Source organism: Ruditapes philippinarum, unplaced genomic scaffold (genome assembly GCF_026571515.1).
Source record: "Ruditapes philippinarum isolate M1 unplaced genomic scaffold, ASM2657151v2 ctg2402_1_1_1_1, whole genome shotgun sequence".
NCBI classification, from domain to species: domain Eukaryota; kingdom Metazoa; phylum Mollusca; class Bivalvia; order Venerida; family Veneridae; genus Ruditapes; species Ruditapes philippinarum.
Window position 1 is genome coordinate 8,190 of NW_026851700.1, and position 64,298 is coordinate 72,487.

Here is a 64,298-nt window from a genome sequence, read left to right on the forward strand (position 1 = left end):
CTGCCAGTCTTGCTTAAATTTTCCTGAACTCATTTCATAAATGAGCCGTGTCATGACAAAACCAACATAATGGGTTTGCCACCAGCATGGATCTAGACCAGCCTGCGCAAACGCGCAGTCTGATAAAGATCCATGCTGTTCGCTATCAGTTTCTTTACTTGTAAAAGGGTCTGTGAGCGAACAACATGGATCCTGATCATACTGCGCGGATGCGCAGGCTGGTCTGGATCCATGCTGGTCGCAAACCCATTATGTTGGTTTTGTCATGACACGGTTCAAATGTAATTTTATTTTATCTGTTGACAACTCATGTCTGATCCTATATTTATATATAAAGTCATTAAATAAGTTATTAAGTTTAGCGATAATTAAGTGTATGTATCTCTAGCCTGATCAGAGATTTACAAAGATTCTTCTTTCAATTTAAGGATTTTGGTATGGTCACAGTACAATTAAACTACTGATTACACAAACCAATATAGCTTGAACTCCACTGATGTCCAAAAGCCTTAAAGTATAAAAAAACATAGATCAGCTGAAGCACTTAAAACAACAAGATATGCAAAAGATAATTAGGAAATAAACTTAGAAATATATTAAAAATTGCATTTTTATGCCATTCTTTGTGCAATTTTCAATTTTTGGTCATTTTTAGCTATTTGAAAAATTATTCTGTTAAAACTGAGCAAGCGAATGATCTGAAATTATGCACACAAGTTATTGGTCTGAACCTCCTTTTCATGGAACATTAATTTCTAAAAACACATTTCCAGTCCTGTCTTGTTACAAAACGTCAGTGGAGTCCCTTTAAAGACAAATCTAAATAATCTATGTTCTGTCTTATATGTTACAGGTTGCACCAGAAGAGTTTAAGGAAACTGTTTTACGTATTAACAGTACACTAAAGAAAGCACTACCTGTCAATATAAAGTGGTTATTGTGTGGTTGTATATGTTGTTGTTGTACACTAGGCTGCTCTCTCTGGCCGGTTGTCTGCTTAAATAAAAGGGTGAGACTTTATTCTATTGTAAATCTAGGTTCAATATTCACTTATAACTTTTTTTGTCACTTTAATAAGTCGTCGCCTAACTCTAAAAGTGTCCTATGTTCATTTTTGCAAAATTTGAGATAAATGAACCATTCTTTTTACTTTACATTGCTCTATCTTTTAAGCTTTGGGTTCAAGGTAATGATGACCTAGAAACGGAGTTATCGAGTATGAACTTTGCTCTATGTCCACATTTCGCATGATTGTTTTATCCTTATAGTAGGGTATGTACGTTACTTAGGACAATTAAATAGTGAAACCTGAAATAAGCCAATCAAAACACGAACTGTTGGTCAGATGACCTTGGTCGTTTTCGCAATGATAGTGCGCTAAGGAAGTCAAAACTTCCGGTAGAGAATTTTCTTGCCAATATTTTTTCTGCCTAATGCCATTGATTGTGTTTCCAAGCAAGATAAAGTAATAATATGTGAGTATATTAAACTAAAATCTCAGTATGTGTAACTGCAATTTGCTTTTTTAATGTCAAATGCACTGTACAATCTCAGAATTTTAAGAAGTTTTACAAAACCTAGTAAATATAATTCGGATCAACAATATTTCGGATACATAAATAAATAAATTAAAGTTTACCTTTTCATTTTTATCGTGAGCTATACTAAAATCACTGATATTATAATCTACTTAAATTTAAATATCATTATAGGTTAAACCTTGTGTTAACTATTGCCCGACGGCATTTAAGATCTGTTGACAAAAGTGAACAAAGTTTGTAGAAAATTTAACGATTTGATAAGCAATGATCAAGACTTTGGTGTGATTTTGAGATTGATTATCCTATTGTGTCACTGCTCTCTGGAAAAAGTTGTATATAATGTTATATGGAATGAACAAGTCGCTGGACGAGGATCTAATGAACTTATTAGTGCTGTAACTGTTATTTTAGAAAACGCTTTGAAGGCTCATCCTCATGTTAAGAAAATAACGTTGTGGTCTGATAGTTGTGTACAACAAAACCGGAACAGCATGATGACCACTGCTTTATAACTATTTCAACAAAATTATCCTGAAGTGGTTGAAATTGTTCAAAAATTTTGTACTCCTTGACATTCCAGTATTCAGGAAATTGATAGCATTCACTCACATACAGAGAAAAAGCTGAAAGTTTCAGAAATTTATAGTCCTCTAAGTCTAATTAGAAAACTTAAGCAAGTCCGTCCGGATAAAACCGTAATCATACAACTAAAAATGACGTGATTTTTGACTATCGAGCGGTTGCAGAGAAATTCACATTTAACTCTGTCCCATAAACAAGAGTTAAAGCATTGAAAATGTGAATGAATTGCCGTTTCAAGTGTTTTTTAAAGAGTCATATGTTGTCCAGTACACAGAGGCGACAATTCTAAGGACAACAAGGTTATCTTGTAAAGCAGACCTACTTCCTTTGCCTAAAATTCTGAAATGTGGAAAGGGTTTGTCTGATGACAAGAAAAAAGATATAGAAACCATGCTACGATTTATACCGACAGAGGATCGCATGTTCATGAAAAGTCTGTGCAAAATATAAACCTTTATAAGTGCAAGTGCTATAGTATTACGCAAACAGACATCATAGGAATTTGTTCATGATATTCTATAACACAATATATCAAATACTCATCTACATCTATACTTGATTAATATTATGTTTGAGAAATTAACTAAATGAGACATTGGAATATATTTTCTCCTTAGCTCACCTGTCACAAAGTGACAGGGTGAGCTTTTGTGATCGCTTTTCGTCCGGCGTCCGTCCGTCCGGCGTCCGTCCGTCTGTAAACTTTTTCTTTAAATGACATCTCCTCATAAACCGCTGAACCAATTTCATCCAATTTTCACAGGAATGTTCCTCTGGTGGTTATCTTTAAAAATATTCAAAGAATTTAATTCCATGCAGAATTCTGGTTGCCATGGCAACCGATAGAAAAAACTTAAAATATCTTTTTTTTTAAAAACCCAAAGAGGTAGAGGTTAGATATTTGGCATGAAACATCTTCTAGTGAGTGTCTATCAAGTTTGTTCAAATGAAAGCCCTGGGGTCAAAATTGGCCCGCTCCAAGGGGTCATTGGTTTTCCCTATATGCATATAGTAAAAACTTATAAAATCTTCTTTTAAAGAACCAAAAGAGCTAAAGCTAAGATATTTAGCATGAAACATGTTCTAATGGGTGTCTACCAAGTTTGTTCAAATAAAAGCCCTAGGGTCAAAATTGGCCCTGCCCCGAGGGTCATTGATTTTCCCTATATGCATATAGTAAAAACTTATAAAATCTTCTTTTAAAGAACCCAAAGAGCTAGAGCTAAGATATTTAGCATGAAACATCTTCTAATGAGTGTCTATCAAGTTTGTTCAAATAAAAGCTCTGGGGTCAAAATTGGCCCTGCCCCAGGGGGTCATTGATTTTCCCTATATGCATATATTAAAAACTTTAAATTAAAAATTCTTTGAAAAAAACAAATAGCTAGAGTTTAGATACTAAGCATGAAATATCCTTCTAGTGAGTGTCGACAAAGTTTTTTCAAATAAAAGCCCTAGGGTCAAAATTGGCCCTGCCCCAGGGGTCATTGATTTTATTTATGTGTAAAGCAAAAACTTATAAATCTTCTTTGAAAAAAACCCAAATAGCTTGAGTTAAGATATTTAGCATGAAACATCTTCCAGTTAGTTTCTTCAAAGTTTGTTCAAATAAAGCCCTAGGGTCATAATTGGCCCTGCCCAGGGGGACATTGATTTTCCTTATATGGTGTATAGCAAAAACTTAAAAATCTTCTTTAAAAAAACCGAATAGCTAGAGTTTAGATATCAAGCACAAAACATTTTCTAGTGAGTGTCTCCAAAGTTTGTTCAAATAAAAGCCCTGGGGTCAAAACTGGCCCCTCCCTAGTGGTGTCATTGCTTTTAACTATATGTGTAGTTAAAACTTAAAAAATCTTTTTTTAAAAAACTCAACGAGCTAGACCTTAGATGTTTAGCGTGAAATATCTTCTAATGGGTGTCTACCAAGTTTGTTCAAATAAAAGCCCTGGGGTTTAAACTGGCCCTGCTCTGGGGGCCTATATACAGGTGAGCGACTTCAGGGCCATCATGGCCCTCTTGTTTGATGTTGTATTTTGGCATCATGTTATTGTTGCATTTATTGTTAAAAACTGCAAGCCACATGAATAGTTGATTTACGTTTAATATTAATGACTACTACATGGCAGATTTGATGAAGTACCTTGGCAACAGGTTTTCTTACATAAATAATTTAATAATGTTAACCTTTAAGTCCATTGAAAAAATGTTAGATAATAGAACATTCAAGTCTTTCATGATTTTTTTTCACGGTATGACGAGACGCTGTTTTATGTTTTTGTTTAATACAAACATTTTGCATTAATGTATTATGTTAATACATACAGATTGAGATTTTGCAAAGTAACATGCTGTATATGAAAATATAGAGACAATTTTATACCTTTTATATGATGTATAAATATATTTGTCTATTATTAAGATATGTTTCTTTGTTACGTAACTTACGATCAATATTTATGTTTAAGATATCAATTTCTATTTGTCATGACAAGAACTTATATTTATTAATGTTACAAAAGTTATGATAAACAGTTATAAATTGTTAAAACGGTTGTGACTAAATATTTGGGGACCAATAACATAAAGTCTTAACACTTTAGGTTTGATGCATTACGTTACGTTTAGGTCGGTTTTCTGAATTTATTTTCCCATAACTTATTTAGCAAGTTTTATACTATTATACAAAGAAACATCCAGTCGCTCATTTGCGTTGAAAAATTATTGCGACGGCTTATAATGATTTACAATAAAATCTAATTGCACATACGGACAAGCATAAAAAGTGCATTTTAAAGGTTAAAATAGCCTGTGTATGTAATAATTTCTACCATTAATGTATTGTATCTCTGGCTCCTTCATTAAATTTTGGTATTACTTTGCTTTATCTCCAATGACGCACTTTTAGAGTGACTTTTTAAGAAATATTTTGACCTTTTGCTCTATCTCAAATTTGTTTTTTTTTTCATATTTACTCTCAGTCTTTCTCCAGAAAGAATAATAAACACCTTTTGTGCGCATTAAAATCCTAAATATATATGTGTGAAACATTTCAATTCAGTGGGGTCAGGTGGAAAAAAATATTAAGATGCAAAATGTTTAAAGTCGTTTTTCTTAAAATAGCATTTTGGCAGTTAGGACATTTTAAGAGTAAGCCGACGAAGTGTTAAAATAGTAGATGTGCAAACTTGTTTTACACTATCCATTATTTTTAAGAAATTTAACACAAACTTGTACATGTTTTTTCTTCGAACAGTTACAAGTTACGGGTGGCCTCATGATGCTATTGTTTAAGGTGTTTACTTTTAAAATGCTAGTTTGTTATTACATTTGTATTTGGTTCACAGTCATGTTTCCTGATTTGTCAACATTACTGGTTTGCTCTAGGAATAATCTCTGGCACATTAATGAAATGATATATAATTATATAAATTGCAAGAACTTGTTTTTTAACCAACTATGAATAAATTTGTTAAGGCTATCAGGTCTGTGTGATTTTACAGTTTTTGCCTTTCATCATCTACATTATATATATATACTGTATATGTGCAAACAAGTAAATAAATATTTTTGCATCATTAAATTTAAAAAAAAGAAGAATATTTTACTATACTGACTCACTGTAATTATTTAAACTGTTTGTTATACAATCATGTGATGTCATATAATGACTTATGTACATGTGAAGTGTTTTGTGGTTTTTAAATAAAAGCCCTGTCACTTAAGATATACGAGATTTCGTAAGGTTCTTTTATATCTCTTTTTCTGTACAGGATCTTGACATTTTTTTGGGTTATGTAAAATGCATAATTATGTAAAAGGAAAATCTTAAATAAAAAAAGTAGTTTATGACCATAGTTTGCTAACAAGTAGTATACAGTATAGTTTGATTCATTCTGTACAAAGATAGTTAGGTATTTCTTTCTTTTATAAAAAATATATTCCTTTATAGAACATTAAATGTTTAATGATTATCATTTATTGATGACCTTTAAAATGATATAATGTTAGGTTGTGTGTTAAGTGAATGTCATACTTACTCTTTCCTGCTGTAGCCCTTTGTCACCAGTATAAAGCCAGGCCAACCTGCACAACCGTGCAGTCACACCAGGCCCTATATTGTTGGCTGGCTTAATTTTTGTAATTTAATATTGACATCCCTTAAATTTTGAATGGACTGTTCCAATTTTAAAGCTGGGCAAATCCATTACACAGATTCAGCAGGTCAATAGTTAATTTTAAATTCTGCTTAGAGCATTGAAATGTTTGAAACTGGAGAGTAATCAGGGTCTGAGGTTAATAAAGAAATTCTCCAACTGAATCACAAATCTCAGTTATTTGATTGGTTAGAAACTGCCACATAATGTACACTAACCAAGGGAAATCCTGAGATTTGAGAAAAAAGAATCAGAAAAAATGTATTGTAACCTCCATGCCAGATTAACAATTTTCTTTAAAATGAAGATGCTTTATAGTTGATATACTACTGGTAAACAGTTCAAATCGGGTATTGTGCAATACAAAAAAAATCAATAGGAGGTTTTGAAGAATATCAATATAACTCAGCGATAAGAAGCTGTAACTGTTTAACAATTTGATAAACAGTTTTTTTGTTTTATTTCAGACCAGACATTCTATAGAGAAAGTTTTAGACTGGGAAAATAGTCACCTATACCATAAGGTAGGGAATTTTACTTCATAATAAAAATAAACAGAATATTGTTGAGTAAGAACAGTGTTGTTTTGATAATGTATATTTCAACATCAAAACACAAAAATTATGTCTCCCAAAACTTTTGGGAGACATATTGTTTTTGCCTTAGCTGTCCGTCTGTCCTTCCAGTTGTCAGTCCGAGCGCACGAGAGGGTATATGTTGGGTACTAAATACCCAACAACTACCAATCCTACTCATTCCCTATATATTGTTGGGTATTTTTAGCTCACCTGTCACAAAGTGACAGGGTGAGCTTTTGTGATCGCTTTTCGTCTGGCGTCCGTCCGGCATTCGTCCGGCGTCCATAAACTTTTACTTTAAATGACATCTCCTCGAAAACAACTAAGCCAATTTCATAGTTCCTTTGGCGGTTATCTTTGGAAAATTGTTCAAAAAATTTAATTCCATGCAGAACTCTGGTTGCCATGGCAACCAAAAGAAAAAACTTTAAATATCTTCTTCTTAAAAACCCCAAGAGCTAGAGCTTAGAATATTTTTGGCATGCAAACATCTTCTGTGAGCTGATCTACCAAGTTGTTCAAATAAAAGCCCTGGGGGTTCCAAAATTTGGCCCCGTCCCAGGGAGAGAGGTCATTGATTTTCCGGCTATATGCAATATAGTAAAAACTTTAAAAATCTTTCTTTTGAAAGAACCCAAAGAAGCTAGAGCTAAGATATTTAGCATTGAAAAATCTTCAATATGTGTCCCTTACCCCAAGTTAATTGTTCAAAATAAAAGCCCTTGGGGTCAAAGATTTGCCTCGCCCCTTGGGCGTCATTGATTTTCGCCTATATCAATATAGTAAAAACTTAAATAATCTTCTTTTTAAAGAACCCCATAGAGCTAGAGCTTAGTTAGATATGTAGCAATGAAACATGTTTTAATGGATGTTTGCCCAAGTTTGTTCAAATAAGAGCTCGTGGTGGTCACAAAATTTGCCTCGCCCCCTGGGGTTCATTGATTTTCCCTATATTGCATATAGGGTAAGACAAACTTAAAAATCTTCTTTATAAAGAACCAAAGAAGCTAGAAGCTGTAGGATATGTTGCATGAAACATGTTTAATGGATGTTATGGCCACCCAGTTTGTTTGCAAATAAGCAGCTCTGGGTCAAATTGGCCTGGCCCCGGGGGGTCATTTACTTTTCCTTATATGTGTATGCAAAAACTTTTAAATCTTTCTTTTGAAAACTCAAATAGCTAGAAGTTTAGATATATAATATGAAGCATCTTTAGTGAGTGTCTTACAAAAAAGTTGTTCAAATTAAAGCCTGTGGTTCAAAATTGGCCCGCCCAGGGGGACATTGATTTTCCCTATATATGTGTTAGCAAAAACTTAAAAAATGCTTGCTTCTAAGAAAAAAAACCTGAATAGCTAGAGTTTAGAAATTAAAGCATGAAACATTTCCTAGTTAAGTGTCTACAAAGATTGTTCAAAAAAAAGCCCTGGGGTCAAAACTGTTCCTGCCCCAGGAGTGTCATTGTTTTTAACTATATGTGTAAAGAAAAAACTTAAAAAATCTTCTTTTAAAAAACCCAAGGAGCTAGACCTTAGATGTTTAGCATGAAACATCTTCTAATGGGTGTCTTCTAAATTTGTTCAAATAAAAGCCCTGGGGTTTAAAATGGCCCGGCTCTGGGGTCTATATACAGGTGAGCGACTTCAGGGCCATCATGGCCCTCTTGTTAATGAATTTTGATGTATTGTTGGGAACTTTTTTACACAACAAAATACCCAACAAGAATACAAATGTAAGAAACTTTACAGGAGTGATCAGTACCATTCCTAGTTGTGCATAAAACTGGCACATTCGGCTTCGCTGCACAAAAAGGCCGTCATAGCTAAAAATAGAAAAATCTTGTCCGACCTTAACAGGTCAAACTACTGGTGGGATTTCAAGCAAACTTAACAGGAGTAATCAGTACCATACCTAGTTATGGACATCTCTAGCATGTTCCACTTCGCTGCTCAAAATGGCCACCAGAGGTAAAAATAGAAAAATCAAATTACTGGTAGGATTTCAACCAAACTTGAGTGATCAGTGCCATCCCTTATTGTGCACATCCATGACATGTTCCGCTTTGCTGCACAAAATGGCCGCCAGAGCTAAAAGTAGAAAAGTCTTGTCAGGCCTTCACAGGTCAAACTACTGTTGGGATTTTAACCAAACTTTACATGAGTGATCAGTACCATCTCTAGTTGTGCACAATACCGGCATGTTCCGCTTCGCTGCACAAAATGGCCATCAGAGCTATAAATAGAAAAATCTTGTCTGGCTTTCATAGGTTAAACTACTGGTGGGATTTCAATGAAACTTCACGAGTGACCATTCATAGTTTTGGAAGACATGTGTTTTTGTGACAAAAACCCTTCTAGTTATAACATACGATTTTATAATGATTGTGGTATAATGATCATTTTGACCTTAAAATTATTGTATGACAAGAGCATCAATACCTAGGTGAAGTGATTAAGGTTAAGATTAAGCATTGAATCACTTGTATGTTAGCGCTGTAGGTTTAAATCCTACCAGGGTTTCTGAATTTTTTCATGAAAGGAAATTAATATCCAGGTTAGGTTTACAGTCTTGGAGAAGGTCAGTGGTTCTACTCTGGTGCCCACTTGTGACTGAAATAATGTAGGGAGGTGTGCCTGCGGAATTTCTCCATCAGTTAACTGTAAAATGAAAGTGATAAAATATTTCCATGTAATTTGAAACAATTATTAATCAATAAGATAGTCATTATTTGTATGTTTCACAAGTTTATACTAAAAAACTTTTATGGAATGTTGGTGGTTCTACTCAGGTGCCAGTTCATGCCTGAGTTATTGCACAGAAGAGCACCTGAGCTCTTCCTCCACCTGTAAAACTGAAACGTTCCCATATGACCTATACTTCGTTGGTGTAACGTAAAACCCAATCAAACAAACAAACAAAAACTAAATAATTTCTTCTTATTATTGTATATATCTGCAGTTAACACTAAGCATAACTAGTTTATATTCTGTGGTTGTATTCCAGCTTGGCCTACATTGGAGGTTATCTAAACAAAGATGTGATAGTAGTAGTATGATGGAATATGTAAGTTATTGTTTTATAAAGTAATGTTATGAGAGATATTAAAACTTCTGATGTAATGATGTGAGATTATTTATATTGTTAATAGATGTGAACTCTCCCTATTTAAGTGGGAGACACCCTCTTTCTCTTGTCAAATTATGTCTCCCCCACCTTGGGGGGAGACATATTGTTTTTGCCCTGTCCGTCCGTCAGTCCGTCAGTCCGTCCGTCCGTCAGTCCGTCCGTCAGTCCGTCAGTCCGTCCATTCTTCGTTTCCGGACGATAACTAGAGTTCCTTTTGACCTACAGCCCTCAAACTTCATAGGATGATTGGTCTTATAGAGCTGATGATCCCTATTGTTTTTGGGGTCAGTAGGTCAAAGGTCAAGGTCACACTGACCGTTGGTCAATTTCTCGTTTCCGGATGATAACTAGAGTTCCTTTTGACCTACAGCCCTCAAACTTCATAGGATGATTGGTCTTATTGAGCAGATGATCCCTATTGTTTTTGGGGTCAGTAGTTCAAAGGTCAAGGTCACAGTGACCGTTGGTCAATTTCTCGTTTCCGGATGATAACTAGAGTTCCTTTTGACCTACAGCCTCAAACTTCATAGGATGATTGGTCTTATAGAGCAGATGATCCCTATTGTTTTTGGGGTCAGTAGGTCAAAGGTCAAGGTCACAGTGACCGTTGGTCAATTTCTCATTTCCGGATGATAACTAGAGTTCCTTTTGACCTACAACCCTCAAACTTCATAGGATGATTGGTCTTATTAATCAAATGATCCCTATTGTTTTAATGGTCAGTAGGTCAAAGGTCAAGGTCACAGCGACCGTTGGTTAATTTCTCCTTTCCGGATGATAACTAGAGTTCCTTTAGACCTACAACCCTCAAACTTCATAGAATGATTGGTCTTATTGAGCAGATGATCCCTCTTGTTTATGGGGTCAGTAGGTCAAAGGTTAAGGTCACAGTGACCATTGGTCATTTTCTCATTTCCAGATTTCTCCAGTTCCATTCCTGTTTCCATTCACAGTTATTCTCAGCAGTGGGGGAGACATGCGCTTTTTTACAAAAGCATCCTCTAGTTTTTAAATATATTTCTTAGAATTAGGGGTGTTTTAAAAAACTTTGAAAATGAAGACAAGGCTAGACGTAATACAATATGGAATACATGTAATTACAGATTTTTGGACTCGGGGGGTGAAGCTAAATTGATATGATTTGATCCATCAGAAATTTCAGTTAGAACATAACATATTGCATTTCATATACTGATGAAGGATTTTTAATGATGACTCAGAAGGTGTGTAAAAACACATTAAAGTTTTTAGTCTTAAACTTTAAATTGTCACATTCTAATAACTATACTGGCATGCGAGCAGTTCCCGTACAAAAATCGTAGTTACTTAAACACTATTTTTTATTACGCTCAACTCACCAAAATTTGAATGTTACACATCAATATTCGGCTCGTAACACAAATCATGGAAATTCCATCATGTTCTAAACATAGAATAACCCTTAGTTATGAGGCCTCATATGGGGTACCGAAATTATCCATTATTTTGTATGAAGAGAAGTAGTTCCCATACATAAAATTTAACCCACTATAATTATTCGGACCTATTTTTCATTTATAATTGTTGAACAGACCATTTTTTAAGAGATAAATAGATGAAATTCAGGAAATAGAAAGTAGACTAAACGCGTGTATATATTACCCGGTACCGTTACCCCCAACGCATTCACATGCGATGGCATGCTTGTATGCATGATATTTTACGCATCAAAGCCATAGAATTATTTTATATACATGTAGTAATATTGGTCAAAATTCTGATAATTAAACAAGTATTCATCACATTGCCTTCTTATCTGTAAACAGATGGTATAAGTGGAAAACCCTTTAACATGCCCCACGTGTAAGTATGTTTGCCCATGCGCGCAAGGACAGAATCCCCCAGATAAAACAAGGTCACGTTTTGACAACGCACAGGTGAAAGTGATTTAAAATGAGACTTTTTAGCTCGACTTTTCTATGAAAAGGGGAGCTATCCTACTCGCCCCGGCGTCGGCGTCGGCGTCGGCGTTGGCGTTAGCGTTGGCGTCACACCTTGGTTAAGTTTTTCGTACCACCCCACTTTATTTCAGAAGTATTACAAGTATGGCTTTGAAACTTACCATACTTGTTCACCATCATAACCTCCATCTACAGACAAGAGTACATAACTCTGTCAAGGTTTTTGACAGAATTATGGCCCTTTTTTGACTTAGAAAGTGTATTGAGCTTGGTTAAGTTTTTTGTACCACCTCACTTTATTTCAAAACCATTGGAGGTATTGCTTTGAAACTGACCATACTTGTTTACCATCACGACCTTCATCAACAGACAAGAGGACATAACTCTGTCAAGGTTTTTGACAGAATTATGCCCCTTTTTCACTTAGAAAATACATTGAATATGGGTAAAATCCACTTATTGCCTTAACCCTTTGAGATATTGCTTTGAAACTTTTAATGCTATTTCACATCATTACCCCCATCTGTACGCAAGAGAAGGTAACTCTGTCAAGGATTTGTTTTAAAAATTAAGTCCTTTTATCGACTTAGAATCTTGGTTAAGTTTTTAGTACCAGTCCACTTTTTGACTGAACTGTTTGAGATATTAATTTGAAAGTTGGAATACTTGTTTACAATCATGATTCCCAAACATGTCCAGGAGAAGGTAATTCTGTCAAAGATTTTATTTGAATTATGGCCCTTAACTGTCAATGTTTTGACTTAAACATTTCAAACTTTGCTGCAGTGTTCAAGGGTATCACACAATTCAGTAAAATAATTCTTCACTAAATATCTTAATGCTCATGGCCATTGTTCACTTTAAAAATACAGAGATTCTTGTATTGCCTTTTACTGCAAAAACTTTTTTTATTGGCAAGCAATAAAAAAGTCGAGCGCGCTGTCTTACGGACAGCTCTTGTTATACATACTGCCGAACTGACACTTAGATTTTGTCTCGTTTATGTATCTGCTTGATTTGAAATGAATTTTTGAAGAATGCATGTAAAAATCAAGCGTTTAAATGAAAAATACGGGTACTGCTTCTGTACGGGAACTGCTGGCATGCCAGTAAAGCAAGAAAGGACCTTATCTAATTAATTTTTTTTTAAAATCAACTTAGCAAGATGCCTTTAAAGTTAATTATGTATAAATGAAATTATTGTATATATTGCAGGTTTTAATTGTAGAATATATACCAAAAGTGTCGATATTTCGTCCAGACTGACATCAGTATGTGCAGAGGTTATGGATTATATTGTCTCAGTAACTGAAATATCAAACAGATGACAGTGATACCTAGATATAAAAATATAACATGTACAGTGTGGATTGGGGCGGCTAGAATAGAAACACTGGTGCTTTCTTCAACTTTCATACAGTAAACAATGTGTAATCTCACAACTTTCACTTTTATATTTGAGCAGCGTCACAACAAAACCAACATAGTGCGTTTGCGACCAGCATGGATCCAGACCAGCCTGCGCATCCATACAGTCTGATCTGGTGCCATGATGTTTGCTATCAGTATCTCTACTTGTTATAGGGTTTGTAAGCAAACAGCATGAATCCTGATCAGACTGCATGGATGCATGCTGGTCGCAAACGCACTATGTTGGTTTTGTCATGGCGCGGCTCATTTATACATCAGGGTATTGGACAGTTTCTTACAATTTATTGATAAATGATTGCACATCACCTTGAGTTTCATCTTATCATGAAATAAATAACACTGCTTAAAATGTTATAATATAATGTTGATATTTTAACAGCCTCATCTAAAGCATATTGTCTAAAGGGACATGCATATCAAGTGCATGCCTTTTATTTCAAAGATAGCCATAAATATATTGTATTTTATAGTAAATCCAGCAAGCATCTTATTGTAATATTACAGATTAAAATTCACCAAGTTTTGCACGATTTTACTTAGAGTGAAGATATTTTTTATTCAAACATTATAAAGTTTTGTGTTTTTATGAAAAAAAAATATCAATGATTTAAATGTTGTGAATTATTATTTTTTGAAAAACAATCACTTGGCAGTTTAGGATATGGTTGCTTAATCCTGGGGGGGGGAAAGAGAACTTGAAAAATTTGTCAATATCTTTTTGTCATCTTTATACAATATAAGTTATTTTCAGACCCTGTGTTCACAAAGAAAAGATCAGGATCAGAATCTGATGATCCTTATTTTATTTTCATTGTTTTATAAAACTGATCCTTTAATGCTAGAATTAAATGTCCATATTCGAAATATAAAATTATAAACAATTGCTTATTTGCAAAATTGGGATAAAACAACAAATAACAAAACAAATACATAAAATAATCAGATTGAAATGAGGATCAATTTTAGGATCAAGATCAAATTTTGGATCAACTGTAAAATGCCGATATCTTGTAAAAAGAACAATCAATTTATTCTAAAATTTCATAAACATGCTATTTCAAGTCCAGCTTTATCAAGTTAATACTGAATATTTAATATATGAGGAAAAATAATGAGGAATATTTGAGTTTTTAAATTGGATCCTGATCTTGATCCTGATCCTTAAATCTTTGTGAACTTGGGGCCGGATATTCATTGTTACTAATGGTAAGGTAAGGTCAGTGTTAAGGGGCACTAATCAGGTAAAATATTTGCTGTTTGATTTATATATAAAAATGCTGTAATGTGCTATTCTAAATGGAGCAAATAATAACTTAATAAATGAAGCCAAGTGAATATAAGGCATAATTATTTAAAAGTAAACTAATTAAAGTTAAACAATTATTTAAATTAATACATACTTGCAAATATAAAGATTGCAAATTAAAAACTATACACTGTATTTTGAAACATTAACATTTTCATCCATGTCAGCTTGAATTGTATCATTCTTGAAACCATATTATATAACAACATAAGTATTTCCATTTCATTTAATTTTTAGTGTTGTACATTTTCATTTATCTGTTGTTAAAGTACGTTCCATAATAAATGTATTTTTGTTGATTTTTAGCTCACCTGTCACAAAGTGACAGGGTGAGCTTTTGTGATCGCTTTTCGTCCGGCGTCCGTCCGTCCGGCGTCCGTCCGTCGTCCGTCCGTAAACTTTTGCTTTAAATGACATCTCCTCATAAACCACTGAGCCAATTTCATCCAAACTTCACAGGAATGTTCCTTTGGTGGTCACCTTTAAAAATTGTTCAAAGAATTTAATTCCATGCAGAACTCTGGTTGCCATGGCAACCGAAAGAAAAATCTTTAAATATCTTCTTTTAAACAACCCTAAGAGCTAGAGCTTAGATATTTGGCATGAAACATTTTCTAGTGAGTGTCTACCAAGTTTGTTCAAATAAAAGCCCTGGGGTCAAAATTGGCCCCGCCCCAGGGGGTCATTGATTTTCCCTATATGCATATAGTAAAAACTTAAAAAATCTTCTTTTAAAGAACCCAAAGAGCTAGAGCTAAGATATTAAGCATGAAACATCTTCTAGTGAGTGTCTACCAAGTTTGTTCAAATTAAAGCCCTGGGGTCAAAATTGGCCCCGCCCCGGGGGGGTCATTGATTTTCCCTATATGCATATAGTAAAAACTTAAAAAATCTTCTCTTAAAGAACTATAAGAGTTAGAGCTTAGATATTTGGCATGTAACATCTTCTAATGAGTGTCTACCAAGTTTGTTCAAATAAAAGCCCTGGGGTCAAAATTGGCCCCGCCCCAAAAACTTAAAAAATCTTCTTTTAAAGAACTCAAAGAGCTAGAGCTAAGATATTTAGCATGAAACATGTTCTAATGGGTGTCTACCAAGTATGTTCAAATAAAAGCCCTGGGGTCAAAACTGGCCCCGCCCAGGTGGGGGGGGTCATTGATTTTCCTTATATGTGTATAGCGAAAACTTAAAAATCTTCTTTGAAAAAACCCAAATAGCTAGAGTTTAGATATTAAGCATGAAACATCTTTAAGTAAATATCTACAAAGTTTGTCCAAATAAAAGCCTGGGGGTCAAAACTGTCCCTGCCCCAGGGGTGTCATTGTTTTTAACTATATGTGTATGGTAAAAACTTTAAAAATCTTCTTTTAAAAAACCCAATGAGCTAGAACTTAGATGTTTAGCATGAAACATCTTCAAAAAAAACAAATAAAAGCCCTTGGGTAAAAATTGGCCTGGGGGTGGGGGGGGGGCCTATATACAGGTGAGAGACCTCAGGGCCATCATGGCCCTCTTGTTGTGGAAACTAGTCGTAACTAATATAGCCACCAAATTGTTTCAGTCTTGTGTTTTAATGTTGTTTATTAAAAGAAATATAAATTGTTTAAAGTGAAACATATGTATAAATGAAAACAAATGTATGTATATTTTGGTATGTTTATATCATTAGTATTAATAGTTTTTAGGGCGATTGAAAGTAACTGCTGTTTAATTTTTGCATTCAAATTGAGTTGGCGGGGACAACTTTTTTTGCTATATTATGTTCAAATATTAGTCACATTATTTCCATATTAAGAAATAAGACTTCATTCTAATATTAAAACTGCATTATTACATGCAAAGTGTAAAAAAGAGAAAGTTTCCATGTAATATAATGTTAAATGTAGCGTCAGTGAACCAAATGATGTCTGGAAAAAATTTTCTCCTCTCAGTTTCAACATAAATTTATCAATTATTTTTTAATAAGCATGATTTTTGCTGTTAATTTAGATCTTGATAAATATACAGAATAGAAAAATGATGCAGTTTAATGAAGCAACATATTATCAATGGCTGTATTTGTTAAAAAATTTTAAATTATTTGTTTTTATGTTGAATGTTAAATAGCTGGTGAAAAATATTAACATAGGAATCAAGTATTGATATACACTGCCTTTTGTTATATAGTAATTTCATGCTAACAAAATTGTGTGATAGCTTTTGAGTCTAAAATTAATGTTTTGAAATGTTATATGTATTTGTTGTTAATTGAAGTTTATATGTTCATATGTACAGTTGACTCTCGGTAACTCGAAATCCAAGGGACTGGGCATTTTACTTCGAGAGAAACGGAATTCGAGTAACGTGGAACTATCGATATTACGTTGACATTCGTACATGTATATACATGTGCCTGATTGAATGCGCAAAGAAGTAGGTTTGTTATTGTTGTTAGCGGCAATGCTGCAATATTTAACCATTGAAATGACGGTAAATTACTCACAACTACATATTATAAATTCAAAATTTAATACATGTATATTATTAGTGAAACATAAACACACAATTATATTTGATTTAATTGATCATCGGACGAAACGAAATTAGCAACTATCGTGAACCGGAAGGACAAATTAATGTATGTAATATGCGGGAACATTAATTATACAAATGTCATTTAAGTTGATAACACACATTAATACCTAGGCTGTTATTTGACTAACCCCCGTCAGACTGACACGAGTAAACATTCTTTAGAAATGTAATCAAATTTTAATTTAATTATCTAACTGTTAAAACCAATTAAGTCCTGAAACGGATTAAAGTCACTTTTACGAGGTGTTAATAATACATGATGACCGGCAATTGAAAATTACCATGAAACGTGTACATCACGAGTGACAACATCTCACCTTGATGTCGCCGACCTTTGATCAGTCGTCTGTTTTCACACTTCGACTAATTGAGATGAAAATATGTTGGACTTTAATTGACGGGACCAAATTTTCTTTTCGACTAAACAGGAGTCTCGGTAAGTCAAAATTTGACCTAAGCGGAGTTAAAATACAAAGATAAAGAAAGAAATTTGACGGGACTTTAGAAATTATTCGACTAAGGCGGAAATTTGAGTAAAGCGATTTTGACTTATTGAGAGTCAACTGTATTTGTTGTTAATTGATGTTTATATGTATATATGAAAGAAGTATTAGAATAATTGTATATAAAGGACATATCTGACAAAGATTGTATAGGTCAAATGTGACTGACACCAGAAGATTAATAATATTAGCACAAATGCTAATTGAGAACTGCCCCCATATATAACACAATTTAATGTTTATTATAATATAAACACTGACTGTTGACCCATACATAAAATATACAACATCACCGTTATAATTATGACTTACATACAAAATACTGTTATATATTGGCATGTCTTGTGGCAGGGAAAAAATTAGCTGTTGATAACTTGAAAAGACAGGTGTAGAAAAAATAAATATAATGTGTAAAAAAAGATGTTTCAGATTGATTCCTTTTTTGGATCTTATATATAGAAAAATAGGTTTCTGCGAAATGCATAAAAATAAATACTGTTTTATTTTTGTATGTTTATTTCTGTTAGCACTTTCAATCTACTACAAATATCTTATGTTTCTGTCTGAAGATGTGTGCAAACAGAAATAAAGATATAAAAAGTGAACGTTATTTATTTTCTGCATTTCACAGAAACCTATTTTTTATATATATAATATGTATATAACAGTGAGTTGTCACTGGTTGGATTAACTTAAACAATCCTTAATGACTGCGGTACTGATAATTAGCCACCATATTCATTCAATTTATATGTATATGATACTAACAAATTATTGAAAATTGCAGTAAATTTTGATTAAAGTAATAATTTCTAATTTCTTACACCAAAACTTCAAAAAAAACTTTACAAACTTTATTTCCTATTTCACCAGAAATATATTCATGTAGAAATTACAATTCTGATATGAGGACCAAATATTGTTATGTCAATTATTCAAACAATGCAATTTGTTATTATCATGTTTTGTTTATCTAAATCTGTGTAAAATATTGTATATCGTTGTAAATTATGTTGGTGATATCTTGTAATGCTAAATCACATTTCACTGCCATATACGTACCATGATAATTTACTCTGTAACAACAACTTCCCATGATAACTTAGTTTCTAATGACTTCGCATGATAATTTACTTCCTTACAAAAACTTCCTATGATAATTTATTCTCTAACAACAACTTCCCATGATAATTTACTTCCGTACAAAAACTTCCTATGATAATTTTTTCTCTAACAACAACAACTTCCCATGATAATTTACTTCCGTACAAAAACTTCCTATGATAATTTATTCTCTAACAACAACTTCCCATGATAATTTACTCTCTAACAACAACAACTTCCTTTGATAATTTACTCACTAACAACTACTTCACATTATAATTTACTTTCTGACAACAACTTCACATGATAATTTACTCTCTAACAGCAACAACTTCCCATATTTCTTTTGTTTTGCCTTGAAAATTGAAAATTATGTTATTTTAACCCTTTGCCTACTGGATTTGATAAGCACTTGTCCAACTTACATTTCTGAAATTGTCTTACACCTAGGGTGGGAGAAAAAATTATATAAAATTTATGCTATGTATAATTAGGAATGCAATGTAACCTGAACCATCGTCGGATACCCACGATTGATAAACATGTCACATAACATGCAATCAATGTTAATGATTCGGCCGTGGGTATCCGATGTTGAACCTGAACTTGCTAAACCAGAAAGTGATTAACCTCTGCCATCAGTATATGCAAACCTACACACAGCTTTGTATACTGTTAAAAGTTTAACTTTTTATATCATGATATTGAAATCCCTTAATTTTCAAATGGACTGTTCCAAATTCAAGTAATTTTCAAATGGGCTGTTCCAAATTCAAGTAATTTTCAAATGGGCTGTTCCAAATTCAAGTAATTTTTAAATGGACTGTTCCAAATTCAAGTAATTTTCAAATGGACTGTTCCAAATTCAAGTAATTTTCAAATGGGCTGTTCCAAATTCAAGTAATTTTCAAGTGGGCTGTTCCAAATTCAAGTAATTTTCAAATGGACTGTTCCAAATTCAAGTAATTTTCAAATGGACTGTTCCAAATTCAAGTAATTTTCAAATGGACTGTTCCAAATTCAAGTAATTTTCAAATGGACTGTTCCAAATTCAAGTAATTTTCAAATGGGCTGTTCCAAATTCAAGTAATTTTCAAATGGACTGTTCCAAATTCAAGTAATTTTCAAATGGACTGTTCCAAATTCAAGTAATTTTTAAATGGACTGTTCCAAATTCAAGTAATTTTCAAATGGGCTTTTCCAAATTCAAGACTTCACAAATTCAGCATGTAAAGAGTTAAGTACATTGTTTACATTTATCTGATTTTAGTTTTCTATATTAGTGTGTTTGTGTCGTGCTGAATGTAGTTAGATTAAACTATGTAGATCATAAGCATTTTATAGTATATTATATCATATTGAAATCCTAGATTGTGTGAGAGTGTTCTAGCTATGTTAGTATATTTTACACATTTCTCATCAATTCTTGTAGATTATCACAATTATATTGATATGTTGAAAATATTTTATTTGAAATTTTATTACAAAATGAATATTTGTCAAATTAAAATGTTGAATTTCAAAAGATTTATTTGTTTTAGTTTTTTAAGCTTTTTTATGTTCCCCGAAAAATTTTGGGGGAGTACATAGTCGGTGCCTCGTCCGTCTGTCTGTCCGTCCGTTCTCTTGTCTGGAGCATAACTTGAAATCCCTTGGAGATAATTTGTTTAAACTTCATACAGTGGTAGAGGGCATTGAGGGGAGTGCATTGTTAAAGAACCATGACTCTATTTTGCCCGGTTTTTAATTATCTCCCCTTAAAGAAAAATCTTGTCCTGGACAGAACTCTAAAACTATAAGAGATATCAACATGAAACTTTTAAGGTGAATAGATCTCAATGGGTAGATGTGCAGTGCACAATAATCATAACTCTGCCTTGCCTAATTTTGGAGTTATTGCCCTTTGTTTATTTTTACTTTTTGAACTTTGTCTGGGTGTGCAGTGCATAAGAACAATAACTCTTTTTTCCCTAATTTTGGAGTTATTGCCCTTTGTTAATTTTAACAGCTTTGAACTATTTGTCGAAATAACTCTAAAACTATAAGAGATATCAAGATGAAATTGTAGGTAGATAGATCTCATGGAGTAAAATGAGTGCAAAAGAACCATAACTCGTTTTAGCCTCATTTTTTAAATTATCTTGTCCCCTTTAGAAAACTACTTTAAATGATCTTCCTCATAAACCACTAGCAATTTTAAAATGTTCCTTTTGGTGGTGCACCTTTAAAAATTGGTTCAAAGATATCATGTAGAACGTCCGTCCGTAAAATATCTTCCTTTTATTTAAATGACATCTCCTCATCAAAACCCCTAATTTTCCCAATTTCAAATGACATGTTCTAAGGGTCTACCAAGTTTGTTTCCATAAATTGCCCCGCCCGGGGGGTCATTGATTTTCCCTATATGGTAAAAACTTAAAAAAGTCTTCTTCGAAATTGCCCGCCCCAGGGGGGGTCATTGATTTTCCTATATGCATATAGTAAAAACTTTAAAAATCTTCTTTTAAGAACCAAAAGAGTTAAGAACATTTAGCTCGTTGCCATGGTCAACAACCGAAAGATTTTCCCTATAACATATAGTAAAAACTTAAAAAATCTTCTTTTAAAAAAACCATAAGAGCTAGAGCTTAGATATTTGGCATGAAACATCTTCTAGTGAGTGTCTACCAAAAGTTTGTTCAAATAAAAGCCCTGGGGTCAAAATTGGCCCCGCCCCGGGGGGTCATTGATTTTCCCTATATGCATATAGTAAAAATTTAAAAAATCTTCTTTTAAAGAACCAAAAGAGCTACAGCTAAGATATTTAGCATTAAACATGTTCTAATGGTTGTCTACCAAGTTTGTTCAAATAAAAGCCCTGGGGTCAAAATTGGCCCCGCCCCAGGGGGTCATTGATTTTCCCTATATGCATATAGTAAAAACTTAAAAAATCTTCTTTTAAAGAACCAAAAGAGCTAGAGCTAAGATTTTTAGCATGAAACATGTTCTAATAAGTGTCTACCAAGTTTGTTCAAATAAAAGCCCTGGGGTCAAAATTGGCCCCGCTCCGGGAGGGTCATTGATTTTCCCTATTTGCATATAGTAAAAACTTAAAAATCTTCTTTTAAAAAACCATAAGAGCTAGAGCTTAGATATTTCGCATGAAACATCTTTTAATGAGTGTGTACGAAGTTTGTTCAAATAAAAGCCATGGGGTCAAAATTGGCCCCGCCCCAGGGGGTCATTGATTTTCCCTATATGCATATAGTTAAAACTTAAAATCTTCTTTTTAAGAACCCAAAGAGCTAAAGCTTAGATATTTGGCATGAAACATGTTCTAATGAGTGTCTACCAAGTTTGTTCAAATAAAAGCCCTGGGGTCAAAATTTGCCCCGCCCCGGGGGTCATTGATTTTCCCTATATGCATGTAGTAAAAACATAAAAAATCTTCTTTTAAAGAACTCAAAGAGCTATGGCTAAGATATTTAGCATCAAACATGTTCTAATAGGTGTCTACCAAGTTTGTTCAAATAAAAGCCCTGGGGTCAAAATTGGCCCCGCCCCAGGGGGGTCATTGATTTTCCCTATATGCATATAGTAAAAACTTAAAAAAATCTTCTTTTAAAGAACCAAAAGAGCTAGAGCTAAGATTTTTAGCATGAAACATGTTCTAATAAGTGTCTACCAAGTTTGTTCAAATAAAAGCCCTGGGGTCAAAATTGGCCCCGCTCCGGGAGGGTCATTGATTTTCCCTATTTGCATATAGTAAAAACTTAAAAATCTTCTTTGAAAAAACCATAAGAGCTAGAGCTTAGATATTTGGCATGAATCATCTTTTAATGAGTGTCTACGAAGTTTGTTCAAATAAAAGCCATGGGGTCAAAATTGGCCCCGCCCCAGGGGGTCATTGATTTTCCCTATATGCATATAGTTAAAACTTAAAATCTTCTTTTTAAGAACCCAAAGAGCTAAAGCTTAGATATTTGGCATGAAACATGTTCTAATGAGTGTCTACCAAGATTGTTCAAATAAAAGCCCTGGAGTCAAAATTGGCCCCGCCCCAGGGTGTCATTGATTTTCCCTATATGCATATAGTAAAAACTTAAAAATCTTCTTTTAAAGAACCCAAAGAGCTAGAGCTAAGATATTTAGCATGAAACACCTTCTAGTGAGTGTCTACCAAGTTTGTTCAAATAAAAGCCATGGGGTGAAAATTGGCCCTGCACCAGGGGGATAATTGATTTTCCCTATATGCATATAGTAAAAACTTAAAAAATATTCTTTTAAAGAACTCAAAGAGCTAGAGCTAAGATATTTAGCATGAAACATGTTCTGATGGATGTCTAGCAAGTTTGTTCATATAAAAGCCCTGGGGTCAAAATTGGCCCTGCCCCGGGGGACATTGATTTTCCTTATATGTGTATGGCAAAAACTTAAAAATCTTCTTGGAAGAAACTCGAATAGCTAATGTTTGGATATTAAGCATGAAACATCTTCTAGTAAGTGTGTACAAAGATTGTTCAAATAAAAGCCCTGGGGTCAAAACTGGCCCTGCCCCAGGAGTGTCATTGTTTTTAAATATTAGTGTAAAGAAAAAACTTAAAAATCTTCTTTTAAAAACCCAACAAGCTAGACCTTAGATGTTTAGCATGAAACATCTTCTAATGGATGTATACCAAGTTTGTTCAAATAAAAGTCCTTGGTTTTAAACTTGCCTCGCTCCGGGGGGCCTATATACAGGTGAGCGACTTCAGTGCCATCATGGCCCTCTTGTTTTAATTATCTCCCCTTTTAAAAATATATTGTCCGGGAAATAACTCTAAAACTACAAGAGATATCAATATTAAACTTTGTAGGTAGATGGATCTCAATGGGTAGATGTGCAGTGCACAAGAACTTGAACTCTGCCAATTTGTAGTAATTGCCCTTTGGTCATTTTTACATTTTGAAGTTGTCACATTTTGAAGTTGTCCGGGATTTAACTCGTAAACCATAAGAGATATCAACTTAGCAAGAAACTGCAGGTTGATTGATGGTATTGATTAAAAGTGCAGTGCAAAGAACAGTTACTCTGCCTTGCCTAATTTTGGAATTATTGCACTTTGAACTTTTTCCAGGGACATAACTCTGAAACTACAAGAGGTGTACTTTCCTGTGTCCAAAACCTATTCGGGGAGCATCACCCGGCTCAAACCAGGCTCTTGTTTAACATGTAATGTTTCTTCCAGTTTTAAGTCAAGTTGACAATGCTTAAACAGTTGCCTTTATTTGTTGATCAGTATTATATATTTCTATGCAGGCTGACTTCTAACTTTACGTGGGTCTGCAACATTTCCCTTTTTTGGTTCATTAAGGTTTCCATTTTTATGTATTTATATTATTTTACGGCCAACTAAGAGATTCAAATTATTTTTCCTATCCAGTCATTAACATTTTATGTGATAATACTTTTGTATGGGCATGATAGTACTTGTGTATGGGCATCATGCTCTGACTCGGACATTGCCATGGTAACCGAGGCTAGAAATATGCCTTCCTGTTGAATTAGCTATCTCAGTGATATGAATGCCTTTTCATTTTGTATATATAAAACATCTTAACTATTGAAATTGTTTTGCAACTTTTAATTGTGTTATTGAAAGTTGAACAAATTTTTAATATGTATACACAACAAATCACAGAATAGCAAATGATATAGGAAAATGGATACAATAAATGATATTCAAATAACCACGCTGATTATACTTTAAGTCACACTGTTTATCTGTTGAGTAACATTTCCGGTACAAATATCACATAATTCTTATACCTGAAACTGGAATGTTCCACGCTTATATTTATTATATAATTCTATAGAACAGGAAAGTAGAAATTGATAAAAAGATATGTCCATTACATTAAACGTCATGAAATTATAACATCCCGAACCCAACAGTTTCCTTTATAATATCCTCTTCTTCCCATGGCAGAGCAATCAAGACTTGACCTGTTTAAGTACTACACGGTAGTATTCTGGTATACGGTTTACACTAATCTAAATACTTGTACCAAGTTTTGTTTGGATGATGTAGTTTCAGTGACTGCTATTCTATCACCAAATGGTTCCGCGCATATAGCTAGAGGCTGTGATAGGTTCTGTAGAAGAATCTTAATGAGAGAGCCGCCAGGAGAAATTTGATGAACATTAGATGATCTATATCCAGTAACGTAGATGTTTCCTTGGTGATCCACAGCGACACCGCCGGCAGATTTAAGGATATCGTTTGAGTATGAATAGAGAACATCATACTCTATTTTCTCGTCTTGGTCGTTTACGTGACTGATAGTTGATCTCGTGTCCTCGCGCTCTATTGGTGACTGTCTCGTGGCAACAGCTTCTAAATCTTCTGTCTTTAATGACCCTCCAGATACATTCTTCATATCACGTTGCGGTGTCCCCTTTGAACGGGCATCATAGGATTCTTCAAGTTTCTCATCAAATCCCTCTTCTAGAAGTGTAGTTGGCGAATTAGCAGAATCTCTATTCTTACTTTCTTTAAACTTACTATACTCTCCGTAACCCGGCAATGTTTTAGCCATCTCGCTGTGGGCTCGTCTTTCAGATGGAAGGCCATTACTTTGATCCCTACCGTGTCCAAGTACAGTACTGGAACGATGCCTCGGCTTTACCGGAAGTAAACGTTTTGGACCTTGGTCCTCGGCTATCTGCTGTTTATTTGGATTTCTCTTCAAAGCGATAGCCACCACTGTATCCTTGGTTCTATCTGTAATATAAATTTCTTTTCCATTGACGTTAGTTGTGACGTAATTTGTTTTGATGAAAAGTCGTCTGCCGCTAGGGTCATCTTCAATAGTATCGATCTCAACGCCATCTAGTGTCATTAATTTGATGTTGCCTTTGTCTGGTCCGATACAACCAACAATGAGGGTATTGTTGCTATAAGTGATTCCCCAGCATTCATCCATCATTCGTATCGTTTCGAGGTTCTTTAACTTTTGTCCAAGGTAAAATATCTCAATCTTTCTCTCCTTGGGTAATGTGACAGCAACCTTGTTATTGCCTAGCTCTGTGAAGTCACGTGGCCATGTTGTAAACGCCTGTTCGTAAATCAGTGACCCATTGTCTTCAAAGAGTTTAATTTTTTGATTGTTCTGATCTGCAAGAAGAATCCTTTTGTCAGACAGGAAAAGAACAGATGACAGACAACAATTTCGTGTATCAGATGGCGTCTTTGCGTCAAATTCAATTTCCGGTTCCGCTTTTCTGTCTCTCAACATCTTAAGTCCAGGTGAGGATGGTATGAAGGCACGACGGCGATGTGTGTGCACATTACCAAAAGACTCGACGGAGATCAAAGACTGCAAAAATGCCTCAAACGCTGAATCGATCTCAAAACTGTAATCTAACAGTTCAAATTTCTGATTCTGTTCCTTGGCAATCTCATCTTCATATCTTATTGACCTCTCTATACACTGCTGTACAGTTATAAATACCTGTGCGTTAGAACAGTGTCTGTTAGTTACTAGTAGTACGGTTTTGGCGTTTTCAACCGCGCTCTGCATCGCATTACACCACTCTATTTCCGTGTTGAGCCGATCTGTTTCCTTCAGGTGTACATGGTCGAACTGTTGGTTCAAAGTGGATTCCAATTTCTCTAGTAGAATGTTTACATTTTCCTTGTAGTTAGCAATCTGCTCCATTATTTCGTTTCTCTTGCCAGTTAACTTCTCTCTATTTACTTCACGGTCTGTTTTCATGGTTTTCAGGTGATCGAGATACGAATTTAGTTTATCAACGAGTTCTTCCGTGACGGCACCTTCCTCCAACTGCTTGGCTAATTTGTCGATGGAGGCTACTTTATCGCACCTTCTGTGTTCCGTGGCGACACACATTACACAGCATAGGGTGTTATGATCGGCACAAAACAGCTCGATATCTTTACCAACATGGTCCGGGCATGGTTGGGGAACTGACAATATACGTTTCGGGTGCCTTTTGATGATGTCCATTTCTTCTATTTTGTGTCGTCTGCTTATCTTCATCAGTCTGTGATATTTCAGGCAGTTGTCACAAAGAGGTTCTGCGCAGTCGCGGCACCAATACGAAGCTAAAGTGCTGTCTCCACCTTCCTCGCACGTGCCGCAAAGTTTATCGTCAACCTAAAATATGAACATTATTGTAAATACACTAAATATTTCAGTTTCGTATGATATTTTTGCAGTGTGTGTTTTATAGAGTCAACCGTATGTGTTATATTTTACACTATAATCTTAAAGGAACACCACTTAAGGCCTATAAATATAGATTTTGAAATTCTTACATAACAAAACGTAAAAATATATAAAAGATAATAAGGAAATATATATTCAGAATTGAAATGAACATCAATTTTTGTTTCGTGCGATTCTCATCCTGATTTGAGTTAAAGGCGTTTTTAAAACGCTTTTTATTTTGTTGGTCATTTCGCACAAGTAAAATGAGTATTCTGGGCAAAAGGATCGAGCGAATGACTTGAAATCTTGAGTACAAGTAATTAGTCTGGACCTTAACCAAATGGTGTTAAAGTAAGAAAACTAATTCCAGTCTTGTTTTGTCCAAAAACCTCCGTCTCTTTCTGCAATTCTTATCGTCCTTTTTGGGAGCCAAATTAACCAAAAACCAGAGCTAAGTTTTAGTCTTTGATGTTCTGACAAAAATGCACTGGCAATGTCACTGGTAAAACTGTACGCAATACTACTCTTACAATTATTTATAATTCGAAAGAATTGAAGGTATCTTGCAGTTAAAAGTTAATTTAATGTAATAATGATTTTTGTGTTGGGGTTTAAGTCGCACCTACACTGTACAGATCATATGACGACGGGTGGAGGAAGACCTCAAGTGCCACGAGCGGGGACCTGAGTAGAATCACCGACGTTCTGTAACTAGCTGGATATCCTAGCTAATAACATTATAAAAAAATGTCAGATGAAGCTTTAATACGTACCTGTAGAGAGATGGATTCTAACAGGGCTTCCATCATAGTGTTGGCGGGCAGTGTCTCTGCCCATTTATCGAGGGGCAACTCAGGTTTGATCACGTTAGTCATAGAATGGCATTTAGGACACGGAAACTCTTTGTGTGTCACCTGCAATAATAATGATGAGTATTTAAGTATTCCATTCCAAATATGTTTACTTGTATTTTTAAAATATGACTGTAGATTCAAGCCAGACATGGGGCATAGCTTTACTTATTAGCATGATTTCAAACCTGTACTTTCAAACACATGTATTTTCATTGGAAACTATTATTATCAGTTAATCCCTGTTCATTTACAATATGCGTTTCCTTCAAGTCAAGGCTTACATGATTTGCAGTCTATATTAAAAGAAATACACAAAATGTATGTTAATATGTGAATATATATATTATGTTTTTTTAAGCAAATACGCTTGGCACCACACTGTATAAAAAAAGTACCGCAAAATAACACATTCAAATCCTTCATCATGTAAGTAATGGTATTTTAGATACCGACGTTTTCATCAGAACACCTGATGTTTGCATAAGAACCTACTATATTTGCATCACTAAATAGAATATCCGACATTTCCATTGGAACTCCCTGTATATTTGCATCATAAAACAAGAAACATACGCGTTTCTTTTGCGCTTACTTTAAATGTTTGTTGTAAGCAAATTCAACACAGTTAAATATGATACCAAGAATATCTTAATTTTTACTATTTTCATACGTTTTTATTTATTTAAAAATTTAGACAATTTATGTACATTGAATAAATTACCTGTTTATTCCGGGCAGCGTGTTGTATATGAACTGTTATACAATGCTCACATAGAGTATGCAAACATTTCAGCATCTTAGGTCGCGTAAACCTCTCCAGGCACATCGGACACTTGATAAAATTCTCATCTACAGAATACGCCGACAGTCCTAAAATGTTCAAATCTTTCTGCTTCATATCCACTTCTGAAGAATCCATGGTTACCTTCCTTTGAACGTAACAATTTTATAATTAAACAAGTAATTTTTACTTCATCTATGGAGAAAGATTACCATATTTTCTACGACGACATTTTCATTCAGAACTTAAGTTATATCTGAACTATATCTGGTGATTTAAATGGAATTTGTTTAAAATCGATCATAATTTCTTTAGGTTATCTAGACCCGAACATTATAAAACAAAAGAACTCGTGGATATTTGATAACATGTTTAAATTCACTTCTATTGTTCTAGCATATTTCTCTTGTGAAGTTTTCGAATCATTGGTCACGTATCAGTCGTAGTTATTCAACTCTTGTCGATTTAATTCAACTCATGAAATTTGATTCCATGGAGTATGTGTACAATAGAATAATTCAATAACTTATGAAAATAACTTATGAATTCTTAATATGGTCAGCTAGCGTGCAGTATGATTTCACAAAAGGATATCATCGGTTAAATATACTGGATAAAGTATCATTACATCTACATGTACCTTAGACATATTGTTAAAGCACTTGAAGTTTTCATATATGAAGAAATCTGTTTCATTACCTGCCAATGTCAATGCTAGTAATGTTATGTTGGGCAGATACTTTCAAGGTCGTTTGGCGAATGTCCTGCTTTTCATATCGGGGGATATACTAACATGTTCGAAATCAAATATTACCTGAACATATATCCAGTAAATGCTACTTTCGGAAGATGAAAAACAGAAGGCATTGATAAAATTATCATGTAGGAAAAGGCACCCCAGACTCGGACTTGTTCCAAATTCAGTAGACTTTACTGAGAATGTATTGAGCGGAGAAAAATTAATTTAAATTCCCATTATACTTCAGAAATGCTATCATTTTTAGGTCTAAAAAATCTTTATTTTTGGTATCTTGTAAGCCATTTTGTCATATATAAAAACTATCTTTTGCTGATTTTTATGTTGGCAATTGGTATCACTATAGTGAATTAGCATTTTGTATGGAAGTCAAAATACTACTTTGTTTATATTTTGCTACCTTTACAGCACATTAATGCATGTTCAGTGCTAGTACTTCAGTTGTTATAAATCAACATTCTCTTAAACCATAATCAAAACATAACTAAACACATGTTTGACATTTCTCTAAAGAATGAAAAAATATGGATTTCTGAAGCCTTTAAGGCATCATCAAATACTACAAAGCATGACATATTGAATATCAGTGTCTTCTGTTATGAAATGTTCATCATTTAAGGAGTTTTAAAGGCTTCATATGAAAACAATTCTGTGGTCTTACATTCTCGGCTAATAATTAGTGCTGTTCAAAATATAACACGTCAATGAAAATAATGTCTTGGTAGATAAACAAGTTCCCGGATGTAAATGCATTGTTTTAGTAAACGCGGTTGCAGAGATTGGGTTTGTCAACTTTTTACTTTTCTAATAACTGACGGTCAACAGCGCCAAAAGTTTCATCTTTCATATGGTGACAGTCACTACGAAATTTTAACAAAGTCAGACACTTAAATTATTGTAAGGCTTTCTTTTCAGTCGGAAGACCAGATTTGCAACGAATATATTTGAAAATCTGTTAAAAAAAGATCGTATCATTAAAATAATTCCTGAAAACTTATTCCTCATAATTAGGTGACCTATGAAAATAATGTATATGGATTGGACAGACAGACGACATTTAACAGTTACACCATGTACACAGGCAGACCACAATGTCACAAAGAAACAAAGACCATTCTAATTTCATTCTTTTATTTTCATTTCTTTGTAACAAAAAGATAGTGAATACCAGTTTTTCATCATGTACGACAGAACAATACAGAAAATTTAATGGTAGCTTGAGATATTCAACATATACATGATTCTGTATTATCCCAACAATATTTTTCTGTTCTCGAAATTATTCAAATACATTTGTATATAAAATAAACGTACATTTTATAAAGCAATATTTTTCATTGTAATTTGCATATCAATTTACTCAAATTAATAGGAATGAAATATAAATAAGCATCAATACAGTAACTGCATGATATAATTCTCTTAACATTATTAGTTTTTACACCATGCTTCACCTGGACGGGACCCAATTCTCCCAGCGTACTTATTTACCATTTAATTACATATCACAATGTTAAATGCTTTCTACCATGATCTTATTATCTCGCCCCCTTTTTACAACCTGATGACTTATTAATTTTTCTGCTTTTATTACCATCACCATCATTTTAATTATAATCATTGAACTAATAACGGTAATAACTATGATGAAACTACTTCATGATATAAATATAATATAAATGAGGATGACAAGCAGTACAAACTTTTGGATAATGTGTTAAATTTGAAATAGGTATGTTATTTCTTAAATAGTTGTTAATCATTAACTATGTATATGTCTGTCCCTATATATGTACCCATATTTTAATATGAAACAAAAAAATAAGTCATGTTTAGGTATTTGTTTTTGTTGTTGCATAATTATTACAAATCTATAATTATTATAAATCAATATTGTTCATCAAGTTGCAACATATCACTATAAAGCATATACATTTACTCTTTACAAAATTCATTATCTTATAGAAGCACCAATGTAAGATCTAAGCAACTTGCTAGTGATAAATCAATGAACTGTTTATCCTTGGAGGTTTCAGCACAAAGGTTATTTAAGTCTGCCATTCAACGGCTTCAGTTTGTTGAAAGAGCAGTTTATTGAAAATATTCTACTTATCTTTTTATCTGATTTTGTTCTATAACAATTCTTTTACATTAACTTACTTAAAATAATATTAAATATAAGTTAGTGTTCATTAGTAAGCATTTACAAAATAAAATTAGTCAATTATGAGACTGTAATGTAAATGTGTCATACACTGTGATCCTATTGGACTAAAAAAAAAATTTTAACACTAAAAAATTATTATTGATCTTTTACACTTTGTAGCCAATCTTACTTTTTCACAAGTCTCTTACACTGAAACTTGTTGAGACTATTAAGCACTGTTCATTCCATGCTATGATGGTTTTTTTTTACAAGAGACCAATGTTATACAATAAACATGCCCATATTTTACAATTAAAAGGCAAATGTTATATAATAAACATTCCCATATACACAAAAACAGGCCTACATGTATGTGTTTAATACATTAAACAGGTTCATTTTTACACTAAACAGGCCAATGTTTTCCACTAAACTGACCTATTTTACATTTTTCTCAGGCCGATATTTTTACACTTAATATAACAACCTCAAACATTTTAGACAGAAAGACTTCTGAAATAAAATAGCTTAGTAATGGTTCCTTATTCATTTTACCACCAGATGATGCACAAGAAAATCTCACATTATCTCTGCAGTATTCTACACTCTTCACAGTGATATAGTTTAACCTATCTTTTAGCACTAGTATTGTCTGTAAGTCCCGTTTCTATCACATTTAAATCCTGCATATCCTCTTTTACAATGTCTATTAAATGTGTCAGTCCTTCTTGTTGCTGATTCAATAACTGTAATAAACAAATACCAACAATTAGACTAAATGATTAAACAATCTAAGATAACCAAGTATAGTAGTTACTAATAAATAATTATTACAATAAATTAATAATACATAATAGCAGCATCCTGGGATGAACTGCCTACATAACACAGTGGAGAATTTATATCAAATAGGTAATGAATACCATTCTCACATGACAAATATTGAACAATGATGAACATTATATCTCAAGCTAAAGTTACTTCACCACCAGTTAATAATGTTCTTCTGGCATTCATATGTAATCATGCAGGAAACTGAGGAAATGTTTCATTTCAATTATAGCAGGGTATGTATTATACAGGGATAGGTTACAGGCACCAGTAAATGAAATGTCCCGACTGTGACTGTTCTTCGCGAGATTCCGAACTTAGGTATGCCATGTTTGAGAACATGTACAATAAAATTCCACATTTTATTGTACTCATTTGTACAATGTATACTTTGAATTTTCACTTTAGAAACACAGTGGGCGATGTCTTCAATTTATCTCTTTATTCCATAACATCTTTATTGGTTAATTAAATTGTATTTTGTTAACAAAACAAAGTAAAAATGAATGCACCATGTAACTGTCAAATTGTCAATGCATGGCAACATTTTGATTGAAGGTCTACCAGGGTGTCAATTATCTGCAGGATTATACAGGTTGGTGTTTTATTTCATCTTATTATACATAGAAATTTGTAAGAAGAGAGAATGGTTTTTCTGTCTTTAGCAGCACATGGTAACTTACAGTTTTGAGTTCCTGTAACATATTTGGATCTATCTGGTAGTTAACATCTGATCTTGATGATGATAAATGATTCTGCATCCTAATCTGTGACATCAACTCATTCAACCGTCCCTGAATTACAGTAAAATATACACACATTAACTCATTCAACCGCCCTAAATTACAGTAAAATATACAAACATCAACTCATTCAACCGGCCCTGAATTACAGTAAAATATATACACACATCAACTCATTCAACCGGCCCTGAATTACAGTAAAATATATACAAACATCAACTCATTCAACCGGCCCTGAATTACAGTAAAATATATACAAACATCAACTCATTCAACCGTCCCTAAATTACAGTAAAATATACAAACATTAACTCATTCAACCGTCCCTAAATTACAGCAAAATATACAAACATCAACTCATTCAACCGGCCCTGAATTACAGTAAAATATATATAAACATCAACTCAATTAACCGGCCCTGAATTACAGTAAAATATACAAACATCAACTCATTCAACCCACCCTGAATTACAGTAAAATATACAAACATCAACTCATTCAACCGTCCCTGGAATTACAGTAAAATATATACAAACATCAACTCATTTAACCGGCCCTAAATTACAGTAAAATATACAAACATCAACTCATTCAACCCACCCTGAATTACAGTAAAATATACAAACATCAACTCATTCAACCGTACCTGAATTACAGTAAAATATACAAACATCAACTCATTCAACCGTCCCTGAATTACAGTAAAATATATACAAACTTCAACTCATTTAACCGGCCCTGAATTACAGTAAAATATATACAAACATCAACTCATTCAACCGTACCTGAATTACAGTAAAATATACAAACATCAACTCATTCAACCCACCCTGAATTACAGTAAAATATACAAACATCAACTCATTCAACCGTCCCTGAATTACAGTAAAATATATACAAACATCAACTCATTTAACCGGCCCTGAATTACAGTAAAATATACAAACATCAACTCATTCAGCCCACCCTGAATTACAGTAAAATATATAATATTGTTAAAGTTCACCGTCCCTGAATTACAGTAAAATATATAATATTGTTAAAGTTCACCGTCCCTGAATTACAGTAAAATATATAATATTGTTAAAGTTCATCGTCCCTGAATTACAGTAAAATATATAATATTGTTAAAGTTCACCGTCCCTGAATTACAGTAAAATATATAATATTGTTAAAGTTCATCGTCCCTGAATTACAGTAAAATATACAATATTGTTTAAGTGTAATCTCTCTCAGCAAGGTAATTAAAGATTTATTTTCTAGTTACAAAAGAAGAATTGTTAACTAACATTACAAAGTTGAGTTATAGATCTGTTGATCACAAGCAAGTTTAATCACAGAGAAGAACAATAATAATTAAGCTGTATATAAGCAAAGGTTACTAAAGCTTACATTTTCACATAGTTCAGGATTTAAATAATTTCGGTTATTTTCAGGAGTGTCAAAACAGACATACATAATGATCTAAAAAATAGGTACTTTATCACATTTTTAACAGGAGCTGTCGGTAGAACAGCATACCCAACCATTCTGAGTATTTGATAGTAAAACAAGAGCCTGGATAATGGTGATTTTTTTTAGTTAAAAATGGACATAATTCTGTCAAAATCCAAGTTATAGTTATGGACCTTGGAAGGGATCTCCTATTATGCTCTTAAATAAGTGTAAGAAGATTCAACCCATTCAGCAGTCAATACCAACTTAAAATGTAAAATCTTAACCAAAGTGTAACACCGATGCCTGGTCAAGCTAAAAATAAAACCTTCCATTTCATGACAGTCAAAAAATATAAGATTTTGAATTTACTAGCCAGAATTCCAGTTTTGAATTTATCAACTACATATTTAACTAAATTTTCTGAAAATTTTCACTGCCCGAACTAATTTTCACTGGCCATGAGCCACCGGGCCAGTGCTAAATTCGATGACTGCCATGATATATTTCTAGACTTAAACAAATTATGGTTCCATATTTTCTATTTATAGTTGTAAATGATTAATTCATTCAACACAAAAGAATAGATACCTTAAACTGTGTAGGATGGTTAAGTTCTGCCTGTATGGGCCCCTAACTGGGAACTCTCCAAATTTTTCCTCATTACCGTTTTTAGCAAATCCTTTGTTTTTGTGGATTTCTGTTTCCCCAATTTCCTTTTAAAATAAATTTTCCCGTCTAAAAGTATGTGTTAGATTATAGGAAAAAATCAATTTTTCAAAAATTAAAAGCAAACTTTTTTACCCTTTTGCTAAAGAAATTTTAAAATAAAACCAGTAAATTAAAATGCAACAATCAACTATCAAAGGGAAAAATTTTGGGGAATATGTTACCCAACCATAAGAAAAAATGTAGGAATGTTTAAGGGGGCGTGGGGGTTGTACTATATTTTAGAAAATAACTCTCTCTGATCTATTAAATACATAAAAGGTGTATTTAAAGTAATGGGAAAGGGGTAATATAATAAAAGTAATTTTTGTAAGATGTTTTGAAATTTTCCCCAAAAATTTTCTGATGGTTAGTTTAGGTTTAAACCTCATGCCTTTGTCTCATTATTAAATAATGATACTGAATCAGTGGTTATTTTAGTGATGTGTGAATATTTGCAATTTTTGCGAATTGAAATTATTCGCAAATATTTGATCGCGCAATTTTTTTCCGTTAAGGCAAACTTTCTTCTATCATTTGAAAACACGTTTTCATACAACATCTTACATAAATAAGTTTGACTGGTCAGGTACTGAGATTAATTTTTCTCATTGCTTGTTTGTTTAAGTTTGGTCATAACAAATCACAAATGTTTTAATGAAACAATATATGTGTTTCCACTCTTTGACATTCGCAAAATTTTTTTGATGCATAAATATCCACTTATACAGTATTAAAGTGACATTATGCTCATATTTTCATAGTCAAGTTGAGCTGAATTGACTTTATTTTTAAAAAGATTTACGGTTAAAATGGTGTTTGACCAACAGTTGATATTGGAAAAAGTTTAAATAAATTTAAAAAATTTGTTTTTAAAATTAAAAGACGCCCCCCTCTTTTTTTATAACTAACATAAAAGGGGAAATTCCCAATAGATATTTTCAGAAATTTTCGTTTTGAATTTTGTGCTTTATTTATTGTTTTTGTAACTTAATTTTAAAATAAAAAGGAAATTTTTGGTTTGTGGAAAATTAATTTTTTTCCTTTATCCGTTCATTCTAAATCTTGGGTGGGCATAATTTTTTTAAACAATAAAGAATTTCCCGTAATGTCCCATGACTAAGCTCCAGGTATTTTCTCTTGTATTCATCAAGCTTTGCCAACATGTTACTCTGTTTATTCTGAAACTCTGTCAAATCCTGGGCTATCAACTGAAAAATTCGTAAATTGTAAATATGTATATATTTGTAATCAGAAAACAAAATCTTTACAACCAGCAGTACTTATTCCATTCTAGGTGATTTAACTTTAACAATAAATAATCTAAAATCACCATTAATAAAAGGAACATTATTAATGAATTGAGGAGAATTATTTAGAATATTTTCAGTTCCATTAATGTGAAATAAAGTGGTATTTGATCGGGAACTTGAATAATATGTTGCCTCGAATAAAATCTACAAGACAAATGCACGCAAGAGTTTAGGATTTTCTTTCATTATCAACCTCCTATATGTATATTATTTACTGTAACATAATGGCATTTTGTCATTCTGTCAGGTCAAATTTGTACATGTCATACTTGTAATAAGATTTGTAAATTTGTCATGCTGGACAAGTATATGTAATCAATAGTGATAGGGTTATGCTCATATTAAGCTCTATCTAAGTCTTTAAAAGCTAGTACTGTTCCTGACATGTTCCCGTGACGAACTACACTAAAAGTTTAAGCATACAGCTATATGGCAGTTAATTTATTTGTTAAAGTGGCGTAAATAAGATATCTCTAAAATCAAAATAGTCTACTGTTGTATTAATTATCAATTTATATATGAAATACATATATATCACCCGTACATCTAGTTTTTGTTGATGTAACTTGTTTTGTTTGTCTTGTCGTTTCAGTCTCTGATTCAACTCTTTAAAGCCTATCATAGGGACAGGAATCATCTTCTCTGGGTCTGGGTTGTCAAGAATTGCCTGTTGCCATAACAACGGATCTATTCCTGAAATAATATAAACATATATTTTTGATATTTATGTCACAAGTATGATATTTAGCTTGCATTTAAATGTCCTTTCATGTTTTAAATCTTATAATCACAAGATTTTTTTTCTAAATAATTTATTTAAAAGGTATTTATTCTACAATTTGACTTGATTTCTTTTCTATGAAATCAAGTGTTGAAAAAACTTCTGTTAGTTTTAAAACTAAAATTTGTAAGGCAACATATAGTCTCTCCACTTTATTTTATAATAGTGACGTCTATCCTTAATATCCTATTTTTTTTTTGATCATATTACAGTTTCATGGTACATATATTGAACAAAAATAAACTGTCAATTATCAAATTTCCATTTTGTAATACTGAAACGATATATATCTGAACAAAGCAAAACAATTCACTAGCAGTGTTGACAAAGTAATGCATCAGACCAATATGAATAATCTAAAAATATCTGGATGTGAGGGTTCAAACCCTGTCAGTGGCAAGTGGTTATTCCTTTGAGGGATAAAATTTACACCAATTGCTTTGTGCTGGTATATTCAAGGAACAGATATACAAAAGAGTGTCTATCAGATTAATAATATCTGTCATACATGTATGTTGTGGTTCAGATTGGAATATCTGTCCCAAGGGGCCCGCCCTTTGGGCGGTAACAAGGCTTGCCAAACCGCAAACATGTCAGATATTTTTTCTTGCGTATTCAGCCATATTATTTGATATTTCATATTTAAAATGGTCAAACTCAATAAAATATTTGTTCATGGATATTAAAGTCATTTCATATAGAACTGTTTTCTTACAATAGCGTATGAATTCACAACTTTAATAACAACAGCAAAATGCGCTAAAATGACGTTGTTGTATGGCATGCGACTCATCTGGCACCCCCCATGTCAGATGAAATTTCCGGCATTGGTAACAACGCCAGTCTGCTATGTAAGAATATTGCTTCCTACACAAAATAACATAAATAAATTGTGTATAAACTGTCATAATGCTGTAATACTGTTTATCTATATATCACCTGATGGTGGTTGATCAAGGTAAGCTTTAAGCTGATCTTTCATGAGAACTTTAGGTGTAAGATTCTCCACATTAAGTTGAGAAGTCAGTTGTGTCTTAAATTGTGGTGCTGATAGATAGTTGAACAGATCAATAGCCGGACATCGTTTAGCTGGACCCACATTTGGACGATCCATTACATAGACAACCAAGTCAGTTCTGTAAATAAACAAGATTGTTGTAACAATATTAAAATGTCATTATCAAGAATAATAAATGTTTAAGATTTCTTAAAACATGTACCATCATTAATGTGCTCAATACTTCTTTTGATGAGAAAATAATACAAATACAAATACAAGACATTTATATAGCGCAAAAATGTATTAAATATTCGATTGCGCTGAACATTATTAAGACTATATACACATATGCTTGATCAAGACACTCCCAAACCCAGTCTCGATGGCACAGCCAATCTACAACTCTAGTTAAAAACAGTCCAAACAAGTATGTTTTAAGTTTGGCCTTAAACTGATTTTCATTGGTAATGTCCTTCAGACAGTCTGGCAATGAATTCCAGAAAATAATAAAAAAATGATTTATAAACATGTATCTACAAATGACTAGTAAATTTAAAGCCTTGATTGAATTAGTCAAATTTTGATATCATAAAAAAGCCTGTCAGTTATTATCATATATAATCATGACAACAAATTTAAGTATTGTTTCTAATATGCAGCAGACCCGTAAAGATAACTGCCTTAACAAAAAGATTTTCAATTTTTCAGGAATACTTAATGCTATAACATATAAAACAGAAATGACATAAAACTATACTTACACTTATAAAGTTAACACCTTAAATATGCCAAACAAGTTAGTCAATTCATTTCCTATTTAAACATCAACATAGCCTTCAAGTTACATAGGTACTTCTGTTTGTGAATAACTTAACAACATAATATAGCACCTGAGTAGAACCACTGAAACCTATACAAGTACATGTAGTTGGATATCTGCCTTACATGACAAAATTCAATAGTTCCTTAGCATGATTTAAAATCCCATAAAAAGCAAGTGACTTGACGTCAATCATCTTTATCATAAATTATTAAAGGCCCCCATCAGTGAAGCATGAGTGAACTAATTTATCACTTACTTTCCATCAGGGAGTTCATTAATAGCTTCAGCACAGACTGTATGTTGTGGTCTACTACCCATTATTTTATGTATAGTATCAAGGGCTTGTTGTTGTTGAGGTCTAACCATATCTATAGGATGTTTTATGATCATAGATACAAGACCATCTTCATTCTTACCAGACGGCATACAGTTATATCCTACTGCCTGTGTAAATACAAATATATAAAATTCAAGGGAAGCCTATTTTATTAACCTTTTTTATAAACAAAATGGTTATGATTATAAGGAAACAAATGATGTAACTAGATTTACTGATTCAGATTAACCAGCTGTTTGTATTTAATTTTTCAACTACTGTAACCTTTAATTAAAGGCATTCTATAAGGCGATCAATGTTAATTATTACTTTTGTCTATTGAAATCTGATTATAGTTATTTCTGTGTTTATAGCTTAAGTTAGAACACATGACTTGTACATAAGCCTGGTTACCAAGTATTTCTGTTTTAACTTTACAATTATTATATCTTTTATATAAAGCTGAAACTTTAGTATTAGTAACGTGAATGTGTTACACCAAACAACAATATTTTTTTCCTCATAAGCATAACAATAGGTAGAAAATATCATATAACTCTATCTCATTCACTCCTGAAAAGATTTGTTAGTAAGAAATCATTCTTTGTTATCACCTGGCCAGCAGCATTACCTTAAATTTACAGAAAACATTATCAGGTTTAAACTCCACAAACTGTTGTTGGTAGTAGTAACCTTTGCCCTTTCCCCAATGAGCTTGTAGCTGGTTCCATTTAGCAAGCACAGCATCTCTTTCATCCCCAAACACCTGGGGCTGGGAAACAGCCTTGCTCAGCTTGGCAAGCTCATCAGCAGCTGGATCTGCAACAACTTGTTGTTGTTGTTGTTGTGCCTGAGTACCTGAAAGTTATATATAACTGTAATAAATACAATCATTTACAGCACAAGATAAGACATAAAACATGTCATCAGGGAATACAAGGTAGATCTTCTTTGTTAATTGTATCATATAACTTTAGGACAACTTAATTTTCTCTTAAAGTGACAATGCACTTTTTTACATTACTGCCAATATGCTAATAAAAGCTATAAAAACTAAAATACTTAAAGCATCAAAATGATCTTTGTGGTTTTTTATTAAATCATGGAATTTCTCACAAAACAAAATTTTTGTATGTATACATATATATTATATCAATCAATATAAACCATTTAATTTAACTTGTTTTTTATACTCACTGTATTTTTCTCACCAATGTTACTTTTGTACATGTAACTTACTATTATAAATCTCTTTCGATGAATGATTATCATATATAACTCACTCTTGATCACTAAAATTATAATTACTCATTATACATTATTGTCATTCTAGTACTGAATATCACTCACATATGTTAAAGAATTTACTTAAAAATATAGTAAATAGTCCCAAATGAGTACACTTACCAAGCCCGAATCCTGTAGTAGCAGTGTTAGCCTGGAACCCTCCTAAACCTCCAAATCCTGTGGTTGCAGTTGATGTACCCCCAAAACCAAAGCTGGGGGCAGCACTAGAGGTTGTAGATCCGAACCCAAAACTTGGTGCACTTGTTGTTGTTGTGCCAAACCCAAAAGAGGGAGGTGCTGAGGCTGTTGTGGACGAGAAACCAAATGATGGTGCACTGGAGGCAGTTGTTGTGGTTGATCCAAAACCAAATGATGGAGCAGTACTGGCTGCAGTTGAACCAAAACCCAGACCAAAGCCTGTTGTTGATGTGGTCTTAGGTTGATTGCCAAAGCCAAACCCACCACCACTACCAAAACCTGGATAACAAATAAGCAATATATTAATAATTTAATATAAATAATTAATCTATAATCTTAACTAAATTCACTTAACAAGATAATCATGACTGCCCTGGATCGCTCACCCGAGATACACTGCTAGAAAAGGAAAAAAGCCAGTCATGAGGTTATATTGGGTTTTAAACTAAATGAACCCTACTAGGGTGGGGTCATTTTTGACCCCAGGAACATAATTTATAAAAATTTTGTAGTGGACCAAAAGGTGATACAACATGCCAAATATCTAAGTTCTGGGCATTGTAGTTCCTAAGAAGATTTATAAAGCTCTCATTTTAAGTCTATTTTTAGACATATCTTTAATACGTTTCAATAGAGCGAAAGGATTTATCAAGAGTGTACCGGTATTAAAAATTAATGTTCAAATTTAATATCCTTTTAACAGATATAGCATAATTAAAAATAATCAAGAAGGTGTCATGTCTTTCTGCCGTAGATTCCATATTCTTGTTTTCAATTTGGAAATGAAAGAAAAATACAACAATAATTCTGTAGTTATAACAGCTTTAAGCCATTTTCCAACAGCAATAGCAATGTGGTTGAATGTCCACCTAGTAAACGAGAGGTGAGAGTTTCAAATCCTGGTCAGTGCCTGAGTATTTTGACAGCTTTACAATAATTCTAATTATCATTTTAAAACATTTGTTAACTTTTCTATAAAGCATCTCAAATGAAAACAATTGGGAGAGAAACATCTATACAATTCTCAAAGTGGGAGGGAAATGCCAAAGTGTGAACTGTCTTGGGACTGAAAAGTTTCAATAGTGAAATGTCTTTGAAGTGAAATGTCTGGCATTTAATGATTCGAGTTTTCATCTTTCAACAGGAATATCAGCTAGGCTTTAGAATCATTCCACAGCTATTTTTAACATTTTACCCAATACTTATTTCTTCAATATTTATGTTTCTCTACAAAATCACTCAGATAACTTCTAGGTGTTTTTTTACAAAATATTCCGCAAAATTCGGCCCCCATTTAAAATAGTATGTTTTTTCCCTCTTCAAAGCCGAAATTTTCTTCCATACAGCAGTCTGAATTTGCCTTTAATGAATATCATTTTTTGCAAGTAACTGCCGAAAAATGTTTAGTTTATGCATGTAAAGACTTACTGTTAAGCAATGTTATTTACAAATTGTTCCCGGGTAGGTAAGGGGAGCTACTTCATGCGTCTCAACAAGTTTAACTTGAACGCTTTAAATTCTGCTGTTGATATTTTAGATCCATACAGTAAGAAAAAGCTATGTATTTTAAACTTGTGTTGCAAGAGTTGCTCCCCTTTTCTACCGGAAAGAAAACAATGTTGCGCAACAGTATGTAATCAGGACAGCAAAGTTAGAAGTGGTATATTAAAATATGCACTGGATTCTGTTTTGTTTCTCCTCATTTGTGAAGAAATAAAATTCCCCCTCCCATTGCATTTTTCTGGTTTTTCGATTGCTTTCTAGGCCACTAGGCATCTTTGTGCAAAACGCTGCGGTTTCGTTGCTATTGGCCAATCAGACGACTCCTTATAAAATATTTAACAGCTGATTGACAATGGCGTAGAAAGGAATCTAAAGACCGTGGAAAGGTTTGAAACTGGAATTTCGCTTGTATCTGATGCTACTAATGGTTGTGAGTGGTCCCATATGTATTTAGTAATATTATTTAGTAAATTCAAGTGATTTTGAACTGCATTCGGCTGACACTGAACATGTATTAGTCTATATTTACATAGTGAATTGTTGTGCAACTTTTTTGTCTACCTGGTAGTTTTAGCATAAATGCGCTTGTTTGCTGATAGATATTTCATGAACGGGATGGGCTAGAGACTCATTAGGAAGCTGAATACAAACATGAAATGGTGATAAAAGTGGTTTTTTTTAATTATCTGGACAATTGTTATCACAACGTCCCGGGTAATGAACCCCTTGCTCGTATTTTTTTTTTTTTTTTTAAAAAACATTTAAGATGAACACAGAGGTTTTTTTCAATGTGGTCATATATTTTCTTCCCAGGTCGGATACTCGTGCCTGTGGTTTAGACGTTGAAAAAAGCCTTGATAATATAAAATGAAAAAAAATATTATGTCACAATGATAAATATTATAAAATGTTAAATAACTTTTTTCATGGCTAATTATTTTGACTAGGGAGTATCACTCACTATGTCACTGTCACATGTCAAAACTGTTCACTATTTAGGGGAGAATGTGTAAGCGGCTGGATAGCTCAGTCAGTAGTGCTCAGCAAATGTATTCCTAGGGTCCCAGATTCCAGTCCTTGTCATGCTGGGTAGACAGACGTTTCACTATTGAGACAGTTCACACCAAGATGGTTCACACCAAGACGTTTCACTCCCTTTTTATACCAAAATTATTTTGATACTTATGATATACTAAAATAGACCTAAAATATTGAATTGAATTGAACTCAAATAGACCTTAGATTTAATAACAAATAAATTAAAAGGGGGATATTACTTTTTTCAATGACTTTAAGTTCTATCATTTCAGTTATCTTATCTTCTTTATTGTTGTTTTGAAAAAAAGTGTTTTTCAATTCTTTGATCCATATGTGCAATTATCACATTATTTCACTTAAAGAAGAAATATTTTTGATTAAAATAACACTTTAATATAACTAACTATTTGATCTTTTGTAAACATGGACTCAATAGGCAATTTTAATTTAAAGCATACCATTCTTGTGACAGCAATTAACTTTGAGTAACGTGTTTTTTTGTTGTTGTTTTTAAACATGGGATAAAAATTTGTTAAATTATTTAATGCTAGTATAGTGCTTTTGCGATAAATGTCAAAAAATTTAATGGCCATTGAAATCAGAAATACCTTTAAATTAAATTAGAAGCATTGGGACTTTTTCAATATTTGTCATGTATAATCATTTTTTGTGACAAAAATTCATTATTTAAATTATTATATAAACAAAATTTATGGAGAAGTTTCTGTGTTTAAATTGCCTGTTGTCAAAAAATAGTTTAATGGTCCAATAAACAACTGATTAGTAAACTGTTGATGCTTAAGTGCAGTGTTTATACAACTGATTCAATAGTGGTGTCAAACTGTTAGTTGGTTGTCTCAGTGTTTATACAACTAATTAGGCAATGAGATAACACCACAATTACTTAAGTTTGTTTAATGGCTACTGTTTAATAAATTGATGAAGAAAATAATTTAAAAAAATAATTATTTTATACACATGTTTCGCATTTTATTGTTTAAGACTTACAAAAAAAAAATCATTATATAGACAATATATTTAATATATTGATATTTTTTATTATTTGAATAATATTACGGGCTTGCCCGGCTATAGACTACACGTGAATATTTAAAAAGAAAATCAAATAAAAAAACAATAAAAAAATATATAGAATTCTATACCTATCAATGAAATTTTCAGTGTCAGTTCTAGTCGGGCGCCGCCATTTACAATGTATGTCAATGATAATAGGCGGGGTATTCCGATAACGGAACAAATCTCAACTTTTCGGATTAGTAATAATCGTAGAGTGTTCCGAGTGAAAACAGAAGCGGTGTATGTAATATCAAATGACACCTTTAAAACGGAAAGAATGAAAGGATTTTTTTAACGACTTCCCCGTTCATAGGCTTTGCCTAATTTCATATTAATTAGTTTACTGGTAGTGATTTCGATATTTAAACTGATACTTAAAATATGTCTTTGTAGTTCTTTCTATGTAAACATATTCTTTTGTTTATTATTTACTTTGAATAGAATTTTCTCATGTTGTTACACTTATTTTCAGAAATTTTCTTTCATTTACACCTCTTATCACTCAACCCATAATTAAATGAGTAATATTATACTTAATAATTTGTATTAACAATATCATTGAAATCAACAAAATGAAACATTATTTTACACTGTTTGATATTAATGTAATTAAAATTTGTTAACTTTCCTAGTAAACATCTCTAAAAATTGTGAGTGAAACGTTCATACAATTGACAAAATGGGAGTGAAACTTCTAGGTGTGAACTGTCTTGGGAGTGAAACGTCTTGGGCGTGAAACGTCTGACATTCGTCACGTTGCACATTTTTCACATTTTTGTGTTAGGGTAGGGAAGGATTTTTAAACATGGATTTCGTTGCTGAGAGGTTACAAAAGTCCTCAGAAATATCAAATAAAATGACATTCATAGGAGTTTTTGAAGATTCTCTTGCAACTATTTAGTACGCAAATTTTTATACACAGGCACGATTAGATAGGTCACAGGAACTTGAAATTCTATCAAATAACCAATATTAATTATAATGTCCAAATATACCCCCTATATACTATAAAAAAAACACAAGGAATGAAACGCCTTTTCCCCACCCGAACATAATTTACGCCGAACAAATCAACAAAACAACGGATCAAATTATTCTATCTGGCCATTTCGATAAACAATACATAAATGCATCAAATACCACCGATAACTTTTTAAAATCGCGTAGCTGTGTAGGAATAATTCAACATTTTCTGATTATTTCCTGCGATCTGAGTTTGTCGCCGACTCCATTCCGTGACGTCACTGGATTTTGAATCGAGGAGAATAATATTTATTAAAATTATTTTTAATAAGTTCCAAAAAATAACAGGTATGTATAAAACTTTTATACAAATTATTCTATGTAAATAGATTTAAACATCTTCATGTAAAACCTTTTTAACAAATTACTTTTATAAATACATTTGAAAGGGAAACCCCAAACAAGAACGGTAAATCTTTGAAATAGTACTTTCGTTTTTAAAAAAAAATTGAGTACTCTATTTGATATGGCCCATCAAATAAATTCAGCCCTGTCGTAAGAAATAAATCAGTCATTTGTTCTAGTTTGACAGTATTTTACTTGCAAACTTGTTATTTTTGGAACTTGTTAAAAATAATATTAATAAATATTATTCTCCTCGAATCAACATCCAGTGACGTCACGAAATGGAGTCGGCGACAAACTCAGATCGTGGGAAATAATCAGAAAATGTTGAATTATTCATATATAGCTACGAAATAAAAAAAGTTATCGGTGGTATTTGATGCATTTATGTATTGTTTATCGAAATGGCCAGATAGATTATTTTGATCGGTTGTTTTGTTGATTTGTTCGACGTAAATCATGTTCGGGTGGGGAAAAGGCGTTTCATTCCTTGTGTTTTTTTATAGTACAGTGGAGCCTTGCTAATCCGAACCCTTCTAATCCGGAATCCTTTCTTATCCGAACGAAGTGTTCGGTCCCGATTTTATTCGTTCTATTTTCAATAGTAAAAAACCTTTCGGATCCGGAACCTGTCTACTCCGAATTCCGGACGATTTTTTCAATTTTTGTTCTTATTTTACTCTAAAATTTACCTCTCGGATCCGAACAGATTTTGCCAAATGTCACACCTTCATTCAAAATAACAAATAATCTCACATATTACAGGTGTAAACATACACCAAACTGATAAGTGCTATTTCGCGGTACCATATTTCGCTTGATTAATGGTAGTCCAATATATTAGACGTTACAGGCTTGTTATAGTTTTTGTCGGTCAACCCAGAAGCAAAAATATCTCAAAGCGACGTCATATTTATAGGACTAGATTAATGGGTGAAACGTATGATCTGCGAAGGTGTGAAAATTACAATTAGCTTGCCTTGATATCTTCTAATAATTGCTTAATTGATTGTTTGTCGTCAGCTTCTATAAATATTTTGATATTATGCAATAGAAATATCTTTTAATCCTTTGTATAGGATTAAATGATACGTGATTAAGTAATGAAAATTAATGGAAACTGTCAGAGAATTCGGATAGTCGCTGAATCGGATACGAGTTTACAAACAACAACTGACAAATGCTGGTACGAATATCAAATCATGTCTCGGCCTCCTGTTTAACATCGTAGGTTAACTTACCATTGACGACATAATATTTTTGCTTAATGATTTATTTCTATTTCTTTATTTTTGTATTCACATGTAGTAAAATGAACGATAAGAGACTGCAAAAATAAAATATATAAATTGCAATTTCAAATGCTTTCCCGTTTTTTTTCCTTAAACTATTATGCAAATAACATGAAAAATACATGTAAAAAAACCTCCCAATTCGGAAACCTTTCTAATCCGGAAACCTTTCTAATCCGAACTTTTCTTCAGGTCCGGACGAGTTCGGATTAGACAGGTTCCACTGTATATAGGGGGTATATTTTGCATATTATCGTTAATAGTGATAGAATTTTAAGTTCCTGTGGATAGGTCATGGGTATGACTTAATACCAAATATGAGTGATATCCGCGGATATCACTATAAATACCGAATATGACCTATATTTTACAAAGTAATAATTTTTTTATAAATTTTTCTTGATACTATGTTTTATAATAATAAAATGAATTTACATGCAAAATTGCGTTAAATTTGTTCCATAAATAAAAAAGTTATAAGCTATATTCGAATTACGTTCTATAAAAGGCATGTCCGTGGCGGACAGGAGATACCGAATATGACTTATTTTTTATGAATTGATTAATTTTTTTATGATTATTTCTCGATACGATGTTTTATAATAATATAATTATTTTACATGCAAAATATCGTTAAATTTGGTCCATAAATAAAAAAGTTATAAGTTATATTCGTTGCGTTTTCTATAACAGTCATATCCGTGAAGGACAGAAGATACCGAATATGACCTATATTTTACAAAGTAATTATTTTTTATATTTTTTTTCTTAATAAGATGTATTAAAATAATAAAATAAATTTACATTCAAAATTTCGTTAAATTTGGTCCATAAATAAAAAAGTTATAAGTTATATTCATTGCGTTTTCTATAAAAGGCATATCCGTTGCGGACAGAAGATACTGAATACGCCTTATTTTTTATAAATTGATTATTTTATTATTTATTTTTCTTGATACGATGTTTAATAATAATAAAATGATTTTACATGCAAAATATCGTTAAATTTGGCCAAAAAATAAAAAAGTTATAAGTTATATTCGAATTACGTTCTATAAAAGTCATATCCGTTGCGGACAGAATATACCGAATACGACTTATTTTTTATAAATTGATTATTTTATTATTTATTTTTCTCGATACTATGGTTAATAATAATATTATGTTTTTACATGCAAAATTTCGTTAAATTTGGTCAATAAATAAAAAAGTTATAAGTTATATTTATTGCGTTTTCTATAAAAGGCATGTCCGTTGCGGACAGAAGATACCGAATATGACTTACATTTTATAAATTGATTGTTTTATTATTTATTTTTCTCGATATGATGGTTTATAATATAAAAATGTTAAATGCAAAATATCATTAATTTTTGTCAATAAATAAAAAAGTGTTATGTTATATTCGTTGCGTTTTCTATGAAAGGCATATCTGTTGCGGACAGAAGATACCGAATATGACTTATATTTTATAAATTGATTGTTTTATTATTTATTTTTCTCAATATGATGGTTTATAATAATAAAATGTTAATGCAAAATATCGTTAATTTTTGTCAATAAATAAAAAAGTTATATGTTATATTCGTTGCGTTTTCTATGAAAGACATTTCGTTGCGGACAGATACATATATATATTTTACAAAGTAATATTTTTTTATAACTTTTTCTTGATACGATGTTTTATAATAAAAAAGTGAATTTACATGCAAAATTTCTTCCATAAATAAAAAAGTTATAAGTTATATTCGTTGCGTTTTCTATAACAGTCATATCCGTTAAGGACAGGAGATACCGAATATGACACATATTTTTTAAAGTTTCTGATTTTACTTCTGCTAACAGAATGAAATTACATGCCAAAAAATGGTTCAATTTGATACATAAATAAAAAAAATTAAATGTCATATCCGTTGCATGTTCTAAATGAAGTCATATCCGTAGCGGAAAGAAGAAACCGAATATGACTTTGTAAGTTACATATATTAATTGCACGCTCTGTATAGAAGTCATATCCGTGGTGGACTGAAGATAGCGAATATGACTTTTATTTTATAAATTGATTTTTGTTTTATGATGTTTTCTTGATACGATGTTATATGATGATACAATGATTTTACACGTAAAATATCGTAAAACTTGGTCCATGGTCCATTAATAAACAAGTTATAAGTTATGTTTGTTGCGTTTTTTTTAAAATAAAAATCGTATCCGTAAAGAACAGAATATACCGAATATTGCTTATATTTTATAAAGTAAGTGTTTATTTTGTCTGGATGTAATATTTAATATCAATGAAATAAAATAACATGCAAAAATAGTAAAATTTGGTCCATTAATAAAAAGTCATATCCGTGGAGGACAGAATATACTCAATATTATACAATTATTGACTTTCTGTCTGCGAATATCACATCATATTCAATGGCTCACTAGTCAATAATTGTTTTATTATATGAATAGGCTAAGAAATAAAACAAATCACAAAAAGTACAACCTTATATACATGTACATGTACAAATTTTGCCTCGTTGAAGCGCGGGAAAAAAAGACGCACGTGTTAGGCGTGCAACGACTTCGCGAATGCTGTGCATTTAAAAGTTATTAAAGTTTATACTCATCATTGCGGTGTAGCCTTTAAGTATTGATATTTTAATCGAGAAATGAGCCATAAAGAACAAAAAGCAACAATTATTTTTAAGTAACACGCGTATTTAACAGTCTACGATGTATGTTTATTGAATATGAGTCTAAATCTATTTTTAGACTGGGAAAAATTTATGGATGAATTAGACTCAGTCAGCGCGCCAGGCGCCTCATCCCGCACAGGGTGATTACCGACTGAGTGTTGGTCGTCAACTTCATTCATGTTGTTGTAGTCCGTGGTCGGTGCGCCATGCGCCTCATCCCGTACTGAGTGAATACCGACTTTCGATTTCTTGTTGACTCTCTTTGTTGAGTTCATCTGGATTGTACTTTCCGTACTTTGATTTTCCTCAACGTTGATGATTTCGTGTGGCAGGTTCTGAAACATATTTTTGGTTGTAATAGGATTCTGACTGTTGTCCCTTTTGGATGAATTCCAGTTTAACAGATAAGGCATTTTCTGTATCGATCCCCTAGTTACATTAGCAACCAGTGGAACTATGTGGTTGGCTTTCCAAGGGTTACTGGAGGTGGGTTGCTCCCTTGGCAGACTAAGGCTTGTCCACATCAGGTAAATGGTGCCCTGTTCTGGATCTGCGAATGGTGGTCTAATTAAAGTGTTCATTGTTTTGAAGTTATGGCATATTATTTCATTTTATTATGAAAAAAATATCGTATGGAGAGAAAAAACTTTATGATCTTTAAGTCATATTCAGTATCTTCTGTCCGCAACGGATATGCTTTCATAGAAAACGCAACGAATATAACATATAACTTTTTTATTTATTGACAAAAATTAACAATATTTTGCATTTAACATTTTATTATTATAAACCATTGTATCGAGAAAAATAAATAATAAAATAATCAATTTATTAAATATAAGTCATATTCGGTATCTTCTGTCCGCAACATATATGCTTTCATAGAAAACGCAACGAATATAACATATAACTTTTTTATTTATTGACAAAAATTAACGATATTTTGCATTTAACATTTTATTATTATAAACCATTGTATCGAGAAAAATAAATAATAAAATTATCAATTTATTAAATATAAGTCATATTCGGTATCTTCTGTCCGCAACAGATATGCTTTCATAGAAAACGCAACGAATATAACATAACTTTTTTATTTATTGACAAAAATTAATGATATTTTGCATTTAACATTTTATTATTATAAACCATCATATCTTGAAAAATAAATAATAAAATAATCAATTTATAAAATTTAAGTCATATTCGGTATCTTCTGTCCGCAACGGATATGACTTTGATAGAAAACGCAACAAGTATAACTTATAACTTTTTCACTTATTGACCAAATTCAACGAAATTTTGCATGTAAAAACATCATATTATTATAACTATAGTATCGAGAGAGAAAAAAAAATCAATTCATAAAAAAATAAGTCGTATTCGGTATCTTCTGTCCGCAACGGTTATGACTTTTATAGAACGTAATTCGAATATAACTTATAACTTTTTTATTTATTGGCCAAATTTCACGATATTTTGCATGTTAAAATCATTTTATTATTATTAAACATCGTATCAAGAAAAATAAATAATAAAATAATCAATTTATAAAAAATAAGTCATATTCGGTATCTTCTGTCCACAACGGATGTGCCTTTTATAGAAAACGCAACGAATATAACTTATAACTTGATTATTTATGGACCAAGTTTAACGATATTTTGCGTGTAAAATCATTGTATCATTATATAACATCGTATCAAGAAAACATCATAAAACAAAAATCAATTTATAAAATAAAAGTTATATTCGGTAACTTCTTTCCGATACGGATTTGACTTTTATTTAGAACATGCCACGAAAAAACATGTAACATTTTTATTTATGTATCAAATTAAACCATTTTTGGCAAATTACTTTATTTAATTATAAGAAAATCGTATGGAGACAAAAAACTTTATGATCTATAAGTCATATTCGGTATCTCCTGTCCGCCACGGACATGACTTTTATAGAAAACGCAACGAATATAACTTATAACTTTTTCACTTATTGACCAAATTTAACGATATTTTGCATGTAAAATCATTTTATTATTATAGAACATCGTTTTGACAAACAATTCATAAACAAATAATCAATTTATAAAATATAAGTCATATTTGGTATCTCCTGTCCGCCACGGATATGACTTTCATACAGAGCGTGCGATATATGTCACTTACAAAGTCATATTCGGTATCTCTTTTCCGCTACGTATCAAATTTAACCATTTTTGGCATATTATTTCATTTTATTATGAAAAAAATATCGTATGGAGAGAAAAAACTTTATGATCTTTAAGTCATATTCAGTATCTTCTGTCCGCAACGGATATGCTTTCATAGAAAACGCAACGAATATAACATATAACTTTTTTATTTATTGACAAAAATTAACAATATTTTGCATTTAACATTTTATTATTATAAACCATTGTATCGAGAAAAATAAATAATAAAATAATCAATTTATTAAATATAAGTCATATTCGGTATCTTCTGTCCGCAACATATATGCTTTCATAGAAAACGCAACGAATATAACATATAACTTTTTTATTTATTGACAAAAATTAACGATATTTTGCATTTAACATTTTATTATTATAAACCATTGTATCGAGAAAAATAAATAATAAAATTATCAACTTATTAAATATAAGTCATATTCGGTATCTTCTGTCCGCAACAGATATGCTTTCATAGAAAACGCAACGAATATAACATAACTTTTTTATTTATTGACAAAAATTAATGATATTTTGCATTTAACATTTTATTATTATAAACCATCATATCTTGAAAAATAAATAATAAAATAATCAATTTATAAAATTTAAGTCATATTCGGTATCTTCTGTCCGCAACGGATATGACTTTGATAGAAAACGCAACAAGTATAACTTATAACTTTTTCACTTATTGACCAAATTTAACGAAATTTTGCATGTAAAAACATCATATTATTATTAACTATAGTATCGAGAGAGAAAAAAAATCAATTCATAAAAAAATAAGTCGTATTCGGTATCTTCTGTCCGCAACGGTTATGACTTTTATAGAACGTAATTCGAATATAACTTATAACTTTTTTATTTATTGGCCAAATTTCACGATATTTTGCATGTTAAAATCATTTTATTATTATTAAACATCGTATCAAGAAAAATAAATAATAAAATAATCAATTTATAAAAAATAAGTCATATTCGGTATCTTCTGTCCACAACGGATGTGCCTTTTATAGAAAACGCAACGAATATAACTTATAACTTGATTATTTATGGACCAAGTTTAACGATATTTTGCGTGTAAAATCATTGTATCATTATATAACATCGTATCAAGAAAACATCATAAAACAAAAATCAATTTATAAAATAAAAGTTATATTCGGTAACTTCTTTCCGATACGGATATGACTTTTATTTAGAACATGCCACGAAGACAACATGTAAATTTTTATTTATGTATCAAATTAAACCATTTTTGGCAAATTAGTTTATTTAATTATAAGAAGATCGTATGGAGACAAAAAACTTTATGATCTATAAGTCATATTCGGTATCTCCTGTCCGCCACGGACATGACTTTTATAGAAAACGCAACGAATATAACTTATAACTTTTTCACCTATTGACCAAATTTAACGATATTTTGCATGTAAAATCATTTTATTATTATAGAACATCGTTTTGACAAACAATTCATAAACAAATAATCAATTTATAAAATATAAGTCATATTTGGTATCTCCTGTCCGCCACGGATATGACATTCATACAGAGCGTGCGATATATGTCACTTACAAAGTCATATTCGGTATCTCTTTTCCGCTACGTATCAAATTTAACCATTTTTGGCATATTATTTCATTTTATTATGGAAAAAATATCGTATGGAGAGAAAAAACTTTATGATCTTTAAGTCATATTCAGTATCTTCTGTCCGCAACGGATATGCTTTCATAGAAAACGCAACGAATATAACATATAACTTTTTTATTTATTGACAAAAATTAACAATATTTTGCATTTAACATTTTATTATTATAAACCATTGTATCGAGAAAAAATAAATAATAAAATAATCAATTTATTAAATATAAGTCATATTCGGTATCTTCTGTCCGCAACATATATGCTTTCATAGAAAACGCAACGAATATAACATATAACTTTTTTATTTATTGACAAAAATTAACGATATTTTGCATTTAACATTTTATTATTATAAACCATTGTATCGAGAAAAATAAATAATAAAATTATCAACTTATTAAATATAAGTCATATTCGGTATCTTCTGTCCGCAACAGATATGCTTTCATAGAAAACGCAACGAATATAACATAACTTTTTTATTTATTGACAAAAATTAATGATATTTTGCATTTAACATTTTATTATTATAAACCATCATATCTTGAAAAATAAATAATAAAATAATCAATTTATAAAATTTAAGTCATATTCGGTATCTTCTGTCCGCAACGGATATGACTTTGATAGAAAACGCAACAAGTATAACTTATAACTTTTTCACTTATTGACCAAATTTAACAAAATTTTGCATGTAAAAACATCATATTATTATTAACTATAGTATCGAGAGAGAAAAAAAATCAATTCATAAAAAAATAAGTCGTATTCGGTATCTTCTGTCCGCAACGGTTATGACTTTTATAGAACGTAATTCGAATATAACTTATAACTTTTTTAATTATTGGCCAAATTTCACGATATTTTGCATGTAAAAATCATTTTATTATTATTAAACATCGTATCAAGAAAAATAAATAATAAAATAATCAATTGATAAAAAAATAAGTCGTATTCAGTATCTTTTGTCCGCAACGGATATGCGTTTTATAGAAAACGCAACGAATATAACTTATAACTTTTTTATTTATTGACCAAATTTAACGATATTTTGCATGTAAAATCATTTTATTATTTTTAAACATCGTATCAAGAAAAATAAATAATAAAATAATCAATTTATAAAATTAAGTCGTATTCGGTATCTTCTGTCCGCAACGGATATGCCTTTTATATAGAAAACGCAATGAATATAACTTATAACTTTTTTATTTATGGACCAAATTTTACGATATTTTGCATGTAAAAACATAATATTATTATTAACCATAGTATCGAGAAAAATAATAATAAAATAATCAATTTATAAAAAATAAGTCGTATTCGGTATCTTCTGTCCGCAACGGATATGACTTTTATAGAACGTAATTCGAATATAACTTATAACTTTTTTATTTATTGGCCAAATTTAACGCAATTTTGCATGTAAATTCATTTTATTATTATAAAACATAGTATCAAGAAAAATTTATAAAAAAATTATTACTTTGTAAAATATAGATCATATTCGGTATTTATAGTGATATCCGCGGATATCACTCATATTTGGTATTAAGACATATACTGGATTCTCGTATTTCCGTGGTACCCATATTTCCAAGGTATCAGGCTTAAACAGTCTAAAGTGCCTCCTAGACTTAATGAACCTGCCAGTAGTTTTACTTTTACTATTTTGTATTTTTATCGAAATATTACATATAGAACTAAAACAAAATATTTTATTCAGATTTAAAGCAAGGTTGTTTAATATTTCACCATTTTTCTTTTAGATTGCATACCTTTTGAGAAAATCTTCTTTGTTAAACAACCATTGAGGTATTTGATAAATGCCAAAGAGAAATTCGCCCCTTTCAGATAAGCCTAGGTATGGGTGTCCTAATAGATAAAGTTTAATATTGGTTTTGCTTTTGAAACTGTTAAAATGTAATTGCCTTGGAAATATGAGAACACAAATTTACTCACAAAGCTGCAGATGGGTGTGTATTGGATTGTTGTATACATAATTGCTTACATGCAAACATTAAATGGAATAAACTATGATGCAATTGACATGTCTCTCCTACAATATTCACTGTGTTTTCCAGAATTTTATCCTCTTAACTTTTGTTGTCTGGGTTAAACAGTTAAGTACCACGGGAATATGAGGCACCAGTATACCGGATAGGTCATGTGTATCCGAAAAATTCAATTAGTCGAAACGAGGGCAAGTTGATAATGATTTATTGCAACTTTAAATTAAATGAACAACTATTTTACCGGTTGTTCCTGTACCAAAGGTCCCCGTTGAGGCTCCTCCAAATGAAAACGGTCCTGACATAATTATTCAATTGAAATGAAAAGTAGAATTTCCAATTTTTTTCAATCGCGCGCCTCGAGTTTGAAGAGTATTCTACGGTGAATGGAACCCAAAGAAAAGTTAATAAGGATCTATCATTTTAATTACATATATCTAGATGAGTGAGTGAGTGAGTGAGTGAGTGAGCAGTTCACTTTTTTTCCTTAAAAATTGAAGCAGTTAAAGGGTATTAACTGGGGAAAAGAGGCTAATTTGGATTGGAAATGGAATGCCTTTAAATTTAAGTGTACATTATGTCAGTACAAACTGTAGTCTCAATATTTCTACTGCAAGACCGACCGATTTTATAATCTGATATTTCATATAGATGTCGATCTGTCTTTAGGGCGGTCATCGTCTACGTAGTGCAACATTAACATTTTGCGCATAGATCTTCACGATGATATTATGTTCATGTATAACGTGATTGAAGTCTTGTATGTTTAATGAATTCATTTACCTAAGTAAAAATAGTCAATATATTTCAATGCAAATAGAAATGAAGTAAACTGAGAAATATATGTTCAACGATCTAGTTAATTTTGAGTCATACTCGTAGGAATGAGCGGGACAAAAAAGAAAAACTGGGATCAGATGATGGTAATATTGGAAAGAAACAAATTAATGGATAAAACTATATTTTTTTTCACATAGAAATACAATGTATATACAAGAGACAAAACAACAACTGGACAAGTGCAACTCGGAACACGAGTGACCAGTTTTTATGATATTACACATGTGAGCTCGACAATGTACGTACAGTAGTGACGTAAAATGTAAAATAAATCCGATTTAATACAGAAATTAATACATGTAAAAAAACAACAACTCCGCTTTACTACTGAAAGCCACAACTGCCATGAATACTGGATTTTCAACTCGACAAAGAGTTTGGAAAAGCACGTGAAATCAGATATTCGCACATCTCAATGCAATTTCTGCCAAAAAGAAAGAAAGAAAAAACAATCAAAGAAACCCTAATAAAAGAAAACTCATAATGGAATATCTGATTTTGAATAACTGTCAGCAGAGACTAGTAGATACGAGTATGTGGTAGACTGATCCAACATTACAGGACACCCCTTAACCCATTACTTCATATATACGCCTTTTAACGCCTTTTTCGACCCCCCCCCCCTTTTTTGGTGTCTCAAATGATGAAAAAATGCCTTATTTAGGCCCCAAACACTTGTTTTTGTTTGAGAAATGGTGTTAAAAAAAGTAACCTCTTTTTCGGCGCGGCCCCCCAACCAAAAGATACATCAGGGGGTTGCCAGAAGGGGGATGCGCCCCCTTCTGTTTGGGGGGTTTGAAGGGGGGGGGGCGGAGTCCCCCTCATCGCCAAGAAAATTTTGGACTTGTGAGAGGCTGTAAATGACCCCAGATTGATCATAAGGTAACGTGTAACCAACACTGAAAAGCATTTGACTCTATCTCAATCCATTGAGAACTTGCAGCACTTTGAAATCAATTTTGATGGAAAAAATCAACGCAAAATAGTGATTTTTGGCAATTTTGAGATGTCCCCTCGTTGCCATGGTAACAGAAAATTTAAGCCTGAGCATGTTGTTGCAAGGGCAATGGTCCAGTCAACATTTGTGCCAAGTTTGATTAGTGTTGAAGCAGTTTTTATAGTACATGTATTATAGCAATTTGAACTTGTAACGGGAGACTTTTCAATGAAAACAGCCATTTTTCACAAAATGCTCATGAAGTAATGGGTTAACAAGAGCGACCGCTGAGCGGAGGCCACACTCGACCCTTTTTTTTTACTTTTTCTGAAAGCAAACATATACTGTAAAAAGTTTGAACAATTCTTCAAGAAAATTAAAGCAAAAGACAGCATTTCATTTTCTTTTTAATTCTTATATAGGTCGGTCAAGTCACACTTGTTGTTTTGTCCAAGTATGAAAGTCATATTCAGCGAAATTCAATCATTTGACTTTGTGGTTAAGATCATTTAAAGGTCACGGTTATATCTAAATAGAAGACTTGGGTACAGTTACTATAAGTTTATTCCAGACAACTAGAGATACATGTACATATAATGGTAAAGCTATAGTTACAATGAGAAATACTGGGTGTACATGATTCATAGTACGAAGAAATATGGAAAACGCAGATCAGTGTTCAAACGATGTAAACTTGTACATTGATGGTATTAAGCACAGATAAGACATGGCATTAGTTGATATTGATTGTCCGTATTTCAGAGGAACTGTAGAAGCACTATGTGTAGATAATCCAAAAATGATGTAATTATCGGTACCATAGATAGTGCTGTATAATCAAATTTTGGTAGGCTAGCTTCAGTTGCTGACAGCAGTAGAAACTTGCTCGCAGAGTTAAAGCTCATAGAAACTACAAGTTTTTTTTCACATATTTTACACCTCACTTACGTAGCGTTTTTAGAGAAGCAGCTGGCAGATACTACACTAGAATGATGTAGAAGGAAAGCAGAGGAATGTACCGTCAGAAACTGTACAGGTTAAGGACACGTGAAGTTTGAGATAAGAAAAATGATGTTTTTTTAGAGAGTTTACGGCAGGAAGTGGTGACTTAAGTAGGCAGGTAGCCTAGTAGTTCCAAATGATCTTAGGGAGACTGTGTTAAAAGTGGCGCATGACTCGCTGTTGGAAGAATATCTTTGTGTTAAGAAGACAAGTGATAGCCTTAGGTGAGTTTTATTGACCATTCCTTCTTGTAAAGATTAGAAGAGATTAGACATTTTTGTCAGTCTCGAGATATTTTTGACCATGGTAGACTATGCTATGTATTGCCTAGTATAGAGACTAAAAGGGTAGCCGAAGCATTAGTTGACATGCATAGTAGATTAGGTGTTCCAGAGGAATTTCTAACAGATTGTGGATCACAATTTGCTTCACAGATTATGGATAAGTTAAGTAGGTTGCTGACTCTTAGACAGTTAACAACTACACCGTATCATCCGATGTGTAATGGTTTAGTGGAGAAATTTAATGGTAGTTTAAAGCAGATGTTGAAACGGATGTGTAGTGAAAGGCCTAAAGATTGGGATGAGTGTTTGCTTATCGGGAAGCTCCACAAGAGATTTTAGGATTCTCGCCATTTCAGTGGTTATATACATGTAGTACGAGAGGTTCGTTTACCATTGAGAGAGTTATGGTCAGGAAAAGCAGAGAATGATGAAGTTAAGAAAACTTACAAGTATGCAGTTGATTTGCAGGAAAGATTAAAAAGTACATGTAAGGTAGCACAACAAGAGTTAGAGAAAACAGTAGTATTAGAACTATTATCAATATTAGAACTTTAAAGAAGCACTAAAAGTATAGCACTGGTTCTTATATCTACAAAACGCAATAAGTTGTTGCATGTTACAATAAAAAGGCCCATTTGTAGTTTCCCATGTCGTTAACAAACAAGATTATCTATTAGACATAGGTAACAATAATATCAAAACTTTCCATGCTGAAAAACTGAAGAAGTATGTTGAAAGAAAAATCGCACCAGACCCACAGACACTTGTTTAGAAGCGAATATAAGGCATCTATAATGACATTACTCCAGTATATACTATAAATTTATAGTATATACTGGAGTAATGTCATTATAGATGCCTTATATTCGCTTCTAAATAAGTGTCTGTGACCAGACCTAGGTGCATTGGCAAAGGTAAGACGTGCAGCTGCTGTAGAAGAGGAAAATGAGTATGATAAATTGGAGGAAGATGACAGTTTAGAATCTAGTTACCGAGATGATAGTGACATATCGTTGTTTTCATTGAAGAAAGGTTCACAGACATATAAAGATGAACAGGTCAATCCTGACTTACAAACATATTGTAAGAATCAGATTGCAACCTTGCTAAAGATATTTTCAGATGTTTTGACAGATTTACCTGAAAATACGTTATTAGTTCAGCATTGCATCATTGATCAAATTGATTAAATTATTGTTTTTGAGGTGATTTCTTGATTGCTATTTTGAAGTGTAGAGACTGTAACTTATTAGTAAACTAAAACACTTGAGGGATTTGTTGTTTTATCATCAAACATATCCTTTTACCTTGATTCTATCCCAGTGTTGTAAATACGATATATGACAAATAAAATACAAATGAACTTTTTAGTTTAAAAACAATTGATCTTTTATTGTCAAACATTCAATAATTCTTGACAACATACATAGATGTAAAAAAACCAACACTCACTCATGTATAACAAGTGTAGACAGCACTGAACTGGTTACACCAAAATTTGATCAAAGTTTTTGCACAACAAATATATATAATTATCATTAATATAGCAACAAATGTTGTGTTAGTGAATCAAATTTTACATAATTTATCAATAAAACAATTATCTTCAGAGTTTGCATATAAAATGTAATAATTGACAAGTATGATACAATAGTGTACCAGTTGACATTCAAATATAATAGACATTAAAGCAACAGAAATATATCAGCAAAGCAAACATAAACAAAATTCTTTATTCAGTTTCAAAAAAGCATGTTTCACATGGTGCATTGTATTTCAAGAGCACAACATATGTAAACTATGCTTATGTTGTAAACTTTTTAAATAGCAGCCCAAACTGTTCACATAGTTGCCATAAACAAATGAACTCCCCCCATCTTGTCATTGGCACACTTCTCTCAGTACTAGGATTGGATTAGTAATGTAATTCTACACTTGAATAACTCAGGCTGTCATAAGAACTTCTGACAGCCATAACTTACAGCATTACTTTAATGTACAGTTATATAAATAATAAAGTTTACTAAATTGTAAACTTTGTTTAAGTTTTATATCACTCTAACACTATAAAAGTCACATGATTACTCTACATTGTTACTGCAGTAAGAACAGTCGTCAAATTTTAGGTGCCTTATTTCAGGCATGAGGTGCGTAAAATAAAACTTAGAAAGAAAAAATATATGCAAAGTTTAAGAAATATATATTTATATAGATTCACAATCAAATTTAAAAGTTTTATGCAAGATATAAAAGAATCTATAATTGTTTTTACTATATTTCTACCCAATTAGTAATGGTGTACATGTAGGTGCTAATTTTGCTTTTTTTTACATGATATAGCTTACTTTTGTGGATAGCAATAGCCTAAAGCTTGCCTAGATAACTTTCATTTTAGTTTGTCTTTTAATACAATTCTACATCTATACTCATTTCAACAGTCTGTAATTTCTCATAGAAATAAGAACAAATATAAAGGTAAGCTCTTTTCAAACACAAACTTTACTTTAGAACTTTGTAATTTAATTACTTTAAATTTAATGTTTCATATAAAGACATTGCCATATCACTGCTAGGTCAAGATACCGTTGATCCCTTAGTTGAAAAGCACAAATCTTTACCAAGGCATTTGGGAACAATTATAACATGATAATGTTTTGTGGATGAATTCTATGATAACATGCGTCCAAATGCAATACCAACCCAGGTCTTCATATAAGCTTGCTATACACCAAGTTTGATAACAGTATGTCATTCCTAAGTCAAGTTATTGTCCGGAAACCATTTTTCTATTTTTAGTAACAGTGACCTTGACCTTGACCCCAGAGGGCCCAAATGCAAAACCAACCCAGGTCTTCATATAAGCTTGCTATACGCCAAGTTTGATAACAATATCTCATTCCTAACTCTAGTTATTGTCCGGAAACCATTTTTCTATTTTTAGTAACGGTGACCTTGACCTTGACCCCAGGGGGAACAAATGCAATACCAACCGGAGTTTCCATATAAGGTTGCTATATACCAAGTTTGATTACAATACCTCATTCCAAACTCTAGTTATCGTCCGGAAACCATGATGTGGACCGACCGACCAACCGACAAGCTGACTCCTATATACCCCCCCTAAACTTCGTTTGTGGGGGTATAATTAATTAAATTATAACAATAATACATAATTATCGTTTATGCAAGATTAAAAGAATTTACTATTGTTTTCACTATATTTCTACCCAATAAGTAATATAGTTTTTATTTATATGGAGATTACTATCACGAAGTGGTTTCTTTATTACATGAATAGTTCTTTACTTGGGACAGAGATACTTTTATATACATGTATATTCTTATATCCAAGAAATGCAACATTATAAAAATTATCTTAATACACTTGTTACTATATATAGTAACAAAATTGCCTATGATTTCAACTGATTATGAGTGTCACGTGACCTATTATGAGTTTGCGGCCCGGGGCCGAGAACTAGTTATCAGCCCGCAGAACATGTGCACGTGCACAAACTGAAACAATGACGTCATATTTTACGTCATCAAACAGTTAACTGTAAAAGTGAAAGTAGGTTGTCAGCACGAATCGCTTTATTTTTATTATGAGAGCTTAAGCGTATTTAGTACAAACACATTTTTGTTACTATTGAAATTTGAAGAAATAATACGACAAATTTATTTCCGAAAAAAAAGAAAGAAAATAAAACTTGCTTCTAGATTCTACTGCTTTGAACACACAAACAGTAAACATCTCTGCACAGAACAGTAGAAGAGTAGACAAGAATTTCAACGAAAGAACTGTTGTTGTTTTTTTTAAAAAATGCTACTATTAGATCTACCAAGTGTATTAAAGACATTAATACACGTCAGAGTAGGGCCGGAAGGTGATAATCGGCCCTGAATGAATAATGGCCCTCGGGCTAAAGCCCTCGGGTCCATTATTCATTTTACGGGCCGATTATCACCTTCCGGCCCTCTCCTGCCGTGTATTAACCTCTTAATAGTTAGTTTTACAGACATTAATGTTCCTAAATATAAAGATTTATTTAACATGTCAAGTATGAGAATATTAAGTTAAACAGACTTAAAATGTTTGGTAGTTTATTTATTTATACGTCAACTTTACCCAGATATTGTGAGTTTACTAGAAGATACATTCCTACGTATCAAAACTCAAAAATGGTGTTATAAAGCTGATAAATACTACTGAAACCAATATTAAAACACTATTATTCCTTAGTTAATATACATAGCTATACAGGATGAATCCTTGTTTAACAATGAAACAATTTCAGAAAACAAGACATTAACCACTAAACTGCCATAAAGGGGTTAGGCTTTGTCTCCCGTATAGAGCCAGTCTAGCATGAACATCTGTGATGTTAGAGAAGTATGACCAGGCTCCATACTGTTGGTAACTCATCTTTTGTATTTTGTAATTGAAGTCCCTTAAACATTGAATGGACTGTTCCAAATACAAAGTTGGGCAAATCCATTACATAAGTTCGGAAGGTTAAGGGTTAACATATAACATAGGATTCATTATGATAAACTACATTATATAAGCACACATAGATGCCAGTAAAATAAAATAAAAATTACAAATCTAGTAACACTGATGTCATCAAATTAATGAACTTTAAGCATACAATAAAAATGATACATAATAAAATTTTGACATTTCTGAAAGAAATATTGAACAACATTGAACTTTCAAATCAAAATTATGGGTTGGACTCATACAAATGTATTATGCATCTATCTTTGCTAAAAAGTAGGTAAACAAACAACAGGTATAATCAAACTCCATAGTACCAGTGGCTCAGTGTATTCACATACTTCAGATTTTCAGGCAAGTGGTATTTCAGTTTGGTCATATAATAAATAGAGGATATAGAAGGAGTGTAGATTTAATGCTGAATTCATTGAACGAGTTGAATAAAATCATATTGTGCGAACCTCTGGCTAGAATGATATATTTTTTATTCAACGTGTTCAGTACATTTAGTAAAGAACGATTAACAGTCATTTTTCATTGACACGCCTACAGTGAAATGTTAACATTTTTGCACTTTAACATTATGTTTATATGCAACGCAATTGATGTCTTGTCATTTTGTTATTACACTATTGTAATATCGTTTTATGAAGTAAATTTATTATACTACTGGTTTATGTGATAAAACTAGATATAGTATAACAATTTTGGTGAGTATCCAAGTCTATGGACCTGGCTAATGTGTAACTTCCTTCATCATCATACAATACAGTAGAACTTCTATATGTTAAACATTGATAGTTTTTGTTGATGTGTCTAAACAAGTGAGTCATGATATCCACCCCACCCCTATATATCCTTTAATTAAATCTATATACGCGTCAA

The 64,298-nt window shown here is 32.2% G+C and overlaps 3 protein-coding genes across 3 annotated transcripts in view; 1 reads left to right on the forward strand and 2 right to left on the reverse strand.

Moving 5' to 3' along the window:
* LOC132737453 (cysteine-rich hydrophobic domain-containing protein 2-like) overlaps window positions 1-13,757 on the forward strand; it is a 20,991-nt gene extending 7,234 nt beyond the window's left edge. The window contains 4 exon segments of the mRNA XM_060724745.1: window positions 854-1,009; window positions 6,745-6,801; window positions 9,859-9,918; window positions 13,137-13,757. Of these exon segments, the coding sequence (XP_060580728.1) occupies window positions 854-1,009; window positions 6,745-6,801; window positions 9,859-9,918; window positions 13,137-13,187 (324 nt within the window). The 3' untranslated portion in view covers window positions 13,188-13,757.
* Window positions 13,758-24,427: 10,670 nt separating this feature from the next.
* Window positions 24,428-28,930, reverse strand: LOC132737461 (tripartite motif-containing protein 2-like). The gene is made up of 3 exons (XM_060724755.1): window positions 28,608-28,930; window positions 27,806-27,946; window positions 24,428-26,978 (listed from the first exon to the last, which is right to left on the reverse strand). The coding sequence occupies exons 1-3, from the start codon at window positions 28,803-28,805 to the stop codon at window positions 24,843-24,845; spliced, it is 2,475 nt and encodes an 824-aa protein (XP_060580738.1). The 5' UTR covers window positions 28,806-28,930; the 3' UTR covers window positions 24,428-24,842.
* Window positions 28,931-31,308: 2,378 nt separating this feature from the next.
* LOC132737471 (nuclear pore complex protein Nup54-like) lies at window positions 31,309-56,231 on the reverse strand. Its single transcript, XM_060724767.1, is given in 11 exon segments — window positions 31,309-32,316; window positions 33,085-33,195; window positions 35,170-35,226; window positions 35,229-35,280; window positions 36,367-36,497; window positions 37,144-37,292; window positions 38,320-38,516; window positions 39,460-39,647; window positions 40,151-40,377; window positions 40,927-41,283; window positions 56,094-56,231. Coding segments are annotated over 11 exon segments (1,647 nt in total). The 5' UTR covers window positions 56,155-56,231; the 3' UTR covers window positions 31,309-32,199.
* Window positions 56,232-64,298: the final 8,067 nt, after the last annotated feature.

Bases quoted from the DNA above. Each gene is read 5' to 3' on its own strand.
- LOC132737461 (XM_060724755.1), bottom strand. From the start codon at position 28,805: ATGGATTCTTCAGAAGTGGATATGAAGCAGAAAGATTTGAACATTTTA. The intron at 27,947-28,607 runs GTAATTTATTCA...TTATTATTGCAG, and splicing joins ACGCTGCCCGGAATAAACAG to GTGACACACAAAGAGTTTCC. The intron at 26,979-27,805 runs GTACGTATTAAA...TTCATATTTTAG, and splicing joins TAGAATCCATCTCTCTACAG to GTTGACGATAAACTTTGCGG.